This window comes from Diadema antillarum, unplaced genomic scaffold (assembly GCF_040938485.1).
Source record: "Diadema antillarum isolate AM-2024a unplaced genomic scaffold, OU_Dant_1.0 seq00000215_RagTag, whole genome shotgun sequence".
In the NCBI taxonomy this organism is placed as follows: Eukaryota; Metazoa; Echinodermata; class Echinoidea; order Diadematoida; family Diadematidae; genus Diadema; species Diadema antillarum.
In genome coordinates, this window is record NW_027271270.1 from 431,094 (window position 1) to 503,182 (window position 72,089).

Here is a 72,089-nt window from a genome sequence, read left to right on the forward strand (position 1 = left end):
TTTTACAGATAATCTTACTTATCCTTGTAAATCATGAGATACATTGTACTAGTAAAGGTCAATGCAGAGAGGACAGTCAGTACCGCTAGATACATAAGTACATAGCGCCTGTTAATTACATAGCGCCTGTTCTTATCCAATGCTGTGAAACATTCTACAAATAAAATACCGAAGATTGTGACAAAAACACTTGACACAGATATGCTTGAAAGGGCATTAATGATACCGTCCATGCCGTCCGCCTGTGATGAGGGAAGTGACACGTGAACCAGAGATTCATCGATATGACACCCTTCCGACGAGACTGCATTGGATGACGTTGGACTAGTTTTCGGTGATCTCTCTCCGTCTTCATTGCGTATGGTAGGAGAAATCCCTGTTGGAGAATTATCGGTTGTGGGGGCAGAATGAACAAAGTCATGGCAACCATCAGCATCCTTTTCACAATTTGCTGCATATGAACAGCACTGCATGGATGAACCAATGTTCAGCCAGAAGACAGCTCTGACGTGAGTTGACGAGTGCTTTGGTTGATGCAGAAATGGTGCCTTTCTTTTGTTCAGGAAGCATGCAAGTAGGCCGCCCCCATCGACGCTTAGAGGAGCTTCGCAGTGCACTTCTTGTAACTCGCTGAAGGAGTAAGCCGACATCTTAACACTGCACTGTGCTTTACCTGGTACATCTCTCACGTCAATATTAACAACATTGGTATCCTTTCGCCATTCTCCATTCTCGTCCTCCTCTCCAAAGACCAATGAGTACACATTCTCATCTCCTTCTTGTACGTTGTAGATAGTAAACGTCACGTTCAGCACTTCTGGTGATTTATTGACATCGACGTGAAATCTGCCCAACTGGTCATGTTTCAGACACTGCGCATCAATTTTGCCGTCCTCCTGGTAGAAACAACACTCTTGCTCTCCTTTGTGATGTTTTATCTCGAATGTAGATTTACCGCTTGTTATTGGATATTGGAAAGATACACTGGCATTGTGTCCCGGGCAAACTTCTATGGGCTCTAGCAAGGCAACTGGGAGAAGCAACGTTGGCATCATTGCCCAAAACAAAAGACAACTACTAGTATAAGGTAGCTGGTGAAGCATGACGTCGTGTAGTATGGAAGGCTAGTCTCGTTGATAGAAGCTGCAGATGGATAAAATTGAGAAAAAATATGAATGACTGATGACGGAACATTGATATCTACATGATCTAGTGTATATTTATTCGTATACTAGTAGGCATGGCAATGCTCTCAAAACAAATTTTGTAAGTCATTGGCTACAACGACGTTCAACGCATTGTTTCGGCATAATAATAATAACAACCATAATAATGATAATGATAATAACAAAAATCACAATGTAAATTCCCAAGTGCCCAATTTGATAACCCTTCATTTTGTTTCCAAAGCTCCCTTTATGTCAATAACCTTGCCCACGCCAATGAATAGTGTCTGGCAATAGCTCAGCGTGTGCTGCGGGCCCCTGCTTCCTCTCAATAAGTTATTGTCTTCATTTCCTCCCCTCCCTCCTTTCCTTCTTTTCTTTCCTTCCTTCCTTCTCCTTCTAACCTGTCCCTTTCCTTGCATGTTTCATTGTTTGACCAGGCGTCCACTAGGGCGCGGACAAGACGCGGAGAAGCCCCGGAATGCAAAGTTGGTATTCCGCACTCCTTCGGGAACCTGTCCGCACGTTCCTGAACGTGTCCGCTCACTGTCCTAAACATGTCCGGGCGTTTCCGCATCTTCGGGAGAGAGAAAAATTTCCGCGTCCAAATTTTGATCGAGACCAAAATTTGGACGCGGAAATGAACTTCCTGACACTTTCGGCGACTTGTCCTGACGATGTCCTGAGGATGTCCCGCTTGTCCGGAACCCTTCCGCTCCTTCCGCACACGCTCCGGAAAGAATCCCGCGGTGTGGGGAAGCTTCGCGAATGAATGCGGAGGACACCAGGAATGTTTTAGGACAGCGCGGAGCCGATGCGGATCTATATATGCAAGTGTCCGGAACCGATGCGGAAATTGTGTGATCCAGACACGAAAATGTCGACACTTTCCGCGAGGGTCATGCCAATGAAACGCAAAATGAGCAAGAAGGGAGGCGAGGCCCCCATGCAAATATCCCCATCACAGGCACACCTTTCGTCTAGTGATGAAGAACAGGTAAATCTAAGGAATTTCCGGTCCCAGAAGGCAAAGAAGAAGGTAGTAGAGACTGTGCCAAAAGCAACCAGAAAGAAGTGAAATCAGCCCCCTAACTTCCTAGTAAGTTTGTTATGATTTGATCTTTTCAGAAAGTTATTTTTCATCTGAGTGACTTTCCTGGTTAATATTACTTACTATAGTATATTTTCCTTTATGTTGTTTTCGTATTTTATTTGCAAACAAACTAGGTTGTCCCATGTGACAGCCCAGCTGAAAAATCACAAAAGTAGGTGGAAGTACACTCAGAAAAAAAAAAGCACAGCATTTTTGGCTAAATGTTAATGTTTTATATAAACATGAACAAGTTGTTATTCATACGTAAATGCTTTCTAATGATACAACATAATTAGTATTAGAACAAAAGACAAATTCATCACACTAAAAAGCATGAATTCAATTGCAAAGATATACCTGTGGTCTCATTACAATGTAATATCTTTGAAGCCCAAAATAACAATGAAAGCGAAAGATGATGGAGGAAAATGAAGAATTTTCTGTCATTTCAAAATTCAAGTGAAATGAGAGAAAAAAGCAATGAATCATGAACTCGAAAAAGTGTTAAATATCTGTCTTTCTTTTGTATTGTTTTTTTTTTGCTGAGTGTATATATTTAAGTACACATTAAGCATCACAAATCATATCAGAAATATTCTTTACCTGAATGATTTTCGTAGTTGTTATTACCTAATAACTTCTTCTTCTCTTTTTGTTTTAGTTGCAAATAAACTCGATTGTCCAATTTGACAGCCCAGCTGAACCCCCCCCCCCCAAAAAAAAAAAGTAAATTAAAGTAGGTTAAAAATATATCCCCATTTTTACACTTCATTGACAATAGGCTAGTAAGCTCTAAGCATGAAAAAAAAATTCTCGGACTTGAAAATGTTCAAAAGTGATCAAAATAAGAGAGGGTTAGAGATGCACAAGGGTAAAAATGAGAGAAAGAAAAAGAAATTTAATGATTAGGATCATTTTTGGCATGCTCTACAGAAGTATCAAACAAAACATGTATATACTTCACGATGGATAAAGCACAGGTCTAAAAAAAGGGAATAAAGAATATATATGTATATATATATATATATATGTATGTATATACATTTACATTTTTATGTATATTATATATATATATATATATTTGGTTCAAAAAGTTTGCGAATATCATCCATGTGACTGAAGGCAGAGAAAAAAATTGTTCTCCCAGATGAGACAAATAAAAAAAAAAAAAAATGATTCGTCAGCCGACATGCAAACAATCCTATTCTTCGACTTTTGGTGGTCACATTTATCAAATAATATTGACCAGTCATATTAATATAATATCAGCCGCTACTGCGGAAGCACAACAAGGAGCATCAATCACAGCGCCAAATTTATACCTTTTCATTTTCCTGGTATTGTCCGCATTTTGTCCGCATGCCTAACTTGTGTTGTCCGGAAGGCATCCTGATTGTCCGCGTTCATTCCTGGTGTAATCCTAGATGTTTCCGCGCTGCCCGGCTACGATTAGCATATTCCGAGGTATTTCGCGCTCTTCCGGAGTGATTCCTAGGAATGTCCGCAGTCAGTCCGCGGACAGTCCGCGGACAGTCCGCGGACAGTCCTAGGAATGTCCCAGGACAAGCCGATTCACTAAGTTATTTCCGCGTCTGTCGCGGACAGGATGCCGAAATAACAAAATTTGCTTCCGCAACCCTTCCGGGGCTTGTCCGCGCCCAAGTGGACGTCCGCCCTATATGTCTACGTTATTGTTCACTGTGAGCGTCTTGTACTTGTGTATGGGTGTGTATGTATGTGTGTGAGTATGTGTGTATTTCCATACCTTTACATTTATTCTATTTTAAGTTTAATGTATTGAGTGGCCCACATGCCTACAAGTTTATCTTCAACACGGGTCCTTCTTTTCATTAAAGTAATCATTTTCAACAATGCGTTTCCACCGTTTTTGGATGATCTGTGTAATGAAACATCTAAATCTCTGGATGATGGTGAATTATTTGACTCATTAAGACCCACCTATATATGCAGAAATTACACAGACTAAAACTGGCGAATCAGTTCTTTTAAATTCAAATTAGTAATAATATTGATTTCTAATTATTATCTGAATGGAATTGCTCTTTCATAAGAATGTTGCTGTGAAAAAAAAAATCACATCTGAGACGGTCTTAGCGGATATACCTTTGCTATGCTACACCTGCATGATTAAAAGTTAACACTGATGAATTATAGGTATATATTCGCCTTCCACCGATTTCTAATCCCACACGTCTTGGAAGTCGCCCCATCTAACAGCACGCACCATTCTTCTTGATACACACACACACACACACACACACACACACACACACAACTAGATCTATATTGCTACATGGATCCAGCTATACGGAGAAATACTCTCATAATCACTTTATTAAGGAGACTCACGACCTGGGTAGATAATAATAGATTTGTGCCTCCCGAAAGAAGAAAGTCATTCCAAAATGAAATAGAAAACTGTAATTGAATTGAAAAAAATAATGTTACCAATTTCATAAGAAAGAGAAAAGAATTCCTGCAGAACAGTACAAACATGATCAAAATCGGGTAAGAAATAAGGAAGCTATGACATCCTGATACTTCTTCTTGTTTTTCGGAAAACATTTTTTGACCAGTTGTTATGAATATTCAAATCAGCAAGTTTATGATGTCATGCTTTCACAATTTATTATTCTTTCATATACAGAAATTACAAAGATTCCATACTTCAGCTGTATAGATAAAAAAAAATAACAAATCGTATCTCTGAAACATTTCGGTATGGAGATGTTTTTGCCTGTAAAACAGTTTGCTAAAACTATGCATTTTCCGAATTTCATATATAAAAATTTTTCTTGACCTTTAACCTTTGACCTCATGACACAAAACTCTCTCTGGAGAATCTGTATTTGGTAGTATATGTATACACTAAGTTTCATGAAAACATCTTCAGGCATTGCATAGATAAGGGGGAAATAGTGAAATTTTGAGCATTTGACCTTGATCGTTTGACCTTCGACCTTGAGCATGTGCATCCGAAAGTTGATAAGCACAACTTTGCCCATTCATTCATTTACATGCCAAGTTTCATCAGGATGCCTCAAACCCTTTTTTAGTTACGCTGTCCACAAAATTGATTACAGACGGGCTGACGGACGGACGGACGGACGGACACCTAGAAAACATAATGCCTCCGGCGACACTTGGTAGTGGAGGCATAACAAAAGGCCATAAACTATAACTGATCGACGTAATAAAAGAAAAAAAGAATATCATAGTCCTTGAAATATTGATATAACCAAGAACAGTGTTAATTCCTTTTTCATTTTTCTATACGACTTTTTCATTATTTCACTCTCTGGATACCACCAGAAACGCAGCACCATTAATTTTACGGTCTTTGAAACTCAGTGATAAATCTCACACACTACAGAATAATCACTCAATCTTATCAAAATCTTTTTGTACTTTGACACAATATCGACCTTTAAATCTTTTTATTACAAGCTAGCTCATTATGACATAATGTAGCAAGACCTTTGTAATGCCATGGGTCAAGAATAAAAGTTGCATAAAAGTTTCTTTGAACAGATATAAATAAAGCCTAAAAACATATGACAATCAACATGTAGAGTTCTTCAGGGTAGTCTGCAATGTGCTCCTCTGTTTATCATTTACAATACATTATAATAGTATGACTTTTGCAGATCTTTCATCATACCTCCATTTATTCTTTTGTAGATTATTTGCATGTTTTCTTTATTCCTCCGCTAAAATCAAATAACTCTTGTGCTAACCGTAAATTCCAAACTGGAAAAAGTTGCAGAAATGCATGCGATGGAAACAGATTTTCTCTAAGAAAAGCGAGGAAATGTATTTTTAGCAATACGACTAAGCCTTATCAAGAGATGTCCGATATTCGATTGCTTTCCTTTAGAAAATGCATCTAAAATAAGATTTCTTGTTGTCACTTTCGCCAACAAATCGTCTTGGAGACAACATTTTTCTTGAATGTCTATCTGTGAAACGATTGGTCTTGTAAACAGACTCAAGCTGCAAAGTTAATTTGTGTTTCCCCGACTTTATCCTTCTTGAATATGGAATCTAGCATAGGGAAACACCCATCAAACATTTTCAAATAAATCGCTGTAATTAAAAAACAAGACATGAAGAATACGTTATCCGCGGATTCACCTTTGCAGATGCAACATTCTCGAAACACTAAATTTTGCATTTTTTTTTAATTGTCCGTGACCCTACATACAGCCCTCACTCACCAGCTGCTCACAGATTACAAGGCGATGTTGATAAGCGGATACGATGGTTTTTCTTGTTGTTGCAGAACTATAGAAACCTTTAAAATATCATCTTCTGTTACGGCGAAACACACTGAATCCACGCTCGATCGAGGTGCACTAACATTGTTGGAAGGAAATTTCGCTGGAAAAGAAACCCAATGGGATATTTCACACCATCATAAAGACGTGTGGAGAGAACATTAAATGAAGCTTCCAAGTAGCCTATTGACAATATTGTAAGACGATAGTTAATACTATTAGACAAGAACAGACTTGTTTTGATCTGATTTTCAATGTTATTTCATTTTAGTTGTGTTAAAAGAAATAAAACAATCACGAGATCAGTCCAATATCACAGGACAGTTCTTTCACAGGTACTATTAGAAATTTTAACATTATACATGTCGCAACTTGTCTTCATCACATTGATCATCATAAGGGGGTGTAGCATGTGAACAATGTCCTACAACAAATACACTTACAAAGATTTTGAACTTCGAATCTACTAATATGCACCACATGTACATAGTACAATGTATATCGAAAAAGTATTGGCGAAAACTGGCTCAATCCTGCTTCTGCCTCTCGCTTTGCGGTGGTAAATAAAAACGTTTCAGATATTATGAAGTTCGTGTCAATGTTAACAACTCAGTCACCCTTATGCACACCCATTACGTATAACAGTCGTTACTTCTTAAGTTTCTTTTTGGTCATCAGGCCTACTCAGCCAAAGAGTGCATAAAAATGGTGCAAAAAGTGATGGAATTTTTATAAAAAGTACACTGCCTAAATGCTCGTTTGAAGCTCTAGAAAATAGCCAAAGCAGACAATCGAGCTAACATCTGATTGGTAATAGTACCAGTCAAACAACTTACTATGCTATGTAGCAAATTTCTGAACCTCTACTCAATGTGTTAAACGGTATTTCGAAAAGTTTGATTTTGCCAACTATTGAAAACGATTTTTCACTACGCAGGGAATCAACTTGAAGAACTTGTAGGTTTGGTGTTTTTAATACGCCTATGACGGTAATCAGATTTATTCTTTGATTTTTGCCGTCTGAAATGTCATCACCCTTCCAGCACAGTCCAAGATTTCTGAACATTACTTCAAAGATGTTCGTGATATACGTGAATCATACCGCTTGTAGATCGTTCATCGGTGACGCTGTATGATTATCTCTACATTACCAGCATAACATTTATGGATTCGTAGCTGCTCTGCCGATTATGCTTACATTATCAGCATAAGCTCTACAGTTTTAGCTGGTATGTTGATATAAAATATGGTTGTGAACTCCTCACTCTGGTCCACAGCGCAACGTCAGGTTGACAAAACCAGCCCTAAGTATACATCAGACCAATATTCATTCTATCATGCCATACTGAAAAGAAAAATTAATATAATCATTGGTGATCTCTTTGATAGATGTCTATGACATCAGACAAAATATTGGTTTTGCTGGTCAATTTCATACTTTTGTCATTAAAGTTCCAATTATACCGGACTTTCAATTTCACGCATCCGCGCTCGCAGCACTGAATCAGCAATCAAATTCAAAATCCGGTCATTCGAATTCACAATCGGAGCATTCAAATTCACTATCGGAGCATTCGAATTCACTATCGGAGCATTTAAATTCACTATCGGAGCATTCAAATTCACTATCGGAGCATTCGAATTCACTATCGGAGCATTTAAATTCACTATCGGAGCATTCAAATTCACTATCGGAGCATTCAAATTTACGAGAGGAACAGAAGTCACGTATTTCAGCAATGAGCGTTCAAATTCTTCTCAAGCTGGCGACGGAATCTCGTTCATTCAAATTCGTGAATAGGCAACCAAGTTCCAAGTAATCCGTAACTATACTGATTCCGTATTTGATTATTAGGATTTTTATGGGGGGGGGGGGGGGGGTTCAAAATTGGAAGAAGTGGACCTTTCTTAGGGAGTTAAGCAACCAAGCGGGATATAAGGTCTCACTCTAGGAGGGGTATATTTTCAAATGCAAAAAAAACAAAACAAAAACAATAAATTCTTCACCTTTAATAGTTCGGTTTGACCAGGGAGGTGACCTCCCTGGTTTGACACCATGTATCAGTCATGAAGAAAAGTCTCTGATTATCTTCGTGCCTATTATATTGCATTATACCTATGCGTATCTCGAGAAAACGGCGCCCGGGCAAGCGCGAAATTTGCCCCCCTAATTTCTGAAAAAAAGTGTTCAACCCCAACCCCATCGCGGCAGGGACTTTAAAAAGTCCAGATGATATGCTTTATTAAACACTAAATCTTAAAAGGGGTCTTTTGAGGGTGATTTAAATCTTTTTTTTTTGTATTTCAGCTTACAAAACATAGAATTCTTGTCATTTTTTGGTTATTAAATCTTACAATTCTAATTATCTAAGACATAGTGACGGCCTTAAACGATTTATACACGCAACAGATTGAAGACTTGAAAAAAACACTCAAAATTAGTACGAGCGAGTGAGCCGAAATTTGTATATTTCTGTGTAGGAAACATTGCACTTATCTCATAGTTCGTTAATTGTACTTGTAAATCATACAATGCTAGCACATTGTTATAATGGTGGCTTGCCCTGCATATAAAATAACAGATCATGCGACAATTGAATCCAAAAGCTTGCTAAAACTTACAAATCAGTGTGAGCATTTTCTGAACAAGTTCGTAAAAAGGGGTCTTTTGAGGGTGATTTCAATATAATAAATTTTGAAAAAAATGGCGAGCAAGCGCAGCGAGCGAGCTGAAAATTTTTGTATTTCAGCTTAGTAAACATGGAATTCTTGTCATTTTTTGGTTATTAAATTTTACAACTGTAATCGAGATATAGTGACGGCCTTATATGTAATATTTCATACCAACAAACTGAAGACATGAAAACAAATTCTCTAAATTACTACGAGCGAGTGAGCCGAAATTTGTATATTTCTGTGTAGGAAACATTGCACTTTAATATCTCATAGTTCGTTGTACGTACTTGTAAATCATACAATAGCTGGCACACTGTTATGGTGGCTTCCCCTGTGTATAAAGATAATAACAGATCATGCGACAATTGAATACCAAAGCTTGCTAAAACTTACAAATCAGTGTGAGCATTTTCTGAACATGTTCGTACATAGCGTATCATTCTTCTGTCGTATTTGGAGCTTTGGGAGGAAGTTTTCACTTTTTTTTTTTTTTTTGGTTCAAGTGGACCCCCTGAACACCCCCCCCCCCCCCGCCCCTAGTTACGGGTCTGAATAACTGCATTCAATATGAAAGAAGTCCTGCATTTAGTTAGTTTTGGGGCATGTATGTATGCTTTTTTCATTTAGCTTTGAATATATTGGGATTTATAACGAAGATTATTTACAATGTATTTTGCAGTATAGGTCCATCTGTTCATTCTAAAATTTGAACACCGATTGTGAATTTGAGCGCTCCGATAGTGAATTTTGATTGACCGGATTTTGAATTTGATCGCTGATTCCGTGCTGCGAGTATGAAATGCATGAAATTGAAAGATCGGAATAGGAACTTGAATGACAAAAGTATAAAGTTGACAGGAAAAACCTATAGTAAGAAGTAATGAAAACTTTTTTGCAATTGATACTCTCGAAGGCATCGGTCAAAGTAAATTTGATGCAGGGTTGATAGTCGGTATCTTTGTCAGCCGGACGTCGTGCCTTCAGTGTTGCAGCACCACCGACCCGGAACAGTCTCCCATCTCCACAAATCAAATCAGCAGTTAATACAGATCAATAAGAAAAAGAACTGTTGAAAAAATATTTGTTTCAAAAATGAAATTTCCTCATAGCTCTGACATATTCCACTGCTAACGATCTGACAAGTTTAGTCATTTTTTTTTTTTTGCCGTGTTCTTTGTCACATTTGCTTTGTTTGGTAAATATTGAATTTCTTGTACAAATGTATTTAGTTGAAATCGTTGAAGTGCTTTTAAAGTGTGTTCAGAAAAGGCACTGTATAAATATTGGTTATTATCATATGTACAATAATTATCTTCTGCCTTTTGGACCATCAATCATGCCAAAAACGGCATGGGTTCGGGCAAACAATTGTTTTCAAGAGAAAAAAAAAGTATCTTAGACATGACGAGGTATTGGCACTGTGCTAGAAAACAAATGAAGGTGGACCTATATCTTTGTATTAACGTGTGAGTCATACCTTTTTGAACTTTGTTGTACCTGAAGATAAACGCAGTCTGATATAGGAAGATGACATATGCGTCAACGGTTCACAGATAACATACAACACACGACAGACGATGGATTGTATAACTAGCAATCACAACAGCTCACCCTTGATCTCTTGCCACAAGTGAACTAAAGACAAACAGACGTAATCATAATTATCACTTCTGAATTTCAAAGGGAATGTGCACACTGCTTTATTATGTTCCACACTCGCTTGCCATCAGAAAGAGAAGACGTAGAAGAACATTACATTTCCACGTAACAGGAGACATTTTTTTTAACACATGGTTCAAAAGGGAAAGAAATTACATGTACATGTACAGACTCAGTATATCACTCAATGTATACAAAATACACTATCATCTAAATATAAAATGTAAATTTTTATCAATCTTTATGTACACTAAGAGACCTGCAAGAGTACGCAGGCGACACACTTTTAATACGTCTCACACGAACAACCGCTCAGTACTTTACTTGGCCAGAAGATGCTACCTCTGTTTTCATTGCTCATGGTGCTCGATTATATTCATCATTGAATTCATATCACATCAGCAACAGAAACTGTCTACAATTGTACATCTCAGGACCAGATACATTTGCAAGAGTTGGTATAATATTAAATGGACCAACCTATGTACCTGTTCACAGCCATTGTTCTGTCCTTTAAAACCCAACTGCCATACCAGAAGGTATGCTCCAAAATAGAATCTGTCTGCAGCACGTGGATAGTTTCTGTGCAGTGAGCATTATTTTCTAAGTAAATCTGTCACTATTTTCTTGCTACTTTCTATCACATAATTACGTGAATCTGGGTTTCTGGGTTCATAATCATCATGTTACTTGCACATGCATATAAAAAAAGAAGAAGATAAAAAGAAGAAGTGCTGTAGGAAATACCAAAATGATTGAATTGAGAATGCTCTTCAGACTTTAATACCAACACAGAAAGAGAATGATAGATTGATAGATAGATAGATAGATAGATAGACAGATAGAGAGGGAGCGAGAAAGAAACAAAGTGAAGACAAGGTCATTTGCAATGTCTGTTGCTCTTCAATGATGCACTTTTAAAACATAACTATGTTAATCACTGCCCTCTTCACAAAATAAGAAGATTTTACCTAAAATTAAGCCCATACTTGATGACTTCATTTTGCCTTGAGTCCATGATGCCTCCACAGACACACACATATGTACACACACACACGCATCGGCACCCACCCACCCACACACAGACACAAACACACATGCGAGTGCAATGATTCACATTCACTGAAGGCTTGTACCCTTATAAGAGCCATGGTGCAAAGTACAATTAAAAACGGGAAGGTGTGACTTCAGTATAAGGGTGAATCAAAGAGTTTCAACCACCCACCTAGCCTTTTGGCAAGGCCTCGTGGCTGAGGAATGAGACTAACTTGCAACATTGAGTATTCCGAGAAACAGGTGAATGTGAGAATGAGTGGCACAGCCTGGCCTTGTGGTCACTCATTCCCTGGCAGTTAGTCTCTTTTTCAGCCACGAGGCTTTGTCAAAAGGCTACCACCCACCTAGAATTTAAATAGCAATTCTACCTTGTCTTCCAAATATATAGTGAGCTAGAACACTAATTGATATCCTAAAATGTAATCATAACAAGAATGCAATGTTCCTATCCCATTCCCCTCCCCCCCCCAAAAAAAAAGGAAAAATGCGACAGAAACATAATTATTGTTCTGCTGTTTGTCCCACCCACACAAAGTGTCACACCTTAATGTCTTTCATTCCACAGAATGAACAAGCCATTGCCCACTATTTCAAATGGTGCTTTGTATATGAATGTCTTCTAGGTTAGAATTATGTTCTGAAAAAAAGAAAAGAAAATGAAGCACATACCCATAGTGGAGTGCCAAATAATATTATTGCATGCATAAAGTAACCAAACTGTTTCAAATGAATGACAGACACAGCATTCTCTTTCTGCATTACAGCAAGCGCTGAGACAGAACATTAACAAAGAATCATATAAATAGATGATAAGCATTCTCTGTACATACTGCATGAAAGTGAGAGAGAGAAAAAAAAAACAGCCACCATATACAGATGAATATTGGAGGGTGGTAATACAAATAAAATATGGAGAAATGTTCAAATTATGATCTACACTTCTACGAACAGCTCAATAGAAAAAGAGATGATTCTTGGGTATCTTGTTTAACAAATCGGATATACAGTCATTTTCCTTGTTTCTTCAACAGTTGAAAGGCATATTGGTAGTCAAATATACAATAATTCTGCAAGATATATTGCAAATACAGTCAATTGAGCCTAGCTTAAAATTGAATCAAATTGGATCAGAGAAAACCCTATCACTTACTAGAATTTCAACTTACACAATACGATCAGCACAAGGTTATATCTAACCTAGCTAGGATTTTCTTTGACTCTGCTATTTTGTTACTAATCTTTTTTTCTTTTTTTTTTAACTTGTGCGAGTTGGACTTAGGCGAGACTGACTGTACACCAAGATACTGCAAAAATACTTCACTACTTTTATAATAAATATTGTACATTATTTTGGTCTCGCTCACAATTCACATTATATAGAGGTTTTAGCCATGACTGGAAGAAGTTCAAAATCAAACTGACTTCTATCACATTCTTCTACACAGTGTACAATAATATTGGCATATACAGGATTCATGAATAACCCAGCAGTATCTCCTTTTTGCATGATTTAATATGTTTGGTGTCTTTATATTTGTGCAAGAATATCAAACCAGCAGCCAACTACATGTATATGACTTCATCCTCTCCGCAGATTGCGATTGAGACACAAATGGTTTCTAAATCTTAGTAACAGAAAAGCAATGTTGCAGGATTGAAGCATTGAACTAACAAAAATAAAAGAAAACACAAATGTAAATTTATGACCTCCTGCTCTTAATTACATGATGAAAAAAAATGCAATATATATCCCTACCTTAAAATTACACTGAAGAATCACAAAAAAGAAGAAGTATTATGACCTTTGACACAATGGGGCAAGTTTAACAGCTGGATTGCAGAAATATATGTCTGGGCTTTGCCTCAAATTTGAGTATCCAATGTCAGTCAGTCAAAACGAGGAAAGCAGCAATATGATAAATCTGGACACCCTCTGGATTAACTCTTTCTATTACCGCCAGCACCTTGTTTCCAGGGCCTGTTTTTGGCATTTTGAAATGGTTTAACCAGAATGGGTTTAACAAAGAGCTACTCTGGTCTGAGGAGCTATCTTTGAGTAGTTCTAACACCCAATAGATGGTATTCTTGAGAGATTCTACCCCTCTTGTCTTCTTTTAATAGAAATACAATGATGCCTCAAAATATCTGTATTTCAGGCACCATATTTCTCTTGCTCAAACAACATATTTGACCCATTCCAGGCTTGTTGTGGATATGTCTACATATGAGCAGGATTGGTGAGTTTCAATGCTTCTAGATTTATTACTAGACAATGCGATTTTAAATGAAAGCCTGCAGCCCTCCAGGAAACACTTTGTGAAATTTGAAAATTTGGTATTTTCCTACGAGTGTGAATGCCTCTTTTGCCTGCATGGCATAATAATCAAACAGACAAACAAATATAAGTGAAAGAAATAAGCAAACAAAAGGGTTGTATTTAAAGAGAAAGGAGGGAAATGATTGTTTCACACTAACTGTTTGGGAAGTTCAATATAATTTGCAGTCAGTCCAAAACACATAATCACCCTGATCACAGAATGAACCCTTTAAGTACCTACACAGCATTTGAATTTTGCACATGTACAATGTAAATTCACCATGGATGGATGTGTTCACTCAGGACTGCAAATATGTGAAAGGTAGATTACTATATAAAAATAAAACATACTATCAATAAGTTGCAATGAGATTAAACAAATAGTCAAAATATGGGTATAATAAAAAATTCTAGGGACTGACTCCAGTTTCAGAGCAACCCTACCATCCAAATATTATGCAAATCAAACAGATCCTTGGACATTTCCATTCATTAACTAAATCAACCATTCAAACATTTCTTGACAGGAATATCTAACAAAAGAGATACTGGATGAATTGTTTTGGAGTTTGTGCACCATTCAACAAGTACAGAAGAAACTAGGCTGGCATAATAGATAACCCAACCCATTCCATCTTTGGATGTCAGCTTCATATGGCATCTACAGTGTATGGCACACCTCAGAAGATGAATAAACACACCACTTGCATTGATTTTATTTTCTTAAGGTTATCTGACCTGCATATTAATAACTGCTAACATGAAATCTGTGTGACCATTTTTGGCTGGGATGTAATAAACCACACACCCTCTATGTCCCTTTTCACTACATAGGTGCTGAAGGCAATTAAGTATCTGCTGAAAGGGGGTGGGGAGGGGGACAAACTTCTTTCAATACAGTGCATCACTCACTGCTACCCAGTCTTGAAATCTGGACATGTGTCAATTCTGCTATGGAGAGTCAACTCAGAAAATGCAAAAAAAAAAAAGAAAAAGAAAAAAGAAAAAAAGATGGATATAATTGCTCCCAAGTGCTCAACTTCTCAGCAAATTCTGAACAGCAGACGAAAAAATCCCCCCCCCCCCCAAAAAAGAGAAAGAAACAGAAACAAAAACAAAAAAAAAATACACAAAACAAACAGACTAGGCAGATGCTAAAACAAAATACCAGGCATGGACGAAAAAGAAAACCCTGTTCACATCACTGGCTTATTTTCGATGAAGGATAGACAAAAAGATACTGAATATGGTACACACCTATTTGTTGGCACAACTGCCACCATGTCATGCATTCATATTGTTTAACCGATGAACACTACCATGAAGGCAATGCTGCACTATGCATACTCAGGGGCAGTGTACGTAAGTAGCAATTTATTCCTTTGGTGACATGGGTTAGTTTCCATTATGGAGAATAAAAAACAAGCAAACAAACAAAAAACCCTCATGAATTTGATCTTTATATCTGCTTTGATCTGGCTGTGCTTACAGTGAAGAATATACGCTGTATTATGTGATGAGTGACATGTGGAGAAAACTGCATCATTTCTTCTACGGCTATTAAAAGGATGCGAATGCAACACAGTGCATACAGCTGCAATTATAATGCTCGACAAATTTCACACCTGCATCACCAGTTTGAACAGTGAAGACGCACACGTCTGTCCAACACCTTCTGGTTCATTCTGAATATATCCCAATATGGTAAGACATTAAGACATTTTATAAAACATGCTCACACCAGGACTACATCAAATACCCAAGGACTCAAATCCAAAAAGGGATTTAGAATTAAACCCGTGGTTTCAATTTAGTCTATGATGACCAGGCGTACACATTGTGGTAACTTGCAAACCTTTATTGCGTTTTGTTGGCCATTTGATATGTTCCCAGGAGTACTTCCTCCACAGATTAGTACACATGTTTCATAGAACTAATTGCCAATGAACAGAGATGACCTTGTTCCACAAATCCCGACTGTTTCACCCTGATCTTCATGTTGGACTGAAGCATAATGTTATGCTTATTTAAGAGGGCTGGCTAACTTATACCATTGGGTTAGTTTGGGGGAATGGGGAAACAAAGTGAATGTTGTTAAAAACAAATGGCAAGTTACAACTAAGTGCCTACTAGGCACAAAGGGGTTAGCCAGAGTTGAACTACATACTTTTGTGAATTTTGGACCATGATTTTCATGTGTGCTAGACCTTCAAAGTACGATTGCACACTATGTTCAGATTGGCTTCATCAAATAGTGTAGAATCAGAGAAACAAAGTGGTAGATGGTACATAAAATCAGAAAATTGTAAAATAAAAACATCTTGGAATTTGAATGTCTCGTATGTGTTTTAAAATCATGATACACTAGTGAAAGTAATCATCACATATTGTTGGTTGAGAAAGATAGGGCATGAAGGTGCCACTAACCATACGGCGTTAATGGCACCTTCAATGCCCTATCTTTTTCATCCAATGATACACAAAATATACGGAGTAAAAAGGATATGATGACTTGCAAGTCAGAGACACCTATCCTTTTTGATGTTCGATGTAAAGAAACAAACCCTGTATCCTTCTCATCACGGTCTTGTTGTGTTGCATGAAACTTTTCAATGAATGACTAAGGATGTGAAGGGTTATAGTTGCAAAAAATCATAAACAAAATGCTTGAGCTCTGCACTTTAATTTGTAATTTGGTTCAAAAGCCAGATAATAAGTGAGATACGCGTTGATAACATCATTACCGTAGCTAATTTGAATATGCAGTCCTGCAATAACTTTCAGTATTCAATGAAAACATGCTGAACTTAAAACCTCCATATGAAAAATAATACTACAGTTTTCTTTGCCAAGGGTAGCCTCTTCAGTTTTGCAAGTGCTAAACCAGAAGGCCCTGCCATTACCGCATGTATCACAGGTGCTAGGCACCCATTTTCACACCTGGGTCATGAGGGACTGTTAGCCACAGTAAAAACATCTTGTCAAAGGACACAGGTGCTAGACAGGATTTGAACTTGGGAAAACTAAAATTGAAAGTCACAAGTATTATCGACTATGCCACAGTGACCCCACAAATCTACCCACATAGCTTTATCTATTTTCAATGTCTTATTTGAATGAGACTTCTGCCACTCAGATTGCCTCATTTTGCTCTTATACTTCAACAAATCAAGCTTGTGCATGGTGTGAAATTGCACTGTAAAGGTAAATCTATGTGATGTATTGTGCCAACTTGTTTCTTCAACAAGGATGAGAAAAAGTACAAAAATGCATTAAAACCACCATTTATTATCAATTACACATGTCAGTCTCCTGTGTCCTTGCACATTGGTCATGTGTGTTGTTTGATAAGGGAAAGCATCTTTCTCCCTCTGGAAGAATGTGTCCTCTGCATCACAGAGGCTTGCATCCACTAGAGAAGAACTGTCTGCAATGCATCAACGATGTCCAGCATTCAAGATGGCTACCACACCATTCACAATATCACTGTGCGCTATACAGAGCTGAGCTTGAGCACCCCGCATTCGCTGGATGTCCGCGTCGCATCGTGTCGGATCTCCACCGACGGCGAGGGGGGCGCCTCCAGGCCCTCGTCGTCGCGACTCTCCGAGCGTGCATCGCAGTGTTCGTCGCTGTGCGAGGACAGGAGCGGCTGCGTCTCCCGTTGCGTGCACGGGGACGGGTGGACCACGTTCAGGGCAACGGACAGGCGCAGCGTGGAGGCGTTGCTGGTGGTGGGCGGGACGGCAAAGTCCTTACTGCTCGTCAGCTGCGAGGAGACGGACGACGTCAGGGCGGTGGACAGCTCCGTCAGATGAAGCGCCTGCGAGTGCCGGCTGTTGTTTGAGGTGTGGCTGGGGCTCTGGAGGCGTGAGATGGGGCATGACTGGTCCTGCGATGAGCTCTCGTAGGAACTGGTGGATGATGAGGACGTGGTAAGACTGGAGCGAGGTACTGCTTGCTGTGTGTGTGAAGATGGGTACGGAAGACGGCATGAGCAAAATGATAACCATTCCAACATAAGATGCACACTCTCATATCCCCCTGATAGAAAACCATCTGTTAAAATATCTATCACTGAAGCTGAAATGACATACAATGTACATGTATATGATGACTACATCTAAACCCTGATTTACACGCAAACTATTTTATGAATGCATGGCGCGAAATAACTGCCTGAACATGTGAGCACTAGGAACATGGTCACTACAATAGATGCATGACAACATAAAAAGTATTTACAAGGCAAACTTTTGAATCTATCCAGAAATATCTATTCTATAAGCTTATTCAAGGCAAGATATCATCATCAGAAGTGTGCCAGTACCACTTCATGGTTTAATGTTTATGAAACTGAAATGAAACTGAAAGAAACTTGGCAAGTAACTGCCAGTCGGAGCATGAATTTAACCAAGAATGTGTTTCTTATTTTTTCCTGAGGTTATGGTGTACCAGCTACCATTGCCACAACCACTATCAAATATCAACCACAAGCACTTGACATTAATAAGCCTGAAACACCTATTTGTCCTTGATCTGCACAAAGCTGGTAAAATTTTGACTTTGCTGTTACTTGACAACCCATGACTTTGTATTCAATGTGAAGACATAGTGGTAAAGCTACAACCATGTCTCATTTTCTCAATGTGAGTTAATACTTGCTCTGAATAAAACGCACATGTGTGACATGCTCCAACTCTGACATGCACTGTCTTTGGCTGTTCTCATGCTAGCATGGACAAATCTTTTTACTTTAATGGCCACAAACATATCAACTACATGCCACTGGCCAATAATAAGCAACATTTCCATGCACTCGCAGTATTACGGGTATCAAACATCTGCTCCTTTCTTTCTAATTGGCAAGTTACAATAAACACAAAAGAAGTAATTGAAGAATGCATGACTACTTTTATAAGATTATCAGAAGCTTTCTTAAAACTTGCACTATTCCACTAAAAGTCCTCAGAATTCATTCAAATTGGAGTGGAGCTTTTTTGTCACATGAATTTACAATACTTTTTGACTCTTTGAAAAGGGTAAACCTATGATGTGCACAATATCATATTATATTGACTGGTCCACATAAATACTCACTGGTCATTGGTTGGTTTAATGCAATCACATGACTACTGCAGTGAGGATCAAAATTATTTTAGGCATTGCATCAAAATTATACCTTGCAGGATCCAAGGTATAATTTTGAAGCAACGCCTTAATTGTCAGCAGTGACATCATGTCAGGTAGTATAATTCTAAAATTTGAATGGCTGCTGACTGGACTAAACTGAAAAGATGAATGTGTATTTTTGTTGACCATTAAGGAAAACAGGCATTGCCTTGTCTGTTGTAGCATAACACTTGACAGTCCCTTGGGATATTTCTATTTTCCTTGAGACAATATTTTACCCTTATGCTGTGGGAAAATACATAATCTCTTGGACAAAATAATACCTCCTGTGGGGCTGCAAAGTGTTATAATACATCTCTACAAAGGCAATATCTGTATCATATATCGACTTTAGCAACATGCAAACAATATGGCACACAAAGCAACATTTCAAACCAAGTAAACAAAATATAACACGCCACTACAGTCAACTAGCACGGGGATGAACATACATACTGGAATAAAAGATGCTGGTTTTGGAACGGGGATACTGATTGGTCAGTGGCTGTTAAAGGCTACTGAAGGCAGCTTGTCATTGGTGGATTCTGGGGGTACAGGCATAGGTTGCTGAGGATAAAAGAATAACACAAGAGGGAGTTTGAGGATTCAAGACTAAATCATAAAAGTGAGTGAAATACTTTGCACAATATCACAATGTTTAGCAATTAAAGTATAGATAGTCATTTGACAGTATCACTTCAATTAGGAATCAAAGGTAAAAACCTGCATCTTAAAGTTTGTCAGGTACATTTTTCTTTCCCTTAGAGCGTGAGGTGCTGAAATCTAATCTTTACCTGAGCAGCAAAACGAAAGTCATTCAAAAGATATGGTGGGTTAGACAAAGAAATTCTGTAGCCCATTTTCAATGAAACATTTCATCTAGATTATTTTGTTTTAGAGTGCGCACAAATGTAATTTGTATACAGTGTTAACTGGGCCTTTATTATAGCTATCTACAGTGTATGTAGTCAATTTAACTCTATCACACACTTTAGTAAGAGTATGGTGTGATATATTTTGAACAATAAATATCTAGAACAGTGTTGCTAATACAGTTACAGAAAATGTTTTACATTACCCTAACAAATCTCAGGCATAAGACAAAAATACAGTGCTTCTCTATTCAGTTTTAAATGACAAAAAACATCACAAATCCTTGGTATCCAGTGACAATGCTGATGGATCTGCTTAAAATGTAGCTTATAAAGTCATTCGTGGTTGAGTTATACAACGTAAACTACATTGTAAACACATCTTCTTCACTGGAAATGGGCATTCTCCTTTAACACATTCTTGTCATTTTCTGGAATAGAGCATCTATAGTCTCTCCATTAAGTTGGAATCCTTACAGTTCCTGTCATGTTACGATGATGAATAAACCTTGAAGTATTTGACGGGCCTGTTTAGAAATGGGGGTGACCATCTCTGAATATTCACAGCCACCACACAAACCTTATCAAATTTATAGCAGACCACCCAACCTTTCTGACTGAAAATAGGGATGATTTGACTAAAAAGCAGGGAAAGAAAGAGCACTTCCAATAGGAGTGTGCAGTAAAATTATCAAGAAAAATGGGAAAGTCCTATCTAAACAAGAGCTGGGAATGGTCAAAATTCAGATTCTTTCCTCCAAATTCAGAATGGTTTGGAGGTCTGTTTTATAGTGAGCATCAATTTCCCTGATCTTGATGTATTAGATTTTCCAAACTATGTACATTTCTAGTGGTATTTGGTCTGTTTTGAGATATAATGAAACAACAAATAATAAAAAAAAAATGTGAGAAAGTCTGCGAAGAAATAAGTTGCAGTTTTAGAGAAATTGGCTGCAAAGTTTTGAAGCGTCTTCATCTTGATCTTTATGCATTTAATTTTCCTGACTGTAAGATTTCCAGTCGTGGTTTATGATCCGTGCCACATTACTTTAGAAAACGTAATAAGGAAACCATGGAAAAGTCTGCCACGCCTTAAAACACAGTTTGTGGGGAAAGTGGCCTTGAAGCTTCAATAGCAGTTGAGCGCACAGGAAATATTCAAACAGGAGACACTAAAACACAACACATCATTTCAAGTCAACATTGCAACATGCTTCAGAAAAATTGTGATAATTTGCATTTCAAAATACAGATGTAATCTGAAAATGTTTATTTACATGGATTTATCTAAGTATGCTGTATTTATCTATTTATTTATTATGTTTACTCTAATCCTACCAGTCATTTTAACTTGAGCGCTTCTTGGCTTTAATTTCTGAAAATTTTAGAGTTTTATTTGGTGACATGCCATGAAAATGTTTCTTAAAAAAGAAATAGTTCCATGTCTTCGCTGGAAAGGGAATCCCTGTGAGTGAACAATTGACACATCTCTGTTTCCTATTCGTTTGCCAAAGCTTAAAGCATCAACGTGCAAAGTTACACATCAATTTATACCGTGGCCCAGGGCCACCTACTTTTCAAAAAGGTTATCTTTTGGTGGCTGGATTGGGCAACTATTTTCAGAAATGAATTGTTATATGTATTCTGTTGTATTTCTCGCCACCAAAATTCGAAATGTCAAGATCTTAGGGGCCAAATGGGCCACCAGAGAAAAATAAAAATTGTGTCGAGCCCTGCATATTAAAGACGATACCCAAACAACAATAAAATACAGTATTACGTAATTGCTTCCATCTATTCATTCATTAAATCAATCTATTGCTGTATTTGTAATTGTTTTCTTCATTATTTATCTGTTTATGAATTCATTCCATTGGTTTTCTGCTGATTTGTTCACTAACCTTCAGTATATCTTTTATTCATCAGTCTACTTTTTCATCTATACAATTATCTGCTTATATTTTTTCTATCCTTTCCGTTCAGCAGACTTTTGCAATCTCGTATGAAGTATGTGACCTTCATGCACTGAATACTACATCCTGACCTAACTAGTTTTGAACCATTGTGCGGATTACACTTAGTAAGAAGTTGACCACTACGTTGGAGGCCTTTGGTTTAGAAAAAAAAAAGCAAAGTGATTCTTTGAAAGAACACTGACATCATACAGACTAAGCAGTTATTGTATGTGTATATTATTGTATATCACACTGATGTTACACTCTAGAATCCCACGTTTAACCCTAACTAGGCCGGGCTATTTAGGTAGTTGATAGAGCCGGGGGGGGGGGGGGGCCTCCCAGGCCCCCCTCCAGGTCTTGGCCGTCGACCGCGCGATTGCGACGAAAATTGGCACACACATTGCCTATGATGTAATCTAAAATACCATGAGGTTAATTTTTCAAAAAATTATAATTTATGCTAAATTATGCTAATTTATGCATAACGATGCACGAAAACAGACTATTTGGTATAAATCACAAAATAAAGCTCAAAACAGGCACATTTTTTGTGTAAGTATTCTTTTTAGTGTCCTTAGCAAATGTAAGAGAAAAAAATTGTGATATCAGAAAAAATTCTTAAGTATTTTACTGTTTTTTTGAATTTCTTTTGTATTTCTGTTTTTTCGACTTTGTTTTTCATTGTTTTTTCGACTTTGTTTTTCATTGTTTTTTCGATGAAATTTGTCCGTGACATCGCGCCGATCAAGAAAATATGTTATTCATTGATTTTAATCAATAAAACACCAAAATAATCATGCTTTTATGAAATTTGCCTGTAAGCACAGTTTGCATTGAAATTGTACACGAATTCACGTTTTTGAGCAATTTTTGGTCTGACATGCATGTACATATTTATGCGTAACTTCAGAACTGCGCGCCTGGGCGTCGCAAATTTAGTGTCAAAAGATGCGGGAGACTCGAAAGAAAAAAGTCATGAAACGTTGCGGCGATAGCTTTTTGCGATTGCGATACATCGCGCGGAACGTCGAGGGGGGGCCTCGGAGGCCCCCCCTAGTTAGGGTTAATAGTAACCGATTTTGACTTCTGACAGCCGACTGTGCACCATTCCTTTTCGTTGCTCATTTTTGCAGATTACTGCCTTAAAACTGGAGAGTTAGATCAGAGAGATTAGATGTGATCCTAAGATCATTAATTTCTTGACACGTATTTTGACACAAAACATATTACTGGTCAAACAATTACAATTGATAACACTCTCAAAAACATTAGGAGACACTGAACATCAGACTCCACAATTTGTCGCATTTAGTGTTACATAAAATTGATTAGTACGTGTATTTCCTTTCATCTTATTCCTTGAAAGCAAACATGAAAACAATGACAACATAAACAAAATGGCAATATTCTGGGAGACTTGATGTCTTCAAAACAAGTGGAAAACAGGGAAACTGTGCATAAGCATTTGACTATTTTTTTTTTCAAGTGGAGAGCATGTACCCAATATATTTAATTTTTAAGCATCATTAAAACATTTATATTTTGATTACTTGGAGTAGAATACAAATGAAAAATAAAAAATGATAAAGGTAATTTTGGGAATGATTCTTCTCATAATCTTTGCATCAAAGGGCACCTACTTTCTAAAAACAACAGTTGCAGGCTGAAGTCAACTCGTGAACAATTTTGTGACCTGTTGCACAAAACAGAGTACAATAGATTCCTTGATTGAAAATCACATCCATCTGTCTGTCTCTGTGTGTGTGTGTGTATGTCTCCCTCTCTTTCTGCCCTGACGTTACAAAAAGGAACATGGCAAACGCAGGCAAGCCACAATGCAATAAGGAAGCACGGATCATTCCCGAGGGAGACAGGGCATGCTTGCTGGGTAAACCTACCCTTGGATACGTGGCTCCGTCAATGGTCATGTTCTGCACTGGAATGTAAGGCTGGGCGGGTTGCATGGGGGCGTTTTGGACCAGGGACTTGGTGTATTCCTCCGTCACCGATCCCCGCCGGTCGATCAAGCTAGCAGGAGGAGAGAAAAGTAATTGTCAATTAGAACCTTCCAGTCTCAAGCACAAATGTGCATACACGCCAAATACATCATGTCTGCAATCTTTAGTTCCTATAGGGGGAAAATGGATTGCTTAAATAAATTTGAAATTGTTAATTAAATGGTCTTTAGAGGTCTGGGTATTAAACAGACTTGTATATGTAAAAGATGATCCGGTCCAGTTCACTATTTCATTGACGAAAGAGGAGACCTACAGAGATATTCTGCTAATTTCTTATATTATAGCTACCCCATGTAGTCGTAGAACATGATTCGCATGATGTGCACAGATCATTTTTTTTAGCCATATTGCTGTTGGGTGACAAAGACGTCAAATGTTCAGAAGGGCGAAAAACACATGGCAACCAAAGCATTATAACAAATGGGATCACATTTCCTTTGACATGCTGTGGTAGCTTCATTTGTGGGGTACAACAGGTAGAATTTCAACAAAACATCACTCTGATTATCTGACAATTAATTTTAAAAAAGAGTGATTTTCACCAACATTGGAGATACAAGGCCTTGACACTCAAGCAACAATATGTTATGCTTTGTTGTACACCAGTTTGTTTTGCATAATGTACATGGTGTATTAAGTCTAGCTAATTTAGAGTATACAACACTCACAGGCTTGCCCACGAAGGGATGCTTGGTAGTGTGTGTTTGGATATACCTTACTTGGGTACTAAGGAAGCGCATAAATGTGACTGTATGAATAAGATACTCTCTAAATGACTAGGCAATGATAATAAAATGCCTTGCCCAGGGACACAGCTGCAGCGACCAGCAGATTTGAACCATGCACCCCAAGACTTGGGTCCATTGTCTTATCCACTGAGCCACAGTGGTTCTTTACATTTAGTCTAATATTATAGTTTACAATATATCTGATGCCTGAGATAAAGGATAGGTACAGCAGATTTGTTTGCGTGTGTCTGAAATAAGAAACTGTGTGCTGATGACTTTACATAATCCTCAATCTAAGCACGAAAGTGAATGAACATCATAGTGTAGGCACGATGAAACAGTGGAGAAGACTCTTGACTTCCTATCACAGGTCCCCGGTTTGAATCCTGCCAAGTGCTTTAACTCATCATTCGACAAGATATTTCCACCTACCATGTCCCTCTTGACCAAGGAATACAATCGGGTACCTGACAAAGCTAAGGCAAATTAATAGTAACGGAAGGGTCTTTTGACGGAGCAGTGGAAATACTAAAGGGGTTGCCCTGGATAAAGAGCACCGCATCATTATGAATATCATCATTCTACCTTGGGTGTTGTGGCCCACATAATGTTGCACAGAAGTTGGCCATGGCTGAGCCGTTGCTGTAAGGATTATATGCGTCACGATTGTGCTTCTTTGACCACGCTCCTTTTATCTGTGGAAAGTAGAAGAGAAATGAAAAAAAAACAAAGGATGTGTTTATACATGTATGTCATCGCATCACGCATATAAAAGCTGCATGGACACTGCATGAGATACTACTGTATATGCTATAATTTTCGCGTACATAAATTTTTGCGAATTGCCGCTGTCACACATTTTCGCAAGTGGTTAAATTCGCGATTGGGGGACTAGAGAAAATATGAAGTGGCAAAGAAAGTGTGAATTTTCAACTTACTAGCAAATAAGAATGATACTAGTTATACACTGCATGAAAAAAACTTACCAAACTCTGCGAACTAGTAAGTTAGAATTCAACATTTTTGAAGTGGTTAAGTCCATCGCGCTAGATTTCTAAAAGTGGTCCCCTTGCGATAATGGATTGGCTCTCTACAGTATTCGTACGTAGATGTGGACGTGCTATATGTACGTAAACAAGCTTAGCCAGTACAGTCTATGGTCTGTTCGTTAAGCCGTGACATGGTATACTACTAGTACTGAAATGTTCGTATCATCAAGGCAAGGGATTCATTTTGGAAAGTAAAATATTTTCGCGTGTTGTTCATTTCGCGAATAGCTCCCGACTCGCGAAATTCACGAAAATAAAACCCCCGCGAAATATATAGTGTATACAGTATTACATGATACAATACCTTGGAATAACTAAACAGGAAACAGAGTGGTGGTAAAACTAACACTCGAAGGGGATAGTTCTCAAATGCACCATTTTTGACACAGGTCTACTACAAATGACATACATGAGGGCATACTAAAAATCCATGAACTATCAAAGTCTCTGTTAGCATCTACAACGTAGCTCATCAGCTCTAATGTGAGTTTTCTCTTAACCCTAAAAAGACTGGGGGGGGGGGGCCTAAAAGGCCCCCCCTCGACATTTCGCGCGATTACTCTGCAACACGCAATGCTCTCGCCGCGATGCTCTATGACTTTTTTCTTTCGAGTTTTCCGCACATTTTGACACCAAATTTGTGACGCCCTGGGGTATGGTTCTGAAGTTACATAACTTTTTGTACATGCACGTGAGGCCGAAAATGGCTCAAAAATGTGATTTTGTGTACAAAGTCAATGCAAATTGAGTTTTTTCACATGGTTCATATAAATATGCTTATTTTTACTCTCAATGGCTAAAATTAATTTATTTTAGGAGTATTATGCTTCAAAAAGTATCTGCCACAAATTTCGTTGAAATAAACAACAAAAACAAAAGGTCGAAAAAACAGAGAAATACATAAGAAATTCATAAAACAATAAAATAAATGAGAAATTAATTTTGATATCGAATTTTTTTTCAAGTACATTTGCTAAGAATGCCACAAAGAATAATTAGACCAAAAATGAGCACTTTTGGAGCTTTGTTTACTTATTTAGATCAAAGAGTCTGATTTCTTGCATAAATTAGCATAATTAATCAAAATAAAATAAAGGAAGACTATTTTGGAAAATTTGAATATACGATCTTGTAGATTACATCGCACACTACCATTGCGTAAATTTCCGCGGCAATCGCGCGATCCACGGCCGAGATCTTAAGGGGGGGCCCTTTAGGCCCCCCCCCCAGTCTTTCGAGCTACCAAAATAGCCCAGTCTTTTTAGGGTTAAAACATATGTACGTCCTGGCAGAGTATAATCAAAGATGACACACCATATGTGACCGTGCATCACAAAACGAACAAAAAGTTGCACACATTGATTTTGTGTGACTCGTGAGGACTGAAAATAGGTGAAATGGGTCAACTTAGCCGATCTTGATTTTTTAATATTTTCTGAAAGAGCAAGTCTTCTTCTGCATTTTGCTAAAATTTGGAATCATAAAATGGGCAGGAAAGTGTGTTTTTTAGCAGTTTTTCTTCGAACAGTTTTTTCATGGAATGGAGTGATTAGGTGTGTCTTTAGAGTCCCCTTTTCATTTCTTGAAAACCTTGTACACACCCTTCACTTTCAACTCTAATAACTTTTGAAAGGATGATGCCACTGCTTTGATAGTTGGCATTAATTATGGACAGTACATTGTATGTGTTGATAAGGCATGCTCAATTCAAGTTTAATCTGATAACCTCTTCATTGTTTCATTGTTGTTACAATGTGATGGTGGTTTACATCCTGTTTTTTGTCCCATTCATCGCACAGCCAGCACGGCTTGGTAAAAATTTAGCGCTTGAATAGACCCCATACTTCAAAGCCTTTTTCTCAGTTCACACTTTTCCCGATTGTGTGCTCTTTTCCCAATATTTAGATAGGTTAGGAGAGTCCATTTGATTTGAGTTATACATCATTTCAAAGCTTGAAGTCTGCTCTTTCAGAATATGCTCTTAACTCAAATTTTATGACTGGCGACTTTGTGTTCGTTTTGTGATGCAGGGTCACAAATGTTATATCTCCTGATGTTCACAATAACTTCCTCTGACTGAGCTTGATCTCAGACTTTGCACAAAGCCAGAAAATATTAAGTCCCATCTAAATACAATACTCAAAGTAAAAAAATCTGACGTACACCGTAAATTTCAAATCACACATCATGTGCCATTATGGTATGGCAGTGTGAACTATTCTACCTCAAGCAAAAACAGGGTAACACGCAATGCAAAATTTAAAGTGAACATCGGTGTCTATTACAACCTTTGTGAATTGTAAATTTCAAATAACCTTGCACTAAATATAAGATACCTATTAGTGTACGCACACTGTACCTAAAGCTAAAAGTGGACATGACAATCTACAAAAATTGTATTCATTGCTTATCATGGATGCTTAGATCGTAGACACTATAAAACATCCTGCACTACAGCAAAGACAACGATTTTATTTACTGGCTGATTGTTCACAACTCCTCATCACACCTCTTGGAGATGAAGAATTTATTGGCGCAATAATTCTTGCATTCAGTTCACGAACAACTTATGAACAGCGTGATTCGACTGTAGATCAAGCAATAAAACTGTCCAGAAGCTTATAAACTATAATTATGGTTTTCAAAACTTTGGCGCATAAATATCCATACTCACATCCTCATTAGTAGTAATGCCAGCTGCTATGAGGTACGTGTGGAAGCCAGCCAGACCCAGGACAGACCAGATGGAGATAAAACAGATTAAGGCCTCTATGATAGTGCAATGCAGTTAAGGAGGATTTAATTAACATCTCAGAAAAAAATATGGAAACTGACATGTGGCCATGATTATTCTTTAATATTCTCATTTAATTTTTTCTCTTCATTTGTGTTTTTTAATCATCATTTTCAATTTTACAATAAAATTAACTCTCTCAATATATCATACACGTAGTTATCATTTCAATTGTCAAGACTAGCTATTTTTCTGTGTTCACTTATTCCCGACACTCACAATTTGTTCAAAAGGTTAAGATATTCTTGTTCTTGCTACTATTGTAAGTTAGAAAAATTAGTCACATTGCCAGCACTATTTTAACCATTATCATGATTAGCATTATCATTTTCATTACGATCAATCATTATTGTTATCGTTATTGTTATAATTATTATCATTATCACTATCATTAGCATCGTCATTATATTCTATTACTTTCATACTCGATATCATCAGTACATATGACAATATAAAGCAAGTTATTAGTTTCACAACCATGACTATTATAAAGTTTGCAAATCAAGCTACTCATGGATATCGCTACAGTGTTCTACAGTGTTTCTACTGCTCCAGCTACACAAAAAGACAAATGTCATCACTCCAAGTCCTGATGGAAGTGTTACGTGCTACACAGTTGAAGTCAGGGATTCTACAATGTATATGCTACATGGTTCATATGATTACAGCTGTTAATCCACACTGTTGATAGCAACACACCAGGCATCATATACAGTGTATGCACAGTACAACTTGTTTGCAGCTTGTAAGCAACTTGTCTGTGACTTGTATACATCTTGCATACAACTTGCACGACACATTCTCATAGCATTTTGAGTATTCCTCACGTGCACTTGAAGTTTACTGACTTGCTATCTTAAGTGTGCATATGCATCAAGAATGCACTAAATTCCCAAACCTACAATCTCGGTAAACCATTCAATCAATTATCACTGTCTTCTTTGACTTTGCAATTGTTTTGAATAGAAATAAAAATGAATAAAGGAAAAATAAAACAAAGAAGACATAACATAATAGGCACAGCCAAAAAGGTAAAATTTGGAGCAATTTGGAGCAATGCTAATAGTACGAATCAAGAATGCCCCTTGCACTCATAGTCCCATCTAGCCAGACCCATGCTGGAAAATTAACCCACTGAAGACGAACTGATTTTCCTATTACATGCATTTCCCACTAACCCCAGTCTGGACTAACTAGTCTTCAACGTGTGAAAAGCGGTAATTTGTTCTTCCGGCACTGATTAACATGTGGCTGGCACATAATATCTGACAGAGTACAGTACGTGAATGGACACAACTTTACACAGTTTATAATAAATATATTTTGTACTTACATCATTAAAGAACTTTCTGAACTATTGTCTTTTCATTTTTCTTTTGTTTTTGTTCTGTCGTTTGTTTTGTTTTCTCATTATCTATTCATATGCATTTACATTTTGTAAGATGGCAATGTTCAGACCAGCAGAAATGTGCAAGGAATTTGAGGACTTAAAAAAAAAAAAGAACATCATTACAACCAATCCTTGTTTCCAAGCAACAGGGATATAATCAGAATGAGTGAACGGTGTATTACAACTTGACTATCAAACAGGGACTTACTAGCTCCATTTATCATTTTTTTTTTTCTATTTTCTTCTCTGCTATTACGAAAAACTTGCAAAAGAAAGACTTAGCTCCTGACAAAATGAGAAAGGAGAGGGCAGCTGGGAAAGGGATCATTGTGAGGTGGAGAAAAGACGGGCTATTATTCATGAAATTGAAACTGCCAGGTGGACACAGAGTGATCTAAAGACAGGTGATACATCAGCGAAATATGCTTGTATACATGGTGCAGGCAATCTGGGAAGGGAAGGGAACCATTGCTTTTTTGTTTGTGTGTGTCAGGTTTTTTTTTTAAATAAATTGTTAATATTGAAATCAGAGGTAAAGTAAGATCGGCTGGTTTAACAGAAAGCCCCATCAAGATATTGAAAACAGCTTTGTGAGAATTAAGGTGTACTGAGAGGTAATACACTGAAAGCAGCAAAGTAGTGTGCAGAAACGATTCGTTAGAAAATGCCATAGAAAGAAATATGACTGTTAGCCACGGCAAAATGAAAATCACATATCATGAAAAATGTGGATTTTCGAGCCAGTGGTAGTGGTAACAGTACTAGCTGGTATTGTTTGTACTATGTATCAATATGTGTAATGTATGTTCATTGTATGTTTGTTTGAATGTATGTATGTATGTATGAACGTATGTATGCATGGATGGATTTATTTACCTATCTAATCATTCATTCATTCACATAAATCTTTTAATTCATCATTTTGTTTGGAAGGGTATGAAAGGATAAGTTAAAACTTTTGAGAAACATGTATTAAATTGTCCTCGCTGCTACCAAATCAGAGGTTATGGAATTATATCTGAGAATGGAGTACGTAGAATAACAATCTATCATAATGTATTTGTGACCCGCTACAACAAAAGGATCCCGTAGTCACTGACGGCTGAGCCGAGAAAATCGAGTTTGAAGTCACATCATCAAAATTGGTCAAAACAATCGGATTTCTGTTTGTGGCATAATTTTGTAGTCTAATATTTTGTCTATCATCTGCCGAAATTTCGAAGCAAAATGAACAAAGGAAAGGCAAGAAATCAGTGTATTTCTGGGCCATAATTTTCTGTCTTTCAATGTAACATAATCGTGTCCGGGGATTTGGATTTAGCACCGCAGCTAGACTCTGCCCCCTAGCAACGAGGGAGTGATCTGATTGGTCAGTGCGTGGCATCCTGATAACTGATTGGTTGTGCGTAGACCGCTGGCGCTAAGCTTGAATGAACATTGCGGAGGTCGCTAGGAGCATACCTTCTATTGTCAAGCGGTGAAAACTGTCTTGGCTCCCCTGATCATGAGATTAGCGTCGGAAGGAAAACTTTGAAGGTGTTTTTCTCGAAACTCTCATTTCCACAACCACTTGACATGCGCTCATAAAATCATCGATATCTCCGCAACCGAGTACTTTTATGAGTTATGCTATATATGAAATTAAAGTAGAAGAGTAAGGGAATAATATCATGCCATTTTCAGAAAATTCTCCTCCCCGACTTTCGGATCCTTTAGTTGTAGCGGGTCACATTTGATGTCTCTTTAAATACAGTACTTTGAAGAATACATGTACACATACACACAGAGAGAATAATGAACAAGGTAGTTCCAGTATTGCGTTCCCAATGAGTCCCCAATTCTTGTGCTTTAGGGCGGACGTCCACTTGGGTGCGGACAAGCCCCGGAAGGGTTGCGGAAGCAAATTTTGTTATTTCGGCATCCTGTCCGCGACAGACGCGGAATAACTTTTAATTGTGAATCGGCTTGTCCTGGGACATTCCTAGGACTGTCCGCGGACTGTCCGCGGACTGTCCGCGGACTGACCGCGGACTGACTGCGGACATTCCTAGGAATCACTCCGGAAGAGCGCGAAATACCTCGGAATATGCTAATCGTAGCCGGGCAGCGCGGAAACATCTAGGATTACACCAGGAATGAACGCGGACAATCAGGATGCCTTCCGGACAACACAAGTTAGGCATGTGGACAAACTGCGGACAATACCAGGAAAATGGAAAGGTATAAATTTGGCGCTGACTTTGACTTTTCCTCATTTGACTGCTAGCCGTCATTGATGCTCCTGTTGTGCTTCCGCAGTAGCGGCTGATATTATATTAATATGATTGGTCAATATTATTTGATAAATGTGACCACCAAAAGTCGAAGAATAGGATTGTCTGCATGTCGGCTGACGACTCATTTTTTTTTTTATTTGTGTCATGTGGGAGAACAATTTTTTCTCTGCCTACAGTCACATGGATGATATTCGCAAACTGTGTACTTAAATATATACACTCAGCAAAAAACAAAACAAAAGAAAGTCAGAAATTTAACACTCTTTCGAGTTCATGAGTTATTGCTTTTTCTCTCATTTCACTTGAATTTTGAAGTGACAGAAAATTCTTCATTTTCCTCCATCATCTTTAGCTTTCATTGTTATTTTGGACTTCAAAGACATTACATTGTAATGAGACCACATGTATATCTTTGCAATTGAATTCATGCTTTTTAGTGTGATGAATTTGTCTTTTGTTCTAATATGTTGTATCATTAGAAAGCATTTACATATGAATAACAACTTGTTCATGTTTATATAATACATTAACATTTAGCCAAAAATTCTATGCTTTTTTTTTCTGAGTGTACTTCCACCTACTTTTGTGATTTTTCAGCTGGGCTGTCACATGGGACAACCTAGTTTGTTTGCTAATAAAATACGAAAACAACATAAAGGAAAATGTACTATAGTAAGTAATAGGAACCAGGAAAGTCACTCAGATGAAAAGTAATTTCTGAACAGATCAAATCAAAACAAACTTACTAGGAAATTAGGGGGCTGATTTCACTTCTTTCTGGTTGCTTTTGGCACAGTCTCTACTACCTTCTTCTTTGCCTTCTTGGACCGGAAATTCCTTAGATTTACCTGTTCTTCATCACTAGACGAAAGGTGTGCCTGTGATGGGGATATTTGCATGGGGCCTCGCCTCCCTTCTTGCTCATTTTGCGTTTCATTGGCATGACGCTCACAGAAAGTGTTGACATTTTCGTGTCTGGATCACAAAATTTCCGCATCGGTTCCGGACACTTGCATATATAGATCCGCATCGGCTCCGCGCTGTCGTAAAACATTCCTGGTGTCTTCCGCTTTCATTCGGGAAGCTTCCCCACACCGTGGGATTCTTTCCGGAGCGTGTGCGGAAGGAGCGGAAGGGTTCCGGACAAGCGGGACATCCTCAGGACATCGTCAGGACAAGTCGCCGAAGGTGTCAGGAAGTTCATTTCCGCGTCCAAATTTTGGTCTCGATCAAAATTTGGACGCGGAAATTTTTCTCTCTCCCGAAGGTGCGGAAACGCCCGGACATGTTTAGGACAGTGAGCGGACACGTTCAGGAACGTGCGGACAGGTTCCCGAAGGAGTTCAGAATACCAAATTTGCATTCCGGGGCTTGTCCGCGTCTTGTCCGCGCCCTAGTGGACGCCTGGTCTTAAAGGACAAGTTCACCTTCATAAACATAAGGATTGAGAAAATGCAACAATATTAGTAGAACACATCAGTGAAAGTTTGAGGAAAATTGCACAATCGATGCAAAAGTTATGAATTTTTTAAATTTTTGTGTTGGAACCGCTAGATGAGGAGACTACTACAGCTTGTGAGTCATATGCGTACAACAGTATAAAGAAAATGTAAAAGAAAATTCAACATATTTTCACTTTTTTGGCATAATAAAAGTGCACTTGACTTGCCTCTTTCTAAAGGCAGGGGGAATAATATTACCCATAACATTTGTCGGTAACGAGTCAGGGGAATGTGTACTTTTTTCAAAAGATGGACATTTGTGAAATTCTCTTTATATTTTCCTTATATTGTTGTACGCATGTGACATCTAAGTTATTCATACACTGCAGTAGTCTTCTCATCCAGCGGGTACTGCACAAAAACTTCAAAAATTCATCACTTTTGAACGGATTGTCTGATTTTCCTGAAACTTTCAATGTTGTGTTCTACTAATATTGCTACATTCTCTCAATCCTTATGTTTATGAAGGTGAACTTGTCCTTTAAAGGGATAGTACAGTATTGGTGGAGATAAAAATTGGGCTTTTAACTTTTTGCGAGATATAAATGTACCAAGAAAACACTTATGATATAGTACAGAGCATACCGTTTTACGAGGAATTGAAAGTTTATCTGATGAAAATCGGGTTTGGAATGACTGAAACATCCAAAAACTGAGTAAAACAAAGCGATCATCCCACACTTTATTAGAATTGCTCTTTTTTGGATATCTCAGCCATTTCAAAACCAATTTTTATTAAATAAACATTCCTCATAGAATTACATGCTCTTTCATATTTCATAAGAGGTTTCACATTATCTCATCAAAAAAATGTCAGAAACCTGAAATTAGGTCTCAACCAAAAACTATACGATTCCTTTAATATACATATCTACAACTTGTACACGTATGTTTGAATTTATTTGCAGGTATACACTATGTGTACTGGCAGTAATAGCAGTGCACAAAAGGGGGAGGAGTATTAGATGACACTATTAAAGACAATGAATTAGAAAGAGAGATGGGAGAGAGTAAGAGAGATAGAGAAAGAAATAGACAGAGAGACAGACAGACACAGGGATAGAGATAGAGATAGATAGATAGATAGAAATGTAGATAGATAGATGGATAGATAGATGGATATTGATAGATAGATAGATATAGATAGATAGATAGATAGATAGATAGATAGATAGATAGATATTGATCGAGAGATATATAGATATAGATAGATAGATAGATAGATAGATATTGATAGATAGATAGATATAGATAGATAGATAGATAGATAGATATTGATAGAGAGATATATAGATATAGATAGATAGATAGACAGATAGATATAGATAGATAGATAGATAGACAGATAGATATAGATAGATAGACAGATAGATAGAAAGATAGACAGATAGATAGACAGATAGATAAATATAGTTATAGATAGATAGATAGATAGATAGATATATAGGTAGATAGATAGATAGATGGGTAGATAGATAGATAGAGACAAAAAGCCTACCTTATACAGAGAGAAAGAAGGGGGAGAGAGAAAGAGAGAGGGGGAGAAGGAGAGTTGAATTTGGCACAAGAACATGTCAGCATCTTCTATATGCAGGGATGAAAGAAAAAAGTGATGAATACGGTCTTAAAATTGATATGTCCTCACACCACAAAGACAGATAAAACAAGAATCACTTTCCCTGTTGCCTGCATGAAGATAAATGTACTAGTATACAAACGATACATGGTGTACACAAGTCTACACAGTAAGACAGGTGGTAGTAGTAGTGTAAATGCGAAGGATATGAGCTAATGGGCGTGAGGTAGATGGGGAAAGGATATCTAGCTGGCTTGTTCTTCAGGGCGTCCAAGAAGCCGTCATTTTCTGTACTCACTGCAAGATAAAAGAGAACACAAGGATAAAGAGAAAAAGACAAAATAATGTTAAAAAAACATAACAAACAGTTACATCATTTGCCATACAAATTATTACAAGTTGATATTTGAAGAGAAATTCATCAGAACTTTCAAAAGCTCCAGTGATCTACATCTATGTCATGTGTACAATTTCCATGTTTTCCCATAAAAGCCCCACCAATGACAATCCCAACCGCCATAAAGAAAGAAAGAAAGAAAGAAAGAAAAAAAGAATACATACTGGATGGCAGGAAAAGAGGGATTAAATTCCTGATTGCTTCCCAAATGGTTACGATACAGTTGAAGGAAATCCTTCTGAATTCCTGTTTATGTCATAAAACACAGGAAGAAATTACACGCTCATTCACAGATCTTACACAATCTCTACCAAAAATTTGTGGAAGGCATAGGATGAAATGCACAGCACCTTGACCAGACAATTATACATAGACCTCCCAACCTTTCTGACTGAAAAATTGGGAAAGGTATAATGGCTCAAAAGAAGGAAAGGAAGAACAGTTCCCACAGGAGTGTGCAGTGAAATTATCAAGAAAAGTAGGAAGTCCCATTGAAACAAGAGCTGGGAATGGGTAAAATTCAGATTCTTTCCTCAAAACTGAGAATGGTTGGGAGGTCTGCATATATGGGAGAGTTTGGTCACAAAAAGCGATAAGTCCATATTTGCCAAATGGAGATATTTGTGATTAAAGGTCAAGAAAAATAAAGAGAACAATAAAAGATGTACCTTTATATATGTAGTGACCAATTTATCATTTAAAAGGTATTATTTTGTACTTTATGACAGAGACCGTACTTCAAAATCTTCAAAAATGGACTTATCGGTTTTTTGCGAACAAACTCGAACAAACTCTTCGTACATATATATATATATATAATATATATACATATATATATATATATATATATATTATTTGTATTTCTCAATCATGAATGGTTCTATCTTTACCGCTTGCACAAGAAGAGAACTCTGAAAATTGTCCTTGCTATTGGGTGAAATAAAACAAGCAACAGTTTGATACGCCAATAACGACAAAGCTGAAGCATTGTTCTTAGGAATACGTAATAATCAATAATGGATCCTTTTGCAAGCTCTCCAATATATTACTCAGGTATCAAAAGATTCACACACTTGTTTTCTCCAAAGATCCACATTAACATTTCTTGTTTTTGTTTTTGTGTTTTCATCTAGAAAGTGATAATTATACAATCTGACAGCAAAAACAGGATCCTGAAAAGCACGACCGATGAACAGCGAGACGCCTCGAGTGGTGTATCGGGGAATTCAAGATGTCCAACGGCTACCACATCACTTCTCTGGACAATTATTGAACACTTTGGTGATTTTCCAGGGAAGTGAGGGGGCGCTACAGGTCACCAAATTACGTTTGGTAGCTGTTTCGGCATCCCGCCCGTAGGCCCCTGGGAATATACGCTTCTTGCAAAGCCTGCCGCGCACCTCTACCCATTCCTCTCGTAGCCTTTATGAATTTGAGAAAAGCGCTCGGTCTCTTTCTCTCCTCTTCCTCTCCAGTCCATCTAATGCACGGCCGAAGTATTTGTCACGTTCTCCGAGTGCTACATGCCGATGTGACAGAGTGGTGTTGATTTCAAGGGCATCTGCTGGCACACTGCGATCCATTTTCCTGGGGATTCCCCCCCCCCCCACCCCCATCACACAAACAGTCGCATTTTGAGGGCAGTTCTGGGAACCCTCTGGCAATACAACTGCACGGAGAATGCAAGTAGAGAAAAAGCATTGATTTCTTGCAAGTAGCAGGTACCGAGATGTCTGCTCTAAAAGGGCAAAACTATTGCATTATAATGACCACATCTTGATTCCCAGCCCACCATACTCTGAGACCGCATGAGATAACAATCTATCAATCACGTTATATCAACTGATGACCTCTGCCAATGTTACTGGATTCATTCTTTTGCTGCTGGGGATGGCGATTATAGGAATATGTTGCTCTACTTTGTACAAGCATGCACCACTTTCGTTCCACTTGGGCACATACTTTTGGAGATGTATGTACCGGTATGCCTCAGGTGATATGCCGTACATGCATAATATTTGCATTTCCAGATACCACTCCCTCCGGGCTAACCAACAAATAAAAATGTACAGCCAAAAACAAAAAGGGAAAATTGCAGTGCACAGTCAAAAGGAAATGCCTGTTCTTCTCATACAATCATTACACCAAAAAAAAAAAATAGAAATTTTAATGGGCATGAAACTTTCATACATTTCTTGGGGAGCCGGGATTCACGCAACTATTAAAATGCATGCAAAAGTGTTCGTCTATCACACAACGCATTGAACACCAGTACCAATTGTGAGTTTTATGCTGCAGATGTTTGGGTTTTACAATATTCTGTGACAAACATGGCCTTGCATATAATGTAGACTGTGATCCTTGACCAGTGACCTTGATGGCTGACCTTTGATCCTACAATGTATTTGAAGACAGGCAATACTTCCTGTATGCTTTTAATCCATCCTACCAAATCACATTCCCATTAGAATTACCTAACTGTTAAAGCTTTGGCTGGAAAATAACATTTCTTTAAAAAGAAAAGTTCAGTGACCAGTAACCTTGACCTTTGACCTAGAGATGTTTTCCACCATTTCATTCAAATAACTTTGTATCCTTCCTAACAAGCAACATTATCACTAGTCATTCTTAGCCAAGGATATTGGAAATGAATATCAATAGAGAAGTATGGTCACGTGACCTTTGCACTTTCACCTCTGTACTAAAGTTCATTCTATACAATTGCCTTATCATTCTGACCTTTCCCACCACATAATAGTACATGATATTAAATAAGGTCACTCTTGGTTAGATTCCAGAATCCACTTGGTATACCGAGTGTCACACCAAAAAACAAATGTTTATGAGAAGTCATAATTTCATTGCATCTGGCATGAGCAGTCACTAGGCAACTAAAACTCTTTCCACGCCGATGTGGCGATGGTGCTGGGGGGGGGGGGAGATTCGGTTGCCGGGTAATGTTTCAAATTTGAAGGAAGCTCCGCAGAGAGCAATTGAGCAGTGTCAACGACAAGTGCAGAGCCTCTAGAGGGACCGCCGCCTCTTGGTGATAACATCTTCATTCCGCTGCCTGTTGCCATGGCTACCACGATAATCATCACTGTCGGTCACTTGGGAGGATGTTTCTGTGAGTGTATCTTCCCCTGGGGCAGAGCTGGGTCTTGAGCAGGGCAGTGGAGAGTGTTGCACAAAATCGGCAACAAATTTACCCCCCCCCCCCCCAACTCAAATCTAAAAATCATAGTTTGTCAAACGGGGTATCAGGTGGGGCATGGAGAATTTCCCCTCTCTTTGTAATCAACGGCGCAAGTGTCTTGGGATGCTTTGCAGAAATTGCTGCTTCGGGCTTGGAGGGGTTGCTAGGGCAACACTCACTCCATGCTGATTTATTTCTATATGAGGGACATTATCTCTAGAATGGTATGGCAACGTTTCGCCGAGATTGTTCCGGGGAAAATTTGCCATAAAGACAAACTTTGTACCGACACTTTGATTTTCATGCCTTAATATCAGTATTGTTCACAGAATTTGCACACTATAGTGACTGTCATATCTAATAAAGTCTAAGTATCTAGCCCTGCCACTCAAATATTCCATTATCTTTCGGAATTACTTGTGGGTAACATGAGCATTGATATCATGCCATCCTCATCAGGACTAACACATCACTTTATATGCCATATATATCTGAGGAAGATAAAATGTATACTCATTGCCGTGGCAGGGCTGTTTCTGAGTGGGGTGACTTTAGTCTCAATTCTTTATCACCTTCTAATTTTTCCCCCTTATCCCCCCCCCCCCCCCCCCAATAAAATTACTCCATTTACATGGAATTTCACTTGCGTCGAGTAATTATTACTAAAGTTACTTGTAGGTAAAAAGGAATCTCAGACTTAATTCTAAAACAACCTCAAGGGGACAGTTCCTTTGCTTTTACAGTCTCTGACAGGTATGGCCTTTGGAAGCATCAACAGTTCAATCAAGTAGTAATAATTGTGATGATAATGAAAAAACCTTAATAAGGTGAGAAATCACAGAAGTTTAAAGAAGAAGAAAAAAAGGATCATTGGATCACTACATTCTAGACATTTCAGAACACTTGAGACTCCCACTGCTGATATCAGAGATTCACCGTCGTTCCTCGGGATGTCAAGGAAGACACGGCTGATGCCTGGGGGGCGACACACAGCCCAAACTGATGAAGAGATCAGTGTGCGCATTAGAATGCATCGACAGTGATCGTGGCAAAACCACACAGCGAGCCGCCTCCGTGGCATAAAACTGCACAATTTCAGACGACAGTCGAACAGACAACCCCTCAGCTTTCGAGATTTATCACTGAAACTTTTGTCTCTCATTCTTTCTTTTTTTATTTTTCGAAGGCATATCTCATGAGTTGCTCCTCTCTGTTGAGCCGTGGATGCAATTTTCCTACGTTAAACATGCCTTCTTGACAAGAGTAACAGAGTCGAGTATTTAAAGTAGAGAAACATTTCTTGAATTGTATGAACAATTCCTTTCTACTGATATTGCCATATACCCCTTTTGCTGTCAGGTGGATGTGCTGGCAAGCAGCATTCATCAGGAATACATGAATATTCATTACATCACAGATGCTTATTCCAGTGAATTTAAAGACCAACATGACTGCTTTTTCTGCTCTTGCGCAAAGAGAACTCTGAACTGGCTTTTTTTATACTGTATACACCATTTATTTCGCGAGTCTAAATTTTTGCAAATCGGGAATTCCCGACGATTTCGCGAGTGGTTAAATTCGCAATCGTGGAGTCGTATACTGAACGGAGAAATCTACACGCGTACATAACATTCACATCGGGGGATCAGAGTCAATATTTTCGCGTGTCTTAATTTCGCGAATAGCACCCGACTCGCGAAATTCGCAAAAATAAAAATCTCGTGAAATATTCCGCGTATACAGTATTCAATTTTTTTCTTGACAGGTCGACTATGAATGAAATCCAATAGAATGAGCACAGACCTGGTTATACAGGACAAAGTCAAAAGGAATGGTCAAACACAATCAAGGGTTAAACAAACTTTCAAGAGTACTGTCTCTTTTTTCCAGTTTGCCGATGTTCGAAGTAACACGAAATACACAGCCTGGAAGTTTGTGGCATTTTTGAAGCGGTTCTACAACCACAGAGATAGCGAGATGTTTCACATCATCCAGTTCTAAACATCGCATGCACGACTTCTCAAGTGTTTGTGGGGAGGGGTGTGAGCAGCTGGGTCAAGTACGCTCAGGCTGTTCCGGGAATAAGAAGAATATTACTCCCCCGGCTCAACTTGTTGCATGCCCAACGTTCCGTCTCTTCATTTTCATTGCAGACAGACAGAGGAAAAAGGAGACTGCACTTCAAATCGCCCATGTGCACTTCCCATCAGCAGATTATGCAATGTGTACATGCTCCATCTAATGGAGGAGAGGTATTCTAAATCCTCCTCAACCGGGTTTAGCGAGAGCAGTATGATAACAATTGCAAATGCCACACCCACGTGTTTGGGTGCTGGCGCTTGGGGCATTTCATTGCTGTGTACAAGCAGGTAGGGGTGTTAAAAGATGCATGTGTACATTTGACGTTCCTAAAAGCGAATGTGGCAAAATGCATCCCGTAGACAGAGATCATCCAAACAGAACAGGTGGCCACTATAAAACTATAGACAAGTTGTTGTCTGTGACCGATCTACTTTACATGCAAAGCGAAATGGAGGAAAAAGCATCTTATGGTCCACTTTAGAACAAGGGGTCTTTACATGTAGTACAGAGGGAACTATTGTGCAGCAGCTTTTATTACATTTTAATTGTACTTCTGCAAGACCAGAAATTTTCCTGTGGATGAAATTTTCATGAATTTGAGAAGAGCCAGGATTTTTTTTTTGTCTACACAAAACTGTCTGTCTACACAAAAATGCATTGAATGCCAGCAGCAATATGTTAAAGTCTCATGCCACAAGAAAAGGCAGTCATCTCTAATTTGCAAAAGATTCATGCCTGCAAGGGTTTTGAGTTTTACAGTACTCCAACATTTTAAGTGTGACTGTGGACTACCACTAGGTAATTGGTTACTAATAAATGACAAATGTACAGAATCAGCTTTAAGGCAGTTCTATAACCATTTGTGTGCCAGGGACTTTGGACAGAGTGTACAATGCTATGGAGTTTCCTGTGCCAGTCGGCACTCAGAGCATTCAAAGGGTTAATTGATACCACAACTACAAAAGACTGTTCTCTTCTCACTGTATACACAATGTACATTTTACTTCACACTCTTCATCACTATGTAACTGTATGCTTGTACTCTAAGCCTCCATACCAGCATCGTCAACAAATGACAATAACCTAAACTCCTCTAAAACTTACATTATTAGTTTGTTTGTTTGTTGTATATTTTTGTTGCACAACAATGGATCTTTTATTAAGCCCTGACTATTTTTGTCACTTTTGTTGCTGTTTTCTCTTTTTTCCAACCTGCTGAAATCACCTGCTGCTCACCTGCGAATCATTCCTGTGAGGAATTACCACACGTCAGAGAAAATATGATTACTGTCTATCTATCCCGACTTCTTAATCATAGTATCTAGATGCCTCCAAGCAGTGAAGGCTAGGAAAAAAATAGTGATTTCAAACACAATAATTACAACTTTGAGTTCTAAAAAACTCACAGAATTCACCTGTGATATTCCCTACAGAAACATGTGATGAATTTCACAGTGAGATGTTCCAATTTCATGACAGTGATTTTAAGTAGACGAGCATAAATTGCAATTCTGTTGCAGTGTACAGAGAGGTAGCTACGACTAGGTCGGCAGCCTACTTTAAATATGTACTCATTGTTTCTCCCATATCCAGCTAAATCGTTAAATCCAGATGGGCATTGGTCCCAGCATGGCCAGATAACAGTGGTTGGACTGTACTAATATCATAGTATGTTGCACACACACGCTTGCATGTCTGTGTGCATGTGTGTGAGTGTGATAGAGAGAGAGAGAGAGAGAGAAAGAAAAAAAAAACAGGAAAAAGAACTATACCGAGCGACAGCACATTATGCATTCACGCTGAAGAATGTTTCCCTTGCTTTAAATGGCAAAAGGTAAGTATACAAGGCAGTGATTCTCTCACAAAATACAATAATGTACCTGGGCGTCTAAAAAGAGGGTGGACCACACAAAGCCTTCTATAGGCAAAGTCTCGGACAAGCTTCTGTGTTGTCATGGGAACCCTCTATGAGGGAAGTACAAGTCATGTATTCATAAAACTGGGTGCATCAATAGATGAATGGAGAACAGTCAATCATTCAACATTGGTGATCCTTTGACTATTCATCTTGTGTGCTGGAGATTCTGAAACTTTTACTCTACTTTTCTTTTCTTTCTTTTTTTTCTTTTTTTTTTTGCAAAACCTCTCTCGATAATATTGAACAAAGATAAGCAATACTCTGGATCTAATTGCCTTCTAGCGCTTATCGGGGGTTTCAGTTCACAGCAATATACTGTTCCTGTCACTGCCAGAATGAGTTGAAATTTCTCATTTCGGCACACCAGTATGGATGGTTCCCAAATAAGAATAAAATTTTGTGGTGAAAGCTAACTCCATATCCCCCCTCCCCCCCCCCCCCCCCCAATCGCTCCACACACTTGTCATATTGGTAAGAAGGGAATATGGGGGAACTTGTATGTTGTATAGGTACTTCTTTGTAACTTTTAATACTACTAGGATATAAAAAGCATTACACCTCTCTATATACCAGGTATGCACCATGAAAGTTTGGCTGTTTGAGACGTTTGCGTGCAAAGATACATGTGCAACGCAAATTTATTTATTGGAAAAGCAATGACCAGAACGACACAAAAACCAACACCTAGCACGATCTTATGATAAAAACCTATCTCTAGCACCACAGCTCTTGCGCAGGAGGGGCCAAACAAACACCGACTGCAGTTCTCCAAGATGACGCTATCGGCAGACTTAACTACCGAAAGTCTTAATTACGTTTGCTTGATTGCCATTTAATCTGAGGGCTGAGCGGGGAGGGGGAGGAAATTACGCGGTCAAAAATAGATGCCCCGCCAAGATCTTGCGCTACAGATTTCTGGTGTTCAGGTTACCATGGCAAAATGTAAATTTACTCGTTTCCAAGTCTGGTTAAAGAGTAGTCGAAGAACAGGAAAGCAAAGAAAAAACAACCTTGCGAGCACGAATCAACCAGGAACAAAAACAGCAGCAACACCATACACATACAAGATTGTAATTATGTAGATAGATGAAATGGGGAAACATGGACGAGCAGTTCAGCATGTACAAAAGTACTAGGTTAAAGTAATTCAATCTGAAATGTGCTTCAACAATTTGCTATAAATATGGACGATGTAAAACACCTCACGCATCAATACCCAACAGCTACACATGTAATACTGCCTGCATCTCTCTGGATAAGGCTTCAGGGCCAGGTGTGTGAACAAAAATTCCCATTACCCATTGAGGATGGGCTGACTTTGCCACAACATGCATTTCCCATACACACCTGCCCGAGTATACTCGGGACTCGTCCTCAACGGGTTAAAATTTGTTGCAGCCTCCACACTGGACAGAGGAGCCCGCAATTGAAATTTCCCACGTGACAACCGCAATCCCCATGATCTCCTCCGGAGGACAGCGGGAGTTAAGGGATGAATTCAAACAGCTTTCCCCCGATTGACGCCAGTCCGCGGAGTTCATCTCTTTCTCAACAGGCTGACTACTGGCTATGGTCATCGAACGACAACCGTCCGCTAACGACAACAACGACAATTGTCATACCCTCAGGGGTTCGGCAGAATACCAGGTTGCCTTGAAACGCAGAATCTCACAATCTTTTGACCCAGAATCTAGATCCTCGATGGAGTCTCGGAGCGTCTTCTACCGCAGTCCAACAGATGAGAGTGGAAAGAAAGCACAAACTGCCTCTCCTTTTACCAAGCTATTCTTCTCTTTGTGCCATTTATACCAATCAGATACTTTGGCATTGTAATGTTAACCTCAAGCAAGGCTTGTTCTCATTATCTTTAATATTTTTTTTTTTTAATTTCGACATTGCAGTTTATGCAAAGATTGAAGTTCACATGCATGTCCCATCTCATTCCTTTCAGAACTTTATTTCCTTTCTTACATCAGCAGCCAAATTGTCAACCTGAGATACTATGGAAGTCAATGTAATTTGGCGACTTTAGCAGCAATATCCAATATTACTCAACAAAAATTGTATGGCTGAACAGAAACAGCATGCAATGGCACTTTTAAATGTATTGTATGACACCTGATGAGCAATCCATCAATCAGATAACTAGAAACTTTTTGTGTTGTGTAACAGCCAACGTTTATCAGAAAATATGTTAACTACGTTACTTTATACCTGATCTTATAAAGTCAAATACAGAAGTAGGAAAAAAAAAAGAGGGAAAGAAGGCTGCAATTGAAAGAGTCATACATGATCTGAGACGAGATCTATGCACCGGGCCTCTTATGGCACAACCTTCAACTTACCGAGTACGAGAGTGGTAATATTGCATGCGAAAATGAAGATGGCCAACGCGCACGTCGAGACGAGGAAGAGATAAAAATAGCGATAATTCCTCTTCCCGACGCAGTTTCCCACCCATGGACAATGATGGTCAAAATTTTCTGCGGAAAACAAAATGAGACGAAATTTCCACTAATTATGTGCTCTTCTTTCTCAAGCAGCACATGCCTTTAGGAGAAATTCAGAACTGTGCACAAAACATGGACATAAAGACTTCATGAAAAGACACCTCAGTCATGACTACATAAAACATACAAAAATACACACACACAAACAAACAAGTTCACACATTAAACTTTTTGTTAAGTTCAACATGAACAGTGTACAAAGAAAAAAAAATCATTAGTTGTTGTCATACAATACCAAACATAGTACTGATCCTAAAACCTTGATACTGTACAATATAAAGTGAATGCTGTTATTTTTCATGAGGGTTTCATTTTCGTGAATTTTGCAAATCACTCTTTGCCAGCCAATTCAACAACATGCGGAAATATTGTGAACAGACGGATATTACATGTAGTAAACTTACAATAGCCTCGGTGCAAAAACAACATTTCGCAAAAATATCTGTTACCTCCTCTTTCGTGATAATATCTGCACACAAAGGATAGTTAATGGTCAGAACCATGTTTACACTCCTATACAGAAGAGGGCATAAGTTAATGCTGACAATAAATTTGCATAGGCTAACAGGCAGTCAACATCTTGTTTAAATGCTCTTCTATTGCCATGGCACATCTCCAAATATTTCACTCAAATTGTTATATCTTATATCAAAGTGGAATGATGACAAAGAATATAACTAAAAGCATTTCTATCACTTTGTGAAAGAGATTACTGACCATGGTGCCATGTTGGATAGTGTGCTACATGTATACTTGATGTATTATAGTGTGAGGTCAGTGATTTTTAAAAATCCTCTAGCTATTCTGTTTATTAAAGTGATATTTTTTTGCTCCCCCCCCCCCCCCACAAACCCGTTCAGTTGCATGTTAACAGCAACATAAATGCAGAAAACTTTATATAGATATTGTGTGGCCATCAAATGTTCATACATAGACTTCTGCATTTATTCAAATTCAAGGCTGAAGGGGGGTGGGGGGGAGGAAAACTTACCAACACAATTGTCACAAAGGCTGCAATGTGATACCCTGGGTGGACGGAAAATTTTGCAGGTAAAGCAGTATTTGAGAATGATCGTCTGTCCCCGTATCGTCACCTCTTTCGTCCGGGGCGGTGGCCGGTATTGGGGGTTGTCCGGGTTGGGTGGCTCTGTAAAGAGGATCAACAGAGAGAGTGCCTCAATGATTATTCAGGGTACTCGAAGGCAGGAAATGAAAAAAGTCGAAAGGAGCACAATGACAGGTCGGGACTTCCACGTCGCGTTCAAAAATATACACACACATCCTGTAATACTCCATTTCAGCTCCTTTCATCTAATATACTGTACAAGCTATTATTTTTGCGAGGGTTTTATTTTCGCGAATTTCGCGAATCACAGTTGGATCGCGAATTTAACAACACACGAAAATGTCGCCAGACGCTAGAGTAATAGTACATTTAAATTGGCGTAGGTGTCAACTCGCGAAAATAACATCTCGCAAAGAAGTGACCTCCTCATTCGCGAAAATATCTGTACGCGAAAATAACGGCGTATACAGTAACAGAGGGATCCCCTCGCTTCCCCTCTTCCCCCCCCCCCACCCCCGTACCTCAATGCATTACTTATCTAAAAAACAGATGCATTATACATTGATGTGACATACTGATCATTTTCATTTGCTTGAACATTAATCATATAGTATTCAGTGCCTAGGGTACAAAGACCACAAGGAAAAGGAAAAAGAATATAAAGGAAAAACAAATCAAGCCCATTCTATTTCAAAAAGTAACTCCAAAGCTACCGACATTAGACAGATACTAAGGACATTACACTCTCCTTCCTGTTATCCTGTTATTGTATGGATGATGTAGAGGCAAGGAAACAACCTTTCATCACATCATACTCTCTCAACTTCTCTAGAGTTTGAAATCAAACAAACTACTTAGGACATAATACCTTAACAGACTCTTACCAAAATACTGTAAATGCACAAACTTTTGCAGCGCATTAATTTTCGTGCATTTTGCGCCACTTTGGGCTATCATAAATTCTAAAAAAACAAAAAAAACAACTAACAAATAAACAGCACAAATTTCAGCAACATAGAAAATAGCTACATGTACAAGGCCTGGCAGTCACCTGGTACACATATAAACATAATAATCTTTAATTCTTCTGATATTAGTAGGCTTGTTTTTACACATAATGCATGACTCGGGCATGTGTGCAGAGCCAATTAGATATGTATAATAGGGAAGTTATGGTCCACACCTACTCATAATATTAGCTCCATATAGTGCATCCCCTTTAACACCAAATCCACTCCGGAAAATGCTGACTACAAGTGCAATATGCATTCATTAGGACTTTAGTTTCAAGTGAATTATTACAAGAGGCACATGGATGTACTCTCAGACTACTTGTTTTCTTGATCGTCTGCCAAATGAGCAACTTCAACCATGCGATGACGACCGCAGAAAGCTATTCCCGTTTGAAACATACAAATGCACACAAATTATGCATGCGACATTCAAACAAGTGGCATTATACAAGCATGCCCATGTGCAAGCTGTAAAAACATTGTTTGTAGCCACACCTACATTGTATCCAGCATGTTATGCATTTTTGCACTTGCGTGACACAGTATTCCCGGACCACTGAAAACAATGCCACATAAAATCCGGGAAAATCAGGAAGTTTAATAGGTCCCTGCTCTCAACAGGCAGCCACAGAAATGTCTCTTGAAAGTCAAATGAATTTCCAAATGTGACCATTTGTATATTACCAATGAAACTGAAATAAAGTGTTTTCATGTTGTGTTTTGTCTCTTGTCAAACGTTGTAGGCCCTACTTTTTGTCCTTTGTTGTTCCTACAAGTGTTTGTTCTACAATGTTTATTCTTTTTATGCTTTTTGGAAATGTGGTAAAACAAGAACTCCATATCAAAAATAGAATAAAGACTGTGAAAAAAAAAATATCCATAGTGAGAGAGAGAAAAAAACAGCCAGGTAAAACCTGCTCACATCTTCTTGCCGTACATTGTAAACCAGTATGCACTCTGGCATTTTATGACATATACAGTAGATCTCCATCAGAAAGAATCACTCAGAAAAACATATATAAAAAGGGTGAAAAACCAATTTTACAAACAGACAACAGCATATCGTAACCTGAGAGCAACATAAAAGTGTGTAATATTTTGTACATTTTTATGTTGTTGTTGTCCTAACTCAGAATGTGAGATAAAGTCCAAAGACATTCTTTGTTAAAAACCTTTTAGCAGTCAAACGTACTCTGGTGTCCCAAAAGAAGCGGAACGGTGGATTTTCAGCACCTTGCGTTCTAAAAGTGAATATTTTTTGACATCATTAGAAAGAGCATCTTCCGCAGAAGACAATGATACCAAAATCATTAAATTTGGTTGAGTACTTTTTATTCTACATCATTTTCTTTATATGCAGTCATTTTCAATTTTTTGCGACTTATGAGATAAAAATTTGGGTGCGACACGCATTCCATACGGTGAATTGTGTAAGCTCGTTGATCCATGTCAATAAAAGACTAGAAATGTCGCTACAGCGACTGGTTATACCCCCGCCAAACAACATTTCATAAGCTTTGGTCAAAAAACTGAGGAAGTAGTTAAATCCGCAAGATCTTTCCTTGATCTTCTGCCATTAATATGCCGTTACCATGGCAACGTACTTTCGGGTACTGTTGAAAAATGCGTCTTGCACATCTACAACCAAAGGCACACATCTGTACCAAATTTCATGGAAATTGGGCAAAAACTGAGGAAGTAGTTTGCAACACAAAATTTTCCATCATTTTGGCTCATAATATGTGAGCTGTTACCATGGCAACATACTTTTTGTCACTGTCAAGAAATGTGTCATGCTGACCTATATCCTAAGACAAACATTCAATATGAATTCCATGAGAATTGGAAGAACACTGATGAAGCAGTTTTGCCATGAAGCATTTTGCCCTATATTTTACCAATAACATGCCGTTACCATGGCAACGCACTTTTTGCCACTGCGGAAATATGTGTCTTGCACATTAACATATTCAGATGAACATCTGTACCTAATTTCATAAAAATTGATCAAAAACTGTGGGAGGAGTTCGCGACGCAAGATTTGTACCCATTTTTGCCCATAATATGCCGTTACCATGGCAACGTACTTTTGGGTACTGTCAAAAAATACGTCTTGCACATCTACAACCCAAGGCACACATCTGTGCCAAGTTTTATGGGAATCGGTTGAAAACTGAGGAAGTAGTTCGCGACGCAAGATTTGCAACGGACCGACCGCCCGACCGCCCGACCGACCGCCCGACCGACCGTCCGCTGATTCCTATATACCCCCTTCAAACTTCGTTTGGCGGGGGTATAATAACGCTCTCATATTGGGCGCGCACACACACACGGACACACACACACACTGTTTTTTCCTGGCCCGTGCCCAATGTGAAAGCTGTATCTTTTGTTGACATGGATCACCGAGCTTTAATACACAATGTTCACCGTATGGATCGCGTGTCGCACTCAAATTATTATCTCGAGTCATAAGTCGCAAAAATCAGGCAAAATTTGAAAATGACTGCATTTTCAGAAATTGCATAGAATAAAAAGTACTGAACCAAATTTAATGATTTTGGAATCATTGTCTTCTGCGGAAGATGCTCTTTCTAATGATGTCAAAAAATATCACTTTTAGAACGCAAAGTACTGAAAATCCACCGTTCCGCTTTTTTGGGGACACCCGGTATATGCGCCAGTAGTACCACGGAAGACACATCGGACAAAGCAGTCATGTGACCAAGATGACTGCATGCTACATGTACCATTATGCTAGTATGTAGCTAATTCTTCCTACTCAGACAAGCCTGCTCTTTGGGTGGTAAAACCCTCTTCTCATTTCTGGACAAACAAACTTCCATACACACATACACACTTACAAATAATAAAAAGAAAAAAAATGTAGGTATACATACACACATACATACAGAAGTTTAATACCTAATATATATTTTGCATGTGTACACGTTATGTATTAGTTCAGGTCAAGATGAACTCCATTATTATTCCACCAGCTATAAATGGAGGTCCGATTCTCCTTCGTCACTTCTGACTTGGTGCTTGTTAGCATCTTTAATAAACATCTACGGCTGACCGAAGGCTCATCTCATTATCGAGGCGATGCCCCGAAATATAATCCCCAGGATTTAGCTCTCAAATGCCTGATTTGGAAAAAGGAACGTAGGCAAATTCTGATCTCCAAAATGTCAAGCTAACCGGAGAAGGGTCCAAGACGTCACCTGCAGAGGATAAATCTGATTTTTTCGAGCACAGCGCTGTAAACTCGTGGGCTCTTTGATGTAGAATACACAAAGAGCACAACAAGAACAAACAAGGAAAGAATAAATGCACTACAAATAAAGAGAAACAAATAATTCTGCGAGCAGCACTTAAACCTGCAATGAAAATGTCATGCTATTATTCTCTGAGAAGGAAATGTCAAAGATATGAAAATAAACATTTATTGTACAGAGTATATCTTCATTTTGATAGTCAAGACCTTGGTAATCAACTTCGAACTACTTGGAAGTTTAATGTGCATTTGGAATATAAGATCACAAATTTTGCTACTTTGTTTGTAAAGACAATTATTTTTTTTTTCAGAATATTACCCCCATGGATAGAGTGCTTGTACAAGTGTATTTCACATTTCCCTTATATCCTCCTTGTTGGACATGTTGGTATTTTATAGTGAAGGCTAGAATAAAAACAGAGCCACAATTGGTATGTTTTTTATGAAATTACATTGTATCTACTTTTTGTCATAATTGGCTTTTATATTTGATGAAGCTGCTAGATATGGTCTTCATACATTTCTGATAACCCCAAGAAACGTCAATTGACAAAATCCGTAAAAGAAAGGCAGATCGAGGATTCTGAATGCTGACACATTGCCATCTGTATCACCACATAGAGTCATATGCTTGTGCATGCAGCACATTCATTCACACCAATCCACACTCCAGCTCCGACCAGGTACTGCAGGAGAGCTGTTTGTTTTCACTACAGCTACACTGAAACATGGTTCCAAGTATTTCAGGAAAACAAAATTTCCTGATTTATCCCTGATTTTTCCCCTGATGAAATCTCAAATTCCATCAGATAATTATTTCTACTCATTTCCATTTCCAGTCATCCAACGGATGTTGTTTTGATATGCAACAAAATATAACAGAGCCTAACTGACTACTTTTGATTTTTGGGCCAATCAAAATTCCCTGACTTTTCCCTCATTTGAGGCATTTTTATCAAATTCCCTGACTTTTCCTGACTGGAAAAAAAAAAGTTAAATAATTTTCCCTGATTTCTCTGATTTCCCTGAAGGGCTGAGAACCCTGTGAAAGCAACGCACACCCAACCAAGAAAATACAATACTGTCAGGTTCTTTTTCATCCTTTCAAAAAAATTCCCCTCGTGTATCTTTTTCTTTCTTTTCCACCACTGCTATGAGTCTAAGCAGGCCTTATGGAAGATTTATGCCTCTGTGGAAAATAAAACATGCATACAAATAGACACACAAGAAAAACAAACAAACAAACAAGAGGCAAATTGACAACTGAGTTTAAAAAGGGATGGTACCGTTTCAATTGAGATGGGGCTTCAGGTTTCCAACTTCTTCTTCTTCTTTTTTCAACCTGTTATGAAATATGAAAGAGCAATAATTCTACAAGGAATTCAAAGTTGATTCGATAAAAATTGGTTCTGGAATGGCTGAGATAACCCAAACATAGCATTGTATCCTAATAAAAGGTAGGATCCACCTATCATCACGATTGCTTTGTTTTACTTTCTGTTTTTTTTTTTTTCGGATATCTCAGCAATTTCAAAACAGATTTTCATCAAATAATGTTTGAATTCCTCTTTAGAATTGTATGCTTTTTAACATTTCCTCAAGTGGTTTCTTAGTATAATCTTTCAAAAAGTTAAAAGCTGAATCGTCACCTCAACTAATCCTATACCATCCTTTTTCACATCTCTACCTCAGTACTATCTTTTTTCCTTACCACTAATAAACTGTTTTTCCCCCTAAAAACGAACAAATACATGAGGATTTCACAACACAACAATCTGTTTGCCTTTAACTCACCTATTTGTTTTTCCAGGTCGGCCAGTTCCGCTGCCGTGCCTCTGGGCAGAATGCCCGGGTCGGAGAAGCTGGTTCGGAAGAGTGTGGCCAAACAGAAGATGAGCATGACCGCGGCTATGACCGGTATGGCTATTGTTACGCGTCGGGCCAGGTATGGTGAGCTGAAGGAGTTCGTTGAAAACAAACAAAAAGAGTTTAGAGTTATCACGCAAAAATTATCCTGCATTATATGTGACCCACCACAACAAAAGGATCCTAATGTTGCTGATATGGCTGAGCCGAGAAAGTTGAGTTTGAAGTCAGATCATCAAAATCGCTCAAAATAATCAGATTTCTGTTTTGGACGTAATTTTGTAGTGTAATGTATCATCTACCATGGCAAAAATGTGAAATATTACCCCAAAAGGTACTCCGAAGTAGTCAAACCTGTCTATAGTGGCCACCCCGAGGGAGACAAAAAAGTGGCCATTGTAAACAGGTGGCTGCTATAGACAGGGTCGTTAACATGGCTTTACTCATAGGGGGCATTGTGTTTATTGGCCGCATACAGCAGGTGGCCGCCAAAGTACAATGTTGATGGTGGTTGCTATAGACATGCTTGACTGTATTGCAATCTCAAGAGTATATCTGACTGAGGTTGCTACATGATGTTTTTTATTTGCAATTATATCGATAGTAAACAATATATTGGACCATACATTGTACATAAATGTAACATGCAGTGACAATACACCATTGCACGCGAGTTGAGTCAATGGCATGCACCAGCTTTTTTTTTATAGCTGCATGCGGTCCAACCGCGTTATGTGATGTACCAGTAACATTCTACCAACCCACTGCTGAACAGAGTTGGCACTTTAGGAATATACAGGAGATTGTATACCATGAGTGAAATTACTAGGTATTTTACACTTTCTATCTCAAAATATTAAAACAACAAAAACAAAACAAAACACACACACACACAAAATCCCAAACCCCCCAAAACCCTCATTAATTGAATGTATTTTGGCAAATTGGGCCAGCCTGACATGTTTCTCGGTACGATGCACCTTCGATGTATTGCAAGCAAATTCTGAATGGCAAAAAATGAATTTTGTTTCCTAATGTGAGGTCCTACAAGATCATGTTGTGTTGAGTTCATGAGGAGGCTTGCTGTACTGTCAAAGCTTTCACCTATAAATACGTATGCTGCAAGAACAAATTTGTACCACAGCTGGAATTCAGAGATTCATGGAAATTAAAACAATCAACAATTTCTCTCCAAAAATATAGTAATTATCATGTATTCACGTGGTAGTTTAACTCTGGAAAGGTATTTTTTAAGTCGCCAATCATCTAATAGATATTAACTTTAGTCAGAAACATCAATGCACACAATAAAACAGTATGAAGCAATGCAAGTAGAGGAGAATTGCAACAGATAGACCCCGTTTACAGTGCGGGGCTGGGCCGAGCCGCGGCCGAGCCCAGCCTCAATTGCAGGGCCGAGCCCCGCAATTTTGTCCATTTACACTGCCGGGCTCGGCCGCGCTGTTAATTCAAACCTTTCAATATTTTGTCGTAGTGGCACTCTGCTTGTTAAACAAATGCAATTTGGTAAAGTCTGGTTTTCAGACCCTTTGCCAAATGAATTCCGTGGCGATGAAGTCACCGTTCAGGCAAAGACCTTTGCCGAAGGAGAAAATCCTTTGCAGGACAAAACCAACTTAAACTATACTTAGTCTAGTTTTCGACGTCAAGGGGATTAATATCCTGAACAGCGGAATAGTACGGGCAGAGGGTTTGGAAGCCAGACTAAAATTGGCCGCGCATTTGGCCCAGTTTACATTTACACTGAGAAAAGGCCGGGCTCGGCCGCAGCTCGGTCGTGGCCGAGATCACCTCCAGAGCGTGGCCAAATGCGCGGCCAATTTTTGCCCCGCATTTGGCCTTTTGCGCGTTTACACTGAAATGAAGACGGGCTCGGCCGCGGCCGAGCCTCGCACTGTAAATGGGGTCATAGACAGTGCGCTTATTTTCAGGCAAAAGAAAATCTTGAGCAAATGCCATTCTGCCAGTAGTGAACGGATACGGTAACACGGGAGGCTGCAGTATGCATTCTATGAGTCAATTTTTATATTTTATGCTTTCTGCCTCATGCGGGGTTTCAGAGACAGACAACATATATCATATGCAAGGAAAGCAAGATATGAAACCCAAATACTTTTATAACATGTTATTCTGGGCATCATCAGAAAAAGGACATCATGTATGTCAAAAGCTGTTTCTTCATGGCTATAATATAGAACTACGTAGCCATCACAAAATTCAGCCTCCGCAGGAGACACAATGCACCTACAGTGTCCGGTTTGCAAAAGCTACAACTTTTGATGATTAAATTTCTGAAATACACTGTTCATATTTTCTTGTGAACTAAAGATCACAACTGGGCACAACTAGAAATATCACTGAAGGTGATTAATACCCCCGCCCCGTGACGACAGTCTTACCTAAGGAATGATCTTTCCTTGATCTTCTGCCATTTAAATGCCGTTACCATGGCAACACAGCTTCCGACACGTCCGAAAAATATGTCTTGCACATCTTGCCACCAAGACTATTGTGTGTGCCACATTTCATAAGCTTTTGTCAAAAACTGAGGAAGTAGTTCAATCCACAAGATCTTTCCTTGATCTTCCGCCATTAATATGCCGTTACCATGGCAACGCAGCTTCCGACACGTCCAAAAAATATGTCTTGCACATCTTCCCACCAAGACCAATGTGTGTGCCACATTTCATGAGCTTCAGTCGAATACAGAGGAAGTAGTTCAATCCACAAGATCTTTCCTTGATCTTCCGCCATTAATATGCCGTTACCATGGCAACGCAGCTTCCGACACGTCCGAAAAATATGTCTTCCACATCTTCCCACCAAGACCAAGGTGTGTGCCACATTTCATAAGCTTTGGTCAAAAAACTGAGGAAGTAGTTAAATCGGCAAGATCTTTCCTTGATCTTCTGCCATTAATATGCCGTTACCATGGCAACGTACTTTTGGGTACTGTCGAAAAATGCGTCTTGCACATCTACAACCAAAGGCACACATCTGTACCAAGTTTCATGGAAATTGGGCAAAAACTGAGGAAGTAGTTTGCAACACAAAATTTTCCATCATTTTGGCTCATAATATGTGAGCTGTTACCATGGCAACATACTTTTTGTCACTGTCAAGAAATGTGTCATGCTGACCTATATCCTAAGACAAACATTCAATATGAATTCCATGAGAATTGGAAGAACATTGATGAAGCAGTTTTGCCATGAAGCATTTTGCCCTATATTTTACCAATAACATGCCGTTACCATGGCAACGCACTTTTTGCCACTGCGGAAATATGTGTCTTGCACATTAACATATTCAGATGAACATCTGTACCTAATTTCATAAAAATTGATCAAAAACTGTGGGAGGAGTTCGCGACGCAAGATTTGTACCCATTTTTGCCCATAATATGCCGTTACCATGGCAACGTACTTTTGGGTACTGTCAAAAAATACGTCTTGCACATCTACAACCCAAGGCACACATCTGTGCCAAGTTTTATGGGAATCGGTTGAAAACTGAGGAAGTAGTTCGCGACGCAAGATTTGCAACGGACCGACCGCCCGACCGCCCGACCGACCGCCCGACCGACCGCCCGACCGTCCGCTGATTCCTATATACCCCCTTCAAACTTCGTTTGGCGGGGGTATAATAATAATGTGAGTGGTATTTTGTTATATAATCTTCTATTTCAGCTATCACGTAAGGAATATTTTACCTTATATTCTGCTAGCCTATGGCAACCATAATATGTGCAACTTTGCATTTAATCATTCTACGTATCTTGCACAAATCCAATTTGCAGTTTCCACCACTCCCCAATTTCTGTCACCAAAATCTTTTGGTTGGCACTTTGAAGACGCTCCCCTTACAAATCTCTCTCTCCATCAAAACAGGAAACCATACATGAATGTTTGCAGAGAAAACGATCACTCAATGACAACAAGGCTCGCTTGGTGAGGCAGCTCAAAGTGCTCTATCGCTGTCACCATGTCACTTTCATTTATAGTGAGCAATGTCGCCATTAGCTTTGACAGTGACATGGTTTAGTTGTGCAAAAGGCACTTGCACTTTACCTTTGGCCCTTGGGAGCAGTGATTTAAAAAATGTTTAAGATACACACATTCGATGCATTATATGTGTAGGTCTGTTGTACAGAAAACATCCTACCATATTTAAGATTTTTGCAATAAAGCCTAAAATATAAGGAGATATCAGTATCTTTCTCATTAGACCGTAACTGTAGACAGTTTAGTCTGGAAACATTTTTATCATAACTAAATTGTTCAAATTTTGTGTATTTAACAATACTTAACATAGATTATAATACATATGTACGGATTTGAATTTTTACAGCATCTATCCCTAACTCACATTTCAGAACTATTTTAAAGCACTAATGCTGGGTTTTTGTTTCTTCTGCAAATGGTAATATATGCCTTCTAAAGGTAAACATGTTTGCAGCATACTGGACACAGTTCATCTTTTTCTGTATTTGCCACACTGTATACTGCATGTAGAGCCACAGGTTGTTTTAACAGTAAACAGGAAACGAAAATGTCTGAATAATCTGAAAGGATACATACATACACACACACACACACACATAACACACACACACACATGCGCGCGCGCGCACACACACAAAACTGCTAAAATCTACTTCATCCAATAAATGCGAGCCAGTGGAATAAGATCGAGTCAAACACGGCCTGAGCTTTCAACTCAAGCAGAATCTTCATCGGAAGCAAAATGACATTTGAACACAAAAGCAAGACATGAATATGGACTACATATGTAAAAACATTACTGAGTAAAGTGTATCATGAATGTACATCTTTCAGGTTTGTCATTTTGCTTCTAAAAAGAACAGAGTAATACAAAAGAACATGAAAGAGAGAGAGAGAAAGAGAGAGAGAGAGATAGCTCCTCTAGAGATACACATAGAACAAAAAACAACAACAAACTCAATATAACAAACACAAATTCAAAACAGGAGGAGTGAAGAATAATGTTTGTTTCCTTTTTCCTCTTAGTATTCTGGAAAGACAGAAAAATGAAAACATTCCATTGTGCTGTCTTTTATCAATTCACAATTTTGCAAATCAATGACATTTAAAGAGTCTAGAAATGGTAAAAAATGCAATTTTCTCATCCTTCTTGTCACCTTGAAATGACAGACACGTAAACCATCTTCAACATGGAAGAGGGGTTTCCCCTACATGTAAGTGACACTATGTTTACTCAAGGTTACCCATGGATACATTGTACGTCCATTGCAAGTAGTCTTCAGTCAGCTGATATTCTACATAAATTATTCTCTGTTGATGTTATCGTTCATAGAAATGGGAGGTACACTGTCTCACACATTTTGGGGGAATACTGGCTAAAATCTATATCAACTTCATGACGGAAATCATTCTATAAGGGCCTAAATCAAACTTACACTTGAGCACCTGACTGAAATTTGCCTATAGTCTTTCAAAGATATTATTTTCATATTCATTTTATAATATGTATTATTTTGTATAAATCAGTGATCAATTTGCTTGTAGTGAAATTTTACAATTCATATAGTCTTATCAATGCTTTTTATTGAATGAATATTCACTGAAGTACTGTATGTGATGTGAATGAGAAAGAACATTTGGCTACTTCATCAATCTTAGATTTAAGCTGCATGCTGTTTTTTTTTCCACAGATTTCATGATACCATGGTCCTCAATGGATATTTGAGGTAAAAAGAAATATTAAAGAACAAAGATCAAACGTTTCAACACTTTCTTCTTCTTCTTTTTTTAAGAAACAGAGATTGTTTTCTTCACATTTGCTCTAACAAATTTATTCTATTTCAAGCAATAAATACACATCCACTCTTTTTAACATGATCGAGATAGGGAAATGCTGCACTCTTTTAAAGCATTTTTTTTTTTGGGGGGGGGGGCACATTTATGATTCATGCTGAAAAATTTGGCATTTGCCTCAATAGCCTATTTGCATCACAATCACAGTTAAAAGCACATCTTTGCAATCTTTGCAATGGCACTTACGTACGTACGTGAATATCCTGCAAGTTTCCCCTACCTATGTACACATTATTGTAGCTCTCTTGAGTCTTCTCTCTCTTTCTCTCTTACAGTAACCCTTTACACGTCAGCTTGTGTATCCATACAACATCTACACACTGAACAGGATGTTGAAGTCAAAGAGAAAAAAAAAACCACCAGCTTGCCATTTTTTAATAGCAAAGCAATTAATTTTGTCCCCATAATAGGTCACTACCTACATCATGATGTCAAAGGTATTTTGAAATGGTAATCCCGAGGATTGAAATGCATTAAAAATTCCAATATCTCTTCCTCTCTCTCTATATTATATACATGTAAATGCAAAATTAACTCGAATTCGGGTGAACTCAAAAAGAAGAAGAAGAAAAAGAAAAAAAAAAGATATACATGTACAGCTTGGAACTTGGAGGGCTACGCTCTTATGCAGGCTTACCAGCACTCTCCTAAAAGTGCACCAAAGTATAACCATGTACAATGTACATATGAAAATACCATTTGATTGTGTTACATACAGCTCAAAGCATCTCTGGGCAACATACAAGTACATGGGTATGGAGTGTTCAAGAGCCTAAATTGAAGTTCATAGTGTATGAACTTCACGGGACAAACTACGAATTCTTCTCGCTTTAAGAAGGTAATGAGACCATTTGATATGAAATGAGTTTTAAATCTCATTACCTTGCATGATGCAGATTTTTTTTTTTTTTTTTTTTTTAATAATAATAATCTATATTAGCAATAGAAATCTCCCACAGGCACACATTAGGCATGGCAGGAAACACAAACATGGCTTCATAGTGAATGAAATGATTGTTACTTGAAAAGCCTGCATGACTGGGGCGTGGAATTGAGGAAGGATAAGTGTATTCATTACACTCTAGGGGATCTATTTCAGGGTGTACCTGACATCCTCTCCCGGCTTTGATATAACATTCATGACTTAAATACACGTACACTTTAGGCACGTATATTCTGCATAATGGTCTGAAGAGACCTGTACTAATCCCCCCTCCCCTCCCTCCCCCTCCCCCTCCCCCTCCCCCTCCCCCCCCCCCCCCCCCCCCCCCCCCCCCCGACTGTGTTAAGCCAGTACAAAATCCCTTGAACGCTGAAACATTGAAAAACAATAACTAGTAGTTACTTTTAGGCCTACAGATAAATGTATTTTTGTCATGTAAGTAATTTATGCATACAGAAACACAGACCATGCAGTCTGTTTTTTTTTTTTTAACTATTAGTGATGACAATACAACTCTACTGCACCTCATACATGTACATTAATGTAAACACATCATGAGAAAAAACAGCCTTCAGCAACTGACAAAATATATCTGGGGGAGGGGGTTGCTAGTTTTAGAAGGCGATAAGTTCACTATGTAGTTTGACATCCATTTCAAAGTTAAAATGTCATTTATAAGTCTAGTAAACTCTAACACTTGGCCAGTACTCATGCTTCTCACAAGAGCAAATTATCCTATTGAATCAATTGTCGTGGCAGAAAGTGACAAAGTGTGATCATGAGAGCTGGCTATTAAACACTGTATAACTTCAAGGGAAATGAAACCCAAATACATGTATTGCATTTACATGTCAGTTAAGTGAATGCAGCAGTACTAGTACATAGTAAAACACATCAGTGAAAGCTTGAGGAAAATCTGACATTTTGTTCAAAAGTTACAAATTTTTGCAAGTTTTAGTGCAGTCATTGCAGGATGAGTATCATGTACAATAGCTTGTGATATCATAGTGTACATGTATGAAGAATGATATTTAATAAAATATGAAGAAAAATCAACATATTTTACTTTTCTATCACAGTGAGAGAGCGATCGACTCTCCTCTTTCAGAAAGCAGGGGGAAAAACATTACCCTTGACATTTACAGAAATGTCGGTGACAAGTTAAAGGAATGTGTACTTTTCATTAAAAAAAATATAATAATAATAATAATAATAATAATAATAATAATAATAATAATAATAATAATAATAATAATAATAATAATAATAATTGTTTTGGATATAAACTCCAAATTTTATTGTCCAAGAATGGAAATTCATCTGCCCAATTGATCGTGGGCCCGGCAGCCACTGAGCAGCGCCAGATCGACGTTGCTCTAACCTTTTCAACTGTTGAACGGCAAACAAGGTAGCTCAGCAACTCCCATCTTTTAACGTCTTTTGGTATGACACGGCCGGGGTTTGAACCCACGACCTCCCGATTGTGAGGGCAGCCGCTCTACTCACTGAGCCAACACATCGGTAATATATACAGTGTATTCTTTTTCATTGAATCCCCATGATTATGTGAGGTCAATTCCCTCGAAAAAGATTAAATTACTTGCCCTGTGTACCACTGCTAAAAAAAGAAAAAAAATGGAGAGGTACACAAGTTGCATACTGAGTCTATGTTTGTACACTTGAAACGTAAAGAAAGCAGTCCTCACCTTCATAATTATACAGTAGATATTGCAGGGGCATTGTCCTAATGTGAACATACACTATTTTCATTCTGCCCCCCAAAATAAGAGCTAATTCTGCTTTATATGAAGATGGTTGTAAATTGTGACAGACAATTATACAACCTATCTATTACTATCAACGAGAATTACCTACAAATCTGGTCTTTGAAAACACAACCAGAATCATGGCTCCATTTATGGAATCTATGGCAATTTTGAAGGAAAATCAATTTGTTTGCAAGGGCAATAATAACAATATTAATGATATGATAATAGTAATAATAATAATTATAATAATAATAATAATAATGATAATAATAAAAAAAAATAATAGTAATAATGATAATAATAATAATAAAATAATAATAATAACAATGTTGTTATTATCATTTTGTTAATATTAGTGCAAATTGAACCACTCAACATACAGAATAAGGCATGCAGACTTGTATTCAGAACATCAATGCTGCTATTAACATATTTGGGTGTACTATTATCACTATAAACAAGAATTCTTTGTGGGAATGAGTCACATCTCCAGTTGTACATATGGGGGGGGGGGGGAGGGGGTTTAAGTGGCATGTTTCAGCATTTATAAGAGAAGTGGCTTCGTGCAAACCGGCGATAATGGTCTGTACATACACATCGTAATTGTTGTCACACAATTCGTGTGCCAGATGACTCACAATATGGCATTTAAGGATAGATGCACGGTCATGCAACACGCCGTGTTGTTACCTGGGAATTAACGATATTGAGTATTAACAGTGCATTGCATCCATAGGCATGTGCACAGCATCTGAAGGCCTGTCAAACCTGCCTATAACTGTCACACAGCGCTATAAAGCATGCATGATATTATTTGTACACTGTGCGTGCAGAAGAGTATACAGTATACACACACACACAGATATATTATGTACATGGTTCATGGTCCAGTGACTTTCTGTGTAAACATGGGGTAATGGTGACACAGCACATTTGAAGGTCAACCTATTGTTGTCATTGTTGCGGTTGCTTACCATAGTGTTCCCATTCATTTTAGATATCTCTGCCACGTAGCATCATATTCATTATTTTGGCACACCTATGTTTGTTTTTTTCCTTATCCACTCTGAGGAATCATTGATGATGATTATTATTACATCCTATTTATCTATCAACTCAGGGCTGCATCACATGCACACTAACCCATTTTCCCTTCTGGTCCGAACCATTAAATTTATACTGGTCTTGTCCTTTTTATCAACTGTCTCCGACAATGTTATTTTTGTTATTTTACCTTTCATGTCGGACCAGTAAATTTTAGCAATCCCTGAAATTTTGCAGTCCCGACAGTGACTTTTAGCAGTCTGGGACCGTCGCACTGGAGTGCAAGTGTTTAGCCTTGCCATGGCATTAATGTCTACATGTAGTTCTTGTTTGACACCAGATCAAAGACCACTGCGTGTATCTTTTTGACCCTGTGATTCTGTTCCATGGGCTTCGGAGAGTGTGTATGGTACAATGCAACATGTACCGTACTATCAAATTAAAGGGCTTTTCTGTGCCATCAGTACTCCAAAGCATTTTGTACAAAGGGTTATTGAGTAGGCGGCACCTGTAGTGCAACATTCTATGACATCAACAGAGACTCCAACCCAATGCACCTTCTGATCTGGAGATTCTCCCGCCTGAAACCCCTAGCAAACGGGAGACTCCAAGTTGATGTGTGCGAAGCGCGAAGTTCCTAGGGTTCTAGATGCTCTCTGATGGTGCTATCTATTAAAGGCTTATTTTTTTCAGCATACAATAGCAATAAGTAAGAAATCCTTTCCAATGGGAGACACAGAGCCAGGGCGGGAGAAATCAAATCTCAAGCGGGAGAACGGGAGATTTTGCAAAAATGGGTTTTCGGCGGGAGATCTCCCGTCGAAAACGGGAGAGTTGGAGTCTCTGCATTAAGTTTCATTGCTCACTCTCCAATGGTGCATAAAGTACTGTAAAAGTGGATACTTTTGCATTCTATGAGTAATATTTCACACCCAGCTGAATAAGATGAATTTAGCATGTTGTTTAATCCCGTGGAATCACAACATTACATAGTGGTACAATGTACATGCACATAATTCAGGGGCGGATCCAGGAATTCCATAAAGAGGGGGTGTCTTTACAAAATTTAACAGGGTGGGGGGCACACACACCCCTCTCCATTTTTTCTTATTTCTTTTGTTTCAACCAAAAGTAAAGGGGGCGGGGGCGCCCAGTGCGCTCCCCCTGGATCCATCACTGATATTATATGTATAAAGCAAGCAAAAATATATCCATGCTTTTATTTTTGCGCTAGTTTCTGGTCTCATAATGTAATGTACAAAATGAAAATTTCCACTTTTACAGTATGCTGTTTTCCCACTTTACATGTGGTTTATATACACAATATCTCAAGAACTGTTCTGGAGCCATCTTGCACATCTTCTTTACAAAAGGTATTAAAGAGACTGTACAGTACTGGTTGAAGTGAGGATTCAGGTTTATAACATTCCTAAGTGAGATAATGAGAACCCTCTTTAATATGAAATATGACACAGCATGTAATTTCAAGAAGGATTCAACGTTTATTTGATGAAAATTGGTTTTCAAATGGCTGAGATATCCGAAAAGGGGATAATAATAAAAGGCGACAGGCCACGCCTTTTATTAGGATCTCTTTGTTTTACCTTGTTTTTGGATATCTCAGCCATTTCAAAACCAATTTTCATCAAATAAACTTTTGATTCCCCTTAGAATTGAATGCCCTTTGACATCTCATAGAGTGGTTTCTGAATATCTCGTTAAATGTTAAAAGCTAAATCTTCACCTCAACCAGAACTGTAAGGTCACTTTAAAAGAAGATGTTAGTACAGGGTGGTATCATTACAAACTGTGAACTACTTTGTTTTGTTATTTTGTTTTGTTTGTGTGCTTGAAAACCTTTTCAAATGCTTGCCACCATGTTCACTGCTGTACTATGCAAATTAATGTGAACAGTTAATGTAAACTCCCTGCCTCATGTTAACACTCGTGCACTCAAGGACATCGTATCCTTGTGTGATTATGAGTCTGACACCTTCATGGCACTGGCAACACTGTGTTTTAGACCCTGTAGTGTGTACACAGTTGGCACTTATGCTAATTCCATCGTTATTAAAAGAACTGTTGGCACAGTGAGTACACACAATACCATGAAATAGCCAAAATGCCACTTACAAATTTTGATTTCACATTTATGGGTATATGATATATTTTCATAGAGCTCTGTACAGTAATGCCTTCTAATCCCTGTGCAAATCTTGCGTGTAAAGTATCAACATAATGGCGTCTGGGTGCACAATTACCAGGTCTCTGCTATTTCAAATCCCTCTAAAGGCTCTAGATAACACTGAGTCATAGCATTAATGCCAAAGCATTGGCACAGTTATCATCGCACATACATGTATGCACTGTAAAGTACGGTATACACATTTTGCATTGCTCAAGCCACAGTCAGTGTTAAAAAATGCTTTGCACTGTGCCATTATCACTATTTCAATGTGGACTCTCAAAGTCATATTTTCTTGCATCAACATCAACAAATCATCTTGAAGCTATTAGAGCTGTGCTGTGACTAACTTGCCCGAAGACAAAAAAAAAAAATACTGGCCGGTAGTCCTTCATGTACATGTATGTTGCCGGTTCATTAATTTCTGCCGACAAATGAAGCGACGAAACCACGATGTCGAAAACAAGTGTACACAAAATCCTTGCTCACAGACTGAAAAATGAAAATAACATCCGCAAAGGCTCATCCTGATGCAAATAACTACAAAACAACAACTAAGCAACAACATCAAATATGATGGCGAAGATGTGGGCAGGTTGGAACTATAAACGTGCTTCAAACAACTTGGAATTCATCAACTCAGCAGAAATGGATTTCTGGCTCAAATGCATTAACGATCGCACACTTTTTTCACCATTTCAGAAACGTGTTTCTAACCTTATTAATCAAAACATCTTTGCTTTTATCAATTGCCTATTAACTCCCTGAAAGTTGTTTGGAAACCTTGATTCTGTGCCAGAGGTGAGTTGATAAATGCACCTATGGATCCATACGCAAAGAGTATGTGGGCTAGTATCAGTACAACTGACTGACGGTCCCACCCAGCTTTGCCTCATTACTCCTGCTTTTAGAGGTCAAATCGTACAGATTATGCGTAGCATATCTGAGAACTAAATAAAAAAGAAAGTTAGAAAACATCTCTCTTTGCCATGATTGTAGGCTACACGTGATTTGACATATGCGTGTGTAGGAAAAAAAAAAAAAAACTTGATTTGGTTATTAACGACATGGTTATCGTGATATATGGCCATTTTTACAATCAGTGGTGTAAAACACGGTTTTGGCACTAATTGGTGTATAACTTTCTTATACACTGACAGATCTGCATAATTTTTTCTCATAAACTTACCACCCACAGTGTCTACCTTGGGTACCTTAATGAACTTTCCTCTCTTTTTCTTTCAGATGTGGCATGCACTTACATGCTTGAAATCCAACACTTTTGGTGTATGCACTCTGACATGGCTTTTTTGTCAGACCTAGCATATTAAATTGTTTATTCCTTTTCATTATTTTTGTTGTTGTGGTGATAGACAGGTATCCAACATTAAGAACTATTATGTTTACCAGGTTCTGCTTTGTCTTCTTTAAAGACTGAAATTGTCCAAACTTTATGTTTCGGAGGTGACATTTTCCGTTAACAATTAACCCCTCTTTTGAGTTAGCTCTTGCTCACAATTATAAAATTCAACTTTGCTAATTTCCATCAAAACAGAATAGTAATCAATCTGACTTAACTTCGATCCAAAGATTATTTGATTCAAATAGCTTATCATTTTTTGGTGAGTGTTTATAAATTTATGCAACTTTTCCGTTAACTTTTCTGTCACCTCCGAGACAACAGATTTATGTATTTGATTTTTTAATTCTTGACATCAGTTATACCTTACATCTACAAAAATGTAACATATCCCCTCACATTATCTCTGAAGGAAGGTAGTAGAAATATAGCCTGTTGTTTTCATTTCGGAGCAATTTACAATTTTCCGTTAACACTTGTCACCTCCGAAACAATCGTCACCTCCGAAACAACAAGCATATTATATTTGATAATTTCTCGAAGACAAAGCAATTTTGTTTGATTCTGTCCAATTGACAGGAATCTCTTTTGGATGAAAATAGTAATATGGCAACAGGAAGTAAGAATTTTCTAGATATTAATAAAAGATCTAATAAAAACTAAAAATTACTGTTTCGGAGGTGACAAAACACTGTTAACAAGAGATCTTGCTCATTTCTATTGAAGAGAAACCATATTATGTACACCAATGGTTTCATTTATTTTAGTAACATAAGTCTCAAAGTGGAGAAATCAACTAACACACTTTCACTCTTATTTTTATTACTATACTGTAGGTTTTAGGGCAAATTTACATTTTTTCACTTTTAAATAACAAAGAGAATGCACAAAATACACCCATCTGTTGTATATATAATATTGTAATCAAGATCAATTCTCCTGCTTTAGTTAAGTAAACATATAGATGCTTTCATCTTAGAAGCTTGATTTCCAATCTAAGCAATTTAGTTGTGAAGATTTACCAATCACAGCTTTCCATGTAGGTTGCTTTTTCTTGTGTTTCGGAGGTGACATTGTTTGTTAACACCATATTGTTATGTGATAGTGAAAGGCAAGACTTCAGTTCCTTTTCACTATCTATCAACATTTTCAAATACATTTAATATCTACAAAATCATCACAATAGAAGTGACTTTTGTATACCTAGCTCACCAGAATTCCCTTGATACCAAAGTGATACATGTGGCAGTTCATGCATGCCCTAGTCCGCAATCTTAAAAAAATCATAAAATAATCAAACTCCACAAAAAGGCCACATGCCTATAGCTGGTGCACAACTTGTTCTTGAATTCTTAGTTGTTGTTTTTCCATGTACAACGTGGTAATCATAAACAAAAGTATGTGATTTTTTTTTTTAATATGACAATAATTATTACATTTTCCAAGTTGAGCCAACTGTTTATGACATTGTATTTTTAAAGATTATTGAAGTTATCTGACAACTAAAGTGAACAGAGGAACAAGTCACCAGGACTGGAAAGGGAAAGATCCAAAAACAAGATTTGTAGTTCTATCTCAGTATAATTTTGATGACGTGTTTACCTTGTTTTGTTATAATGTTTTATCTTAGAATTTGGCTTTAAGTACTGGAATTTCAAGGAAAAGAAAATGGTTTCTTAAAGGACAAGTCCACCTTCATATACATGTGGATTGAGTGAATGCAACAACATTAGTAGAACACATCATTGAAAGTTTGGGAAATTGGACAAGCCATTCAAAAGTTATGGGCTTTTTTAAGTATCTATGCAATCACTGCTGGATGAGACGACTACGACAGTGTATGATGTCACATGCATACAATGACATAAAGAAAATATAAGTGAATTTCACAAAACTTTACTTTTTGAAAAAAGTGCACATTTCTTCAACTTGCTACTGATGTATGTTAGGGCAATATTATTCACCCTGCCTTCCAAAAGAGAGAAGTCAAGTGTTCTTTTCTTATGCAAGAAAAGTGAAAATATGTTGAATTTTCTTGATACTTTCCCTATATCCTTGTACACGTGTGACATCACAAGCCATAGAAGTCTTCTCATTCAGCTTTGACTGAGCAGAAACTTCTATAATTCATAACTCTGGAACGGATTGCCTTATTTTCCTCAAACTCTCACTGATGTGTTTTACTAATATTGCTGTATTTACTCAACCCTCGTGTCTATTGAGGTGAACTTGTCCTTTTTCGGTCCCTTATAGGGTTATTTGAGACCAGTTTGTGTCCGGGACCTTCTGTGAAGTTGATGGGGAAAATTACTGAACAAAAAAAAAAAAATCCCCGTAAGTTCACACAAAAGCATTATGCTGCTCTCTTCAGCTGGGAAACACAAATTGTTGTCTACTAATAACCAAACTGTGAAAACTTGCTAAAGATTAGTATGAATTACAATCTAAAACAAAATATGAGCTGGTATCCACTATCATGAAAGAGAATAACTAAACAAAATAACATGTAAGAACTGAAAGAAAGAGCTTATATTTGAAAATTAAAGCCATGAGGAAAGACATGAATGTTCACAATATATTATTAGTTAACACCTGAGAAGTTGGGTTGTCTCTGTGTTGTGTCACCTCCAAAACAATAAAATGATTTTTTTCTTATCTTATACTTTTTACTCTCAAACGTGACTAATATGATTTGCAGGTAATTTTCAAGCAATTCAGAAAGATACATAAAATATATTTTAGTAATGTCAACAGTTTAAATGAATCTGGTATATAGAAAATTTATCCCAGATGAACCAAACACATTTCACCAGTATTATAACATTTGTAAGGTGGCTATCAAGAATGATGAAGAATTCATGAACATCCTTGAATTAATCTATTTATAATACTATGTGCAAACAAAAACATAATACAAGTCAAATAAGAATTTTTGCTTTTGGCATTCATAACCTATGTCCCCACCAAAAAATTACAATGGTACCCTCCGCAACGATAACTTTAAAGATAGTGAATCAATCTAAAATACAATTTGAGGGATTGAAACTATAACTCATTGCCCACACCTTACAGAAAATCCCATTCAATTTGCTTCAGAGGTCAAAGAGAAATGAGGATTTTTGTAGAGCATGTCAGGAATCCCTTCCCTCCACGTTCTGTATATTGTGTTAACACATTAATATGCAGTTCCAAGAGCATCCAAGTGCTAAACTTGGAAGAATCAGACTCCTGACATCCTTTATAACAATCCACATTTCTTTGAGACCACTTAACCAAATTGACTGGGGCTTTCTGCAAAATAGAGCTAAGATGTTATGATTTAAGACCCCAAAGTAGATTTTAGCTGATTTAATCATATTTGGTGCTATCAATGAAAAAGTCTAATTGTAAATTGGGGGGGGGGGGACATACTATATGAATACTTGAACACAATGATAACATTGAATGTCACCTCCGAAACAAAGTTATTCTTCCCTGGTGTTGTGGAATAAAATGTTCTGAGAGCAAAGAAACATTACTAAAATGATCTTACACCCTCATTTCAGTTTAAGGTAGAAAATGGAATGCCATGTTTCTTCAGGTTACAATATCTAGCTTATGTCCGTCATATTCTTACTGTAAATGAATATTTCAACACAATGTTAACATTGAATGTCACCTCCGAAACGAAGTGATTCTTCCCTGGTGTTGTGGAATAAAATGTTCTGAGAGCAAAGAAACATTACTAAAATGATCTCACACCCTTATCTCAATTTAAGGTAGAAAATGGAATGCCATGTTTCCTCAGATTACAATATTTAGCTTACAACCTTCGTCCAAATGGATGGCAAACTACCAGTACCCATGCTAATTAATGAAGTGTAAAAAAACACTTGTTCTGTGTGGTTTATCTGCTTGAAACAGGAGTTAATTTCTTGTTCTCGAGTTATAATTATTAAAAACATTGATAAAAAGAAGAAGTTTTGTATTATTGTCACTTATTCTACAAAAAACTGAGTGTTAATATTAATGTCACCTCCGAAACATTCTATTATGTTAACTGTCACCTCCGAAACATCCATGTGTGAAAAATCCAAGATTTAAAGAAATGATTGGAATTTCATTTAACCTACATAGGTAGGTAGCCCTTCTTAAAGACTTGTTATAGTATAGAGTTTGACCTGGCTTGCCCTCCAATAAATAGTTAAAATCTTAAAAATTGCATGTCAATTGGTATTTTTACCAAAAATTTATAAATCTCATGTATTTTTTTTAAAATTCACTTTATATTCAACCCCCAAATAGTTTTGATTCACAAACTATATATTGTTGTTAACCATATAAACTTTGCATGGTGAAGTTTGACTACAGAGTTTTGTCATTGTGGTGCAATTCATGAAAACAAAATTTTGCTTAAATTTACTTCAGGTGCCAGGGTTTTCCTTAAATTACACCAATAACTCTTCAGCTTTAAGGTCTGAAATGTTATTTTTTCAAAAATTTGAATACTTTCCAACAGGAATCAAACAGAATAATGAAAAAATATTTTGTTTGAAATTTTGACCCTCCGAGTACAAAAGTTACACCACTGATCGTAAAAAAGGCCATATGTGATTCTAAAAATGGTTGCAAACAATTATCTTTGAATAGCCAATCTGGAAGGGCCCTCCTCCCAAAGCGACACAAGCCTGATGAAATTGATCGCTTTGGACTGCCGATACAGAATCCGGATTCCCAAGGGCAAGAATGCAAGTTGATATGATTGCAGCATTAACGCAGAGCTCTTTAATGAGCGAGCAATTGTGCCCGGGCATTACAAGCAAGATGATATCCCACTGGATTGCACACACCCACACCCACACCCACACCCACACCCACACACACACATACACAGAGTGCTGGTATTAAAGCAGTGAGACACTCAATTTTTCCTGACAAACCGACTTTATGGAATACACCAGTTTCAAAAGCTATCGCACGGTAGAAATAACCACAGCACAATAGACGCTTGTCTTGATTGGGAGGATATTGTGTGCATTTGCGCTAGATTAATGGCAGCACCAGAAATTTTATTACATAATCTGTACCTTTTGTTAAATTGCAGAGCTCTTTAATAACCAATAATAACCAATATTCATTATAGTATTTTTTCAATACAGATGAAAAAACGCTTTCAACAACTTTAACAAAATACAAGAAATCAACAATATTTACCAAACAAAACAAATCAGAGAAAGGACAAAGCAAAACAAATAGTGACTTTAAACTTGTCAGATCACTAGCAGTGGAATTAAGTACGAGCTATATCATAAAGAGGTCTTACTTTTGGAACAAGTAGGTTTTCAACAGTTTTTAAAATTGATCTTTGTTTACTGCTGATTGGATATGAGATTTGTCTTCACAGACTATGAATTTCAAAACTAATGAAGGTTATGGACATACAGGTGTACATTATATGGCACTGCATCATATATCAAATATTGTGGAAGATTTGGTGAAGTCTCAGTGAACAGAAAAAAAAAATCTCAAAATCTAGGAATATACTGTATCAGCTGATTTGATCAATCAAAAATAGTTTATTATGTATTCAAGAATCAAATCCTACATTTTTAAGCCACAACTTTCAGGCAAACATTTAGAGCTGCCAGCATGAAGACAACTTTAATAGCAACTTAGAACTTTGTTTCTATTTCTTCTAATGTGGTTACATACATTGTACCTCCCAAGTGTGCTACAATTGTATGCCATAATGCAATACAAAAATATACTGATGTGTGATTACTGCTTGCACTATCTCCCTCACAAAATGTTGTTTTCATGCATCATTAACAATTCCCCTAATCATTAATCTTATGTACTGAAATATCAGTCTCATTACTGTGCATATTAAACAAAAAACAAACAAAAAACAAACAAAAATGACAACAAAAAACCCCCACCTTGCTACCATTATTCATTTTTCGCACACTTTATTTGCCTGGTTGGTGCCAAGGCCACGTTGCTCT

The 72,089-nt window shown here is 37.9% G+C and overlaps 2 protein-coding genes across 2 annotated transcripts in view; both read right to left on the reverse strand.

Moving 5' to 3' along the window:
- Positions 1–6,718, reverse strand: part of LOC139729013 (uncharacterized) — a 7,258-nt gene extending 540 nt beyond the window's left edge. The window contains exons 1-2 of the mRNA XM_071639938.1: positions 6,498–6,718; positions 1–1,143 (exon numbers count right to left, since the gene is read on the reverse strand). The exon at positions 1–1,143 is cut by the window's left edge and continues 540 nt beyond it. Of these exons, the coding sequence (XP_071496039.1) occupies positions 15–1,103 (1,089 nt within the window). The 5' untranslated portion in view covers positions 1,104–1,143; positions 6,498–6,718 and the 3' untranslated portion in view covers positions 1–14. The remainder of the gene's footprint in view (positions 1,144–6,497) is intronic.
- An 11,040-nt stretch (positions 6,719–17,758) lies between these two features.
- On the reverse strand, positions 17,759–53,079 carry LOC139729019 (palmitoyltransferase ZDHHC18-like). The gene is made up of 8 exons (XM_071639943.1): positions 52,854–53,079; positions 46,695–46,850; positions 45,539–45,676; positions 35,810–35,897; positions 28,737–28,839; positions 25,599–25,708; positions 24,166–24,295; positions 17,759–18,226 (listed from the first exon to the last, which is right to left on the reverse strand). Exons 1-8 carry the CDS (start codon positions 53,077–53,079, stop codon positions 17,759–17,761), a joined length of 1,419 nt encoding a protein of 472 aa, XP_071496044.1.
- Between the last annotated feature and the right edge of the window lie 19,010 nt (positions 53,080–72,089).

Coding starts and splice junctions, on each gene's coding strand:
- LOC139729019 (XM_071639943.1), bottom strand. CDS start 53,079: ATGCAGGATAATTTTTGCGTGATAACTCTAAACTCTTTTTGTTTGTTT. Junction 46,851..52,853: donor CGACCTGGAAAAACAAATAG/GTGAGTTAAAGG, acceptor TCCTCTTTACAG/AGCCACCCAACCCGGACAAC. Junction 24,296..25,598: donor TGTGGGCCACAACACCCAAG/GTAGAATGATGA, acceptor TCCTCCTGCTAG/CTTGATCGACCGGCGGGGAT.